General features: G+C 39.2%; 3 protein-coding genes and 1 long non-coding RNA gene across 4 annotated transcripts; all 4 read right to left on the bottom strand.

Moving 5' to 3' along the window:
* Positions 1 to 279: 279 nt before the first annotated feature.
* SCP2D1 (SCP2 sterol binding domain containing 1) lies at positions 280 to 3,718 on the bottom strand. The gene has a single exon (XM_058178340.1). The coding sequence runs from the start codon at positions 2,765 to 2,767 to the stop codon at positions 2,300 to 2,302; it is 468 nt and encodes a 155-aa protein (XP_058034323.1). The 5' UTR covers positions 2,768 to 3,718; the 3' UTR covers positions 280 to 2,299.
* A 259-nt stretch (positions 3,719 to 3,977) lies between these two features.
* Positions 3,978 to 31,593, bottom strand: DTD1 (D-aminoacyl-tRNA deacylase 1). The gene is made up of 6 exons (XM_058178339.1): positions 31,462 to 31,593; positions 26,861 to 26,951; positions 26,364 to 26,599; positions 24,603 to 24,700; positions 20,624 to 20,798; positions 3,978 to 5,429 (listed from the first exon to the last, which is right to left on the bottom strand). Exons 1-5 carry the CDS (start codon positions 31,502 to 31,504, stop codon positions 20,643 to 20,645), a joined length of 624 nt encoding a protein of 207 aa, XP_058034322.1. The 5' UTR covers positions 31,505 to 31,593; the 3' UTR covers positions 3,978 to 5,429; positions 20,624 to 20,642.
* Positions 31,594 to 39,421: 7,828 nt separating this feature from the next.
* Positions 39,422 to 41,685, bottom strand: LOC131194687 (uncharacterized). Its single transcript, XR_009154270.1, has 2 exons — positions 41,273 to 41,685; positions 39,422 to 40,650 (listed from the first exon to the last, which is right to left on the bottom strand). It is a non-coding gene; the product is annotated as an uncharacterized LOC131194687 (long non-coding RNA).
* A 7,135-nt stretch (positions 41,686 to 48,820) lies between these two features.
* Positions 48,821 to 64,137, bottom strand: SEC23B (SEC23 homolog B, COPII coat complex component). The gene is made up of 13 exons (XM_058176999.1): positions 63,858 to 64,137; positions 63,011 to 63,126; positions 60,410 to 60,533; positions 60,004 to 60,084; positions 56,185 to 56,274; positions 55,308 to 55,414; positions 54,481 to 54,634; positions 53,657 to 53,734; positions 53,256 to 53,417; positions 52,900 to 52,986; positions 51,110 to 51,265; positions 49,558 to 49,623; positions 48,821 to 49,148 (listed from the first exon to the last, which is right to left on the bottom strand). The coding sequence occupies exons 1-13, from the start codon at positions 64,053 to 64,055 to the stop codon at positions 49,059 to 49,061; spliced, it is 1,509 nt and encodes a 502-aa protein (XP_058032982.1). The 5' UTR covers positions 64,056 to 64,137; the 3' UTR covers positions 48,821 to 49,058.
* Positions 64,138 to 72,089: the final 7,952 nt, after the last annotated feature.

Consider the following 72,089-nt stretch of genomic DNA (forward strand, 5'->3'; position numbering starts at 1 on the left):
CTGGCCACTCGGGTCACGGGAAATTCCTGGGGGGCCGGAGCACGCAATCGCTCGTAAACAGCGAGAGCGAGCCCCCAAAACCTGATGTGCCCCCCCCCTTCCGTCATATCTGCCTCTCCCACTTACCGTAGTAATAGCTCGACCCTGACAAACTGGAACGACACCCCTCTCCACAACCCTAGGACCTATTAAGTTACCGCCGCGAACACATGGTGGACCTAGCCCCCTCCCTGATGGGTTTTCCCCCCCACCCATCCACCCCCCCCTTAAAATTCCCATTAAAACTCCCCTTAAAAGAACGGTTAAAACAGTTAATTAAAAATCCCCTAAGTCTCCTATTTTTGGCATGCCACCTCTCAGGGTTCCAAAACCCGTCCTCAAGATGGGCCCTTGATAGTGTAGGGGGCCAAACCCGCGAGAGAGGGGAATCTCGCAGGGCAAGAAGGTCAGCCGCTGTGAATGTCCGCATAATAAGAGTCCGGCAAACAAGCCCATCCTGGACCAATCAAGATGATAATTGATAGTTCCGGCAATTCCGGGTGAGCACAGTTGAGGAATAGTTCTTGGGCGTTAGATGGATAACACCACCATGATTCAGTCCGTTTCACCAACCCCTCATTATACCGTCCCGAGGGGTGGTTACAGGAGGAAGGGGGAAGCTGTTACACTGCTAGGCCAGGGGCATCCACTAGGCCAGGCCGCTCAGCCGCTAAGCCATCTCTCTCCCAAAGTCCGGGGGGGGGGGGAGCAGGATCTTAAAGGTCTTAAAAAGGTCCCCCCCCCACAGGCGGTCCATAGACGTCCTCTAGGTGGTAAAGATGATAAAGAGGGAGCGTCCACTAGGCCTGAGGACAGCCTCAAGATGACACCAGCAAGACGTCCATCGGGCCCACCTGCGATCTCCAAGCTAGGCCGCCCAGCTGGCCCAGCCGCCAGGCCACTGGAATAGGCCGCTGGGATAGGCCACTCACCTGCTGGGCCCGCTGGGCAGATAGAACAATATTTTAGTCAGGTTTCAATTTACTGCTGTAGTGAGTTTTAATCCATTGTATTGTTTTTGTTTATCCCGCCTTTATTATGTTTACAAATAAATCACAAGGTGGTGAACATATCCAAAATACCTTCCTCCTATTATCCCCACAACAACCCTGTGGGGTGAGATGCTTTTTTTCTTTTACACCACACAGTCATGCGGTTTGAACTGGACAGCCGTATAAATATTATAAATAATTTTTTTTTTTTTTTTGGTTTACATTTATACCCCGCCCTTCTCCGAAGACTCAGGGCGGCTTACAGTGTATAAGGCAATAGTCTCATTCTATTTGTATATTTTTACAAAGTCAACTTATTGCCCCCCCAACAATCTGGGTCCTCATTTTACCTACCTTATAAAGGATGGAAGGCTGAGTCAACCTTGGGCCGGGCTCGAACCTGCAGTAATTGCAGGCTACTGTGTTCTTAATAAGCCTTAATAACAGGCTTTACCAGCGTAAGATAAGTTGATTGATACATAGATAAAACCGTGAAATAATAATATATTAACCAGTCAGTCTGTTGATGTTTCAAGGCTCAACTTAACGCACAAATATTAGGTGCTACTAAAAATTGAAAAGCCTATTTTGTCTGATCTGCTCAGGATTTGTTTTGAATTAGTATTCAAGGACATCTTTAGATATATAAACGAACGATAGCCAAATTCCACGAAATGCTTATAAATCTGGGATGTCTTTTTGTAGTGTACTATCATTTCATATATACCCATTTGACGTGAACAAAAATGGCTTGACTACAGTCTTTTCTCCATTACAAGGCCAGAATTGTAACGCCAGTTTCTCATATACTCACAATGTCTTAATTTCCCACTAATGTTAATACTAAGATTACAAAGAAGAGAATTCACATTGAGGATTTCCTCATTATAATTTCTTCATAGTTTTTCTGTATGTTACAACAGGCATGAAACTGTACCCACTCTTTCTCTCTTGTGTATGAAAGACACACACATACATATGCACAGAAAGAGAGTAAATGATGGAGATGTTCTCCAGCATATCATGACTATTCATGACTCTGAGCTGCAGCTTCCCTGCTTCTGAAACAATAGCATTTGGAGAGAAAAAATTAGTATACTATTTATCAGTCTGATACACTAGAGCATTCAAATGACTTTAAAAGAAATGTAAACTTGAGCAGTTATGTTTTCCATTAAAATACTCCACATTTTAATCTCGTCCTCCTCTATAACCAACATCTTGACTAAAGAGAAAAAGAGAACTGTAATTGCCAGGAAGGAAGGAGTTCAGATCTTTGCATACTCTTTGAGAATCATCTCCAGTTTCTGACCGAGTAGAATATTGCCCTTCACTTTCACTTTCCCAATCAGAAAAGCCTTCTGGGGCTTTATCTTGCCCAAAGCAAGTTCCATGAAATCATGTTCAGAGAGAATAAAAACTGTGTTGGCAGGCTCGTGAGATGCTCCTTTATAGACCTGACCGGAACCAGACTTCAAATCCAGGGTCCACTGGGCCACAACCTTTCCTCCATTCATGATGTCCCACTGAAAGACAGCATTCACCTTTTTCACAAGTTGACTCCCAACACCTTTGATGCGATGCCCAATTTCCTCAAAAATAAGATCACTCTGAAGCCCAGGGCCTCTCACCGAAGCATTTCTAGATGTCATCAGAGGTTCATACAAATTTGAAACAGCAGTTTGTTCACCTGTGTTGATTTTCATTTGAAGACATTTCAGTCTTTCTCTCCACATCTTCTTTTATAAATGTTTGGAGAATGAGCAATTGTTATCTCACTTTGTATATAAGAGCTAGGGTGTTACCATACCTCTTTTCACAAACAGTATTTACATTTCAGTAATAAAATGAAGTAGAAATCATTGTTGGGTGGACACATTGTGTAATCAGATATGACAGCCAGTCAGCATTAAGTTTTAGTTGGTTTGTGTGCTGTAATCTCATTGGTGGATATACTTTATTGTGACAGGCAAGATTTCTTATAAAGGCTGTGGGTGTGTGCTGCTTGGGTGTAATGTAAGGTGTATATAGACAGTCCGCCTACAATTTTTGTCATGCATTTTGTCTACATCCTCAATAAAATTTGATTTTTCTTGAAGAATTTCAATTATATGAAGCCTGGGGTTTGGCAAAAATAGTATTTATGTCAATACAAAAAAAGGATAGTAAATGTAAAATGTAAATGTATTAATATTTCTTTTGTTGATTAGCTTTTGTTCTTCCCATTTTCATTTCTGTTTGCCTCCCAGAGTCATCTGGAGTTGGGTGGTCTTACAAATAAATTAAATCATATCAATATGAAATCAGTTGAAACCTTAATCTAAATGTCAAAAGATACACCATTTGGAATGATAGCAAATTCTGTATCTGACAAAGACTGTAGTAAGAAAATAAATTTGCTAGCCCTGATTTATAAAAGTATGGTATTTCCAACTTTTCAATATATCAGGGTAGTTGCTATAAGTGCTGTTGTCTCTACCCTTGCCCTTACCTTTGGGCAAGGGAAAAATCAGATTGCCTTTATTAACTTTATAAGAGGAGTATCACTGTTTCTCAAGGCCACAGTATTTCTATTGTAATTAAAAAAAAAAAAACTCTCCCAAGAGAAATAGCACCTTCCAGAAAAATGGCAATTGAAGCTCTCCTTTGCTCCAACTCTGCTCCTACTGGAGCTTTCTTTCCCATGACTGGGTAAAAAATGCAGGACAGGGAGGGCCTGGTGTTTGAATTGCATATTTCCCATACTGTGTGAATGCCACTCTGGTCATCAGCAGCCAGTGGACACAAGAGATGGAAAATTGACCTAAAGAAAGTAAGAACTACCTCAGAAATATTTAAAAGAAAAGAAGGATTTCATTAAAACTTTCCTAATGGATAATTTTGATATCTAACATTAAAACACATTGAGTGTCTTAAAAAAAACCCCAGGCTTAGCACATAGAAAAGTTGTTCAGATGCTGTACTTTATTAATAAAGTTCTTCCCTTTGAAAAAATTTAACCGACACATATAAACACACAAAGTTTACAGGTTAAATAATTAATCTAACTTGAATTCAGTTTTTTCCACAGATTGTACAGCCAGACACACTCAACACACAAACAATGCATTTTACACTTCGTTCTGAAAAGATACATTAGATCAGGAGTGTCAAACTGGTGGCCCGTAGGCCGGATGCCCAAGCCACCCCAGCTCCACGAAGGGGAAAAACATCACGTGACGGCAATGTGACGTGGCGAGTTTGACACCAGTCCATTAGATGGACCAAAAGTAAAAGCATGCTCTTACAAGGAACAAAAAGTAAGAGAAAATGTATTTTAATGAAATGGATCATAAGATTTCTTATATTTATGCTGCTACAACTTGCGTAACAAACTTTCATCATCAGTAATGGAAGCCTCCATGTTACCACTGATGAGATGAGAGCTAATGCAGCACAGCTCCTTCAGGTACAGCCAAGGAAAGCTAAACAGTGAAGGAGCTACTGCTGTGACTATCCCTCACTTCAAGGTCTGCAAGGTAGAAGATGCAGGAGACTCTCTCCCACACAGTATGGGCCTCCTCATATTGTCTGGCAGTATGGAAAGGAAACACAGAAAAATGTCAGAAAGAGCTCTGTAGATATCCACACACAGGACTGATTTCTAAAACAACAACTCTGATAGAGTTGTCCCACTACACTGGCAATGTTTACAGTATGAAAGACATCCACACATTTCAGCTGGAAAAGGATTCTATCAGGATTTAACCCATCCTTTACTGAGGGAGGGATGTTTAATTTCAAGTATTGAGTTGAACTTTAAGAGACATTCTAAGCATCACACAGCTCAAAATACAAATGATGGACTATCCTCTGTCTCTTCATCAGCTTGGAAAATACAAAACAGCCTGGGGATTCCTTTGAGGATTCAGGTTGTTGGGGGTGGGGGGAAGCATAGGAGATGGAGAACACCTGCAGTTGTACTGAGCTTCCAAAATGCAGGAGGCATTTCTATTCTGTTCCTCCAGCCGTTCTTTCTAGCTGTTGATAGATTGAAGATGCCCACTGGAAGAGCAGAGGGGGGAGGAACTGTTATCATGATGAGAGCATTTATGCCAAGAACCATATGCACTGTAAAATAATGTGGGCATTTCACAGTTATATAAAACCTAACTATATGGAAGGGTAGTTATATAATTTCTGCAATGAAAATACTGCAAATGACCCAAAAAGAAGCTGGCTTTAAAACCTATTAACGGTGGACATTGATAACATTCCTTTGGTTGTTTGTAATACAGCATGATGGAGATCCTTACTTCTGTCAAATTCTCCTCCTGCATCAAATAATTTTTCATCTGGAAATTTAGCATCCTCAGCTAATGAGCACAGAAGGTCACCAGTAGTGTTTTATGAGCTTTCCTGTTAAAAAGAAAGGGAAGAAAGAAAATAAATCATAATGTCATACAGGAAAAAAAAAACCTTTCCATTCTCCAGATACATGTTTAATTGCCACTGGCTTTAACTCTCAGTTTAATCATGAAAAAAGAAGACCAAATGATTTCAAGTAGCATTTTAAACATCTGTTCAAACTTTCAAAATAATTTCCCTATATGTTATTACAAGCAATTTGCCTGACATTTCTCAGTATAAATAGCTGAGGCAGTTTTTCTGGAAAATCCTTCCACTCAATAGCTACAAGTACATTTCTTAAATAGTGTCCTGAACAACATGCAAGTTAATCACTAGTTAATGCTGCCCAGGAAATCTCTGTGGCTACACTCCCATTTTTTTTAAATTTGAATTTATATCCCGCCCTTCTCCGAAGACTCAGGGCGGCTTACAATGTGTTAAGCAATAGTCTTCATCCATTTTTATATTATATACAAAGTCAACTAATTGCCCTCCAACAATCTGGGTCCTCATTTTACCTACCTTATAAAGGATGAAAGGCTGAGTCAACCTTGGGCCTGGTGGGACATGAACTTACAGTAATTGCAAGCAGCTGTGTTAATAACAGACAGACTTAGTCCGTTGAGCCACCAGAGGCCATTTACTCAGAGATGTAATTGCCAAATATGATGTTATAATATGGGTATACAGTATCTAAGTTAGATGGATGATGCTACTGCCAATTTTAGTGGTGAAAGAGATAAAGAAAAAATTGTATAGTTTTCTTATGCTTAATGGCATGAAATTGTGGATCCTTTCAACATGGAGACTTCATTTTTCAAAGTATATTCTAGCCCAACAACTCAACCTTAATGCCTGAGTCCTTCGGGAGATAGGGCGGTATACAAATACGAATAATAAATAAATAAATAAATAAATAAATAGCAGCCACTGAATTTTACAATCAGTAAATGATTTGAATTGTAAAAGTAATCCAGGGTATAGGAATAACGGCACTAAAAGAAAATCAAGAACATTCAGCATGGATTTGAAAGCAATAAGTTTGACAAAAATTAGCAGGAAGTCTAATCTTCCTAAAATTACATGTATTAATCTTCCTAAAATTCTAGTATTACTATTGTTAAGACTAATCTTCCTAAGATTCCTACACTAAGACTACCTTTCGAATCACGTGCCTTCTTGTCAGAGATCATAAAATTGTAGAGCTAGAATGCCCCATGAGGTTATTTACTCCAACCTGCAATGTGTGGAAAATCATTTTAACCCATCCATGAGGAAAAAAAAGCACTATATAAAATCTTTAGAATCTCCAGAGATGGAGCCTACACAATCTTTATAGACAGACTATTCCATTATTGTACAGATCTTACTCTCTTTTTTTCCCCTTATGTTGAAATGAAATCTAGGTAGTTGCAACTTATACTCATAATTTCTAGTCCTACTTTATTTGGCAATGGAAAAATAATTCATGCCCTCTTCCCTGTAGTTTCTACATGTACCTATATATGGCTTCCTGAATATCCCAAGTTATTTACTATTCTGAATAGGGCAAGTCCTCAGCTCCTTGTACCATTTTTGTTGCTATCTCTGAACCCTCTCAAGACTGTCATTATTCAACTGAAAATGAGGAGCTCTAAATCATACACAGTATCTCAGGTATGGTCTCCCTAATGCCAAGTAGAGAGGAATAGTGACTTTGTGTCTTCGATATGATGTTTCTTCAGTGCAGCCCAGAACTATATTAAACCTACTAGTAACTGTCTCAGTCTGCTAATTCCTATTCAATTTGTTGTCAATATAGCATTTTAAACTCCCCGAATACACAATCAGCAGAAAAGTATTACTAACTGAGAATTAAGGGACCCTAACTAGCTCATTTGGACAGCATATGGCTAGAAAATGCTGTGTTAAACAGTATTTTAACAGTTTATTGATACTGTAGATAAAATCTAAATTTAATAGAATTCTGTGAGTTGAATCCAGAAACGTTAGATTGAAAACAAGGTGATGAAAAGGAATTATAATAGGAAGACAGAAGTAAGAATCAAGAGGAAAGGAATTTGAAGCATTTTGACTGCTTATGGCCATGAGAGCAAATTACCTGGAGAAGAATAATGTTAGTTTGAGGTAGACAACTCCTGTGGCTGACAATTTCAATATTTGTTACTACCAAAACAAAAGTTTGTCCAATATGAAAAAACAAGGAGATGTCGAATCACTCTGTTTCCAAATGCCCCATTTGCAAGCAGACAAAAGCTTCCAGTCTCCATCAGTTCTCCCTCTGGGTGAAAAGTGTTCTAGTGGTGGCAGAAAGGAATTAGGGGAGGGGGGAGAGGGGAGAGGGGAGGAACAGGAGACAGGCACCGCAAACCCAGGAGCTTCCATTGACTCTCCTCTCCCTCAAAGGTGAAGAAACTGCAGCAGATGAAGTGTCAGCCTCCACTCCAATTTTCATATACTTTTGAATGACTATACCAGTAGATAGAATGTAAAATGTTTATTGTTTAAACTGTAAGGAAATGAGATGTGTCGTGCCTCCGTCCAGGGTGAGGGAGAGGAGCCTATTACTTATGTCGGCTGACATAACAGGTGGGAGGGATAATTAACTACTGAGTGTTATCAGCGCGCGCTGTTCTAACCGACACTGCATTCCTAAGTTGACTGACATCCAGAGACCTGTGGAAGAAGATTACCACGAGGGGCCGTGAAGGAGTTGGCATTGGACCAGACCACCCTGACCTCCTGGAGGAGGAGGGACAATTGGGGGGATATGATATGTTAGCCATATTTTGTCTCAGTTCCAGCTTTGCTTGGCTGCTAACCAGACTGTAAAAGTAAAAGTACTTGTTTTCATTCCAAATGAAGTCAAGGTGAATTCTTTCCTTTTATATTGTCGGAGGTAGCTTGACATGAAGTTTCTCCCTCAAGTCTCCGTGGCAGAGAGGAAACAGATCTTTGCAAGGTAAGTGAGTCCGGCACAGCAGGGAGAAGGAAGCATGAGGTATCTTAGTGGCTTGGGGAGACCTTGGGGCCTGTTCCATCACTAGGCCCCTCCATGGTCTTCCCCACCCTGAGATACCTCATGTGCACTTAATGAACCGCACACTGGCTTAGCGAATGCATGGGCAAAAGGAAGGAGTGATCTCGTTCAAGGTACAAGATTCACTCTTATGGATCCTTGAGTTACAAATGGAATGGGCAGGCTCCATTACATTTGTAACTCGAGGAGTACCTGTAGACTTTCATCTAAATCCTATAAAAATATAAGAGTTACTTGTTAAAAAGCAACACATGGAAACAGTGTACTGCATTACATCTATATTGAATGCAATCAACATTTACTGACTACCTTTGTTGGAAAAGTGTGCAAAGCCTTAGGAATAAATTAGCTTTCTTAAGGGAAAATTTGAGTTAGATATCCCAGTCAATAAGTTCTACTCTGAGTTTGAGAGACAGCCTTCCCCATTAAAACAAAAACACACATGCACAAGTTGTCCCCTGTTCTTCATAACACAGGTCAATGGAAGTGAATCAAAAGAACCCTCTTCAGATTTCAGAAAAATGGTTATTGATACTTAAAACGGACACAAAACCATTGCCAAAACCTTGGCTTCAGTCAACTCAGATAAACAGACAGTCTACAGATGGAGAAAATGCAACTTCATTCTTACTTTTGTAGAGTGGCTGTTCAACAAAAATCACTCCAGGAGAAAGGTATATAGTACTCCTCTGCAGGCTACTCTTGCATTCATCAATCTATTGTAAGAAAAACACTGAACAAGAGTAGTGTACATAGGAGGAAAACCACTGTTCCCCAAAAAGGATACTGCCCTTTCTCTCAGGCTTGCCAAGACTATCTGTCTGAGCCAGCAGATTACTGGAATTGTTTTGGCAAAAATTAAACTTTTACATTAATGTGGATTTTTAGAGTTTGCAGAATGAAAACATTGCACCCTCAGGACCTGGTTGAACAATTATTGAGGGAACAATGGTTTACAATAAAGGAGAATATTTGTATCTCAGGATGAAATTAATCCCTCACAATGGATTATGGATCATATCAGCAAATTCTAGAGCAGAACTTCAAGCCTTGAACTCAAGCTTAAATGAATGTGGGCCATGCAATACCTTTATGATCCTACTTAGCCGCGACTGGTGAAAGCTGGACCGCTCTAAACGGAATAGAGTCAGATCTGAGGGCGTCTACTCCTCAGCCTGCTTTATAGATTCCTTCCATCAGCATTCTTCCAATATGTTTCAGCTGTTGTTTGAATCTGCTGCCCGAATACAGCAGGAGTTGCGCCCTCATTACATCATCTGTCTGCGCTGCTCAGCTGGCCCGTTCCTGAAGCACGGGATTCACATCACTTGTCCACCTGTTTTCAGCCTCACTAAGCCCCACTATTCACCCATCACCGCCACCAGTGTGTCCTTATCGCATCTATCCCATCCGTGCCACCACTACCAGCCTGAGTCTTTTGTTATCCGCCTCAGTGTTGCCCGAAATATTATTCTGGCTTATATCACGCCTCCCCCCATCCTTCTGTGAGGTGTTGAGGGGACCTTTAATACTCACAGTAGCCTGCAGTACTTCACTCTAACCACTGAGCCACAGAAGCTTCTATATTATTGTCAAGAAAACTAACCCCCACCTTTATCTACATAATCAGTAGATAAACCCACTTGTATCAATCTTAAACTCTGGGTCAGATAATTCTGTTCAAGAATCGTTTCCAAGGATCATCACTCAATTTTCAGATCATTTTTCTGCCTAATTACATTTTTAGATCATAGAATGTTGGATGATGGAGCAAGCATATGTATCAATCATGTTTAAACTTCATATATGTGTATGTGCACATATGTTCGCACATACAAAAGTAAGTTTTCTCCATTATCATGTTATTAATTACTTAGGATAGAAAAGCCATATTCCCCATTTACCTGCCTGCTTTTGACATATCAATGTTCCTGCAACTGTTAATTTTGGAACGTCCAGATTTTATGAAGTTCATCTATTGTGTAGATTGCTCAGAATAGAAGCTAAACTATCAAATTTTTCCACTTCTGTCATGAGAGGGCACAACAATCACTGGACTTGCAGGAAGGGCTGATTTCCTGAAGGATGCTGCTTTTTGCAAGGCTCAACAACCAGATAACAGCTCTGACTTCTGTGGATTTCCAGGCACTGAAGAAGGCCTTTATTTTAAAAAGCTGTTTATTTAAGATTTATATGTCTGCCCATCTTAGGCTCACAACTATATAATCAATAATTATAAAACAATCATAAAACAGTAAACAAAATCTCTGTGCCTTAATTATTCCCTTGGAATGCCCCATAGCATACTCCACTCATTCCATATTTTCTATCTATTCAATCTTATTCTACTTCTACAATAAAAACCCAGGTCTTATTGGCCTTCTGAAAAGGGCTTAAAGGAGTTGGGGGCCTGCTGAATTGCTGGGGGGAGGGGAAGTGTTTCACTAAGTAGGAGCAGCCATAAAAAGGGCACACTTTCATGTCCCACTAGGTGGCAATATTTCACAGAAGGAATCTGAAGCATGCCTATCCTATGTGATCTAAAAAGAGGAGCAGATATTTTTATGGAAAGGCAGTCCTGTAAATATCCAGATCCTGTGCAATGTAAGGCTTTACAGGTGATAACTAGTACCTTGAATTGCATTTGGAAGGAAACTAGGAGCCAGTGCAGCTTGCGCAATAAAGGTATAAAATGGGTAAACCTTTGAGCATTGAATATAATGTGCAACGCTGTATTGTGGAACTAGTTGTAGCTTCCGAGTGTCTTCAAGGACAGTCTCCAAGGACAATGTCTTCAAGGACATTAGTGCATTGCAATAATCCGGGAAGGGACTAAGGCAAGAACGATGTCAGCAAGGCCTCCTAGTCCAGGAAAGGGTGCAACTGGTAACCAAGATGCATGTGTGCAAAGCCTCCCACACAATCCCATCCCATGAGCTATGGTTGCCACCTGCTCATCAAGCAGGAGCTCTGAGTCTAGGAGGACCAACTCAGTCTGGGGGAGTGCAACCTAGTGGTGAAATGTAAAATTTGTTACTACTGATTCTGTGGATGTGGCTTGGTGGTGGTGGGTAATCAGTGGTGGGATTCAACCAGTTCGCACCACTTCGGGAGAACCGGTTGTTAACTTTCTGAGCAGTTTGGCAAACTGGTTGTTGGAAGAAATCATTAGTGCAGAGAACCGGTTGTTAAATTACTTGAATCCCACCACTGGGATGGCCAACTTTTTTTTTTACTTTTAAAAGCATTTTTTCTACAACCTCTTCGGCCAAAGAGGTTGTAGAAAAAATGCTTTTAAAAGTCTCTGACAATCCTAGCTGAGCTGCGTGATCATCAGAGGCTTTTTTTTGTTACTTTTAAAAGCATTTTTCAGCCAAAGATGATCATGCAACTCAACTGGGCATGTGGGGGTGGTACGGATTTTTGCTACCGGTTCTCCGAACCACCTGCTGCCTTCACTACTGGATCGGGCGGTCCGGTCCGAACCGGGAGCATTTCACCCCCAGTGCAACCCCATCCAAAATCAAAGATTACAAGTCAGCAGACTATCATGATAAACTCAGATTCTGAGCTTAACTTTGGAGTTGGCTGCTCAAACTGACTGACAATGAACAGCCAACTCTCCAAAGTTATCAAACAGAGACAGATGAGGTAACCAGCAGGCACAGCTGCCACTGCTCTCCAAAGCTGAAGAAGCTGAGCTGCCACTCCCCCTGCCACACACACACAACTCAAGGACTCTTCATTCAAAGAAGTGTGGAGAGCAAAGGCCCTCTACAGAGCTGCTTGCAAGAAAGGAGCCGCCTCCTTCCAAATGAGCAACACCTGTCTGTTTCTAGAGATCAACCCTCTCTGTTGACAATGATCCACTCTTACTCCATGCTCCTTGACGCCTGATCTGTGAACCTCACAATCTTGATTCTGAACTGACAGCTGACAAATCTTTTGACTCTTGGGAATTTACCTAAGCATTTTTCAGCCTTCTGTTTTGAATTGGGAGCTTCCTAAGCTTCAGGGAATTTGTTACTCTACTACACTCATATTTTGTCTTGCCAAATGATTTAGCAAAGCTTGCAACTGAAGGGGCCTCTGGTGGCGCAACAGGCTAATGCAGCCTATTATTAACAGCAACTGCTTGCAATATTGCAGGTTCAAGTCCCACCAGGCCCAAGGTTGACTCAGCCTTCCATCCTTTATAAGGTAGGTAAAATGAGGACCCAGATTGTTGGGGGGCAATAAGTTGACTTTGTATATAGTATACAAATGGATGAAGACTATTGCTTAACACAATGTAAGCCGCCCTGAGTCTTCGGAGAAGGGCGGGATATAAATGCAAAAAAAAAAAAAAAAAAAAAAAACTACCTCCCCATGTGCTTGAGTGTGCTTAGCCTGGGACAGGACAAAATGTTGGGGAGTCAAAAACTCAAAGCCCCTCCATCTTACAAGGATTGAGCTGAAATTGCTTTATTCCCAAACTCTAAACAGTTGCACCTCCAGGCACTTGAATAACACCATATCAGGGGTGAAATCCTCCTGGTTCGGACCGGATCGCCCGATCCGGTAGCAATGGCGGCGGGTGGTTTGAGAACCGGTAGAAAAATCCCTGCCCACCCCGCTGAGCTGCGTGATCATCAGGTTTTTTTTTTCTTTTAAAAGCATTTTTTCTTCAGACAAAAAAAAGCTTTTAAAAGTTTAAAAAAAAAACCTCTGATGATCAGGCAGCTCAGCTGGGTGCTAACCAAAAAATGTGGGGGGGAGTCCATTTTCCCTCCCAGCAGGCTCCCTGAAGCCTGAAGCCTGCTGGGAGGAAAAACGGACTTCCCCCCCCTCCCCATTTTTTGGTGTGGCTAGCAGGCTTCAGGTAGGCCGGGAGGAAAAACGGTGTGTGTGGGGGGTCGTTTTTGAGAGAGAGAGAGAGAGACAGACAGACAGACAGAGAGAGAGAGAGAGAGAGAGAGAGAGAAAGGAGGGAGGGAGGGAGGCAGGGAAGGAAGGAGAAGAGGAAGGAAGGAATACAAACCTGGCACTAGACGCAGCTTCAGAGGATAATCCAGGGCTGGAAGGGACCTGAAGGTCATCTAGTCCAGGGGTCTCCAACCTTGATCACTTTAAGACTTGTGGACTTCAACTCCCAGAATTCTGGGAGTTGAAGTCCACAAGTCTTAAAGTGGCCAAGGCTGGACACCTCTGATCTAGTCCAACCCTGCTCCAGCAGGACAGTGAGTTTCTGTCTTTTGATCCCCCAGTCAAATAGTCACGCCCACCCAGTCACATGAACCCCCCCACCAAGCCACGTCCACAGAACCGGTAGCAAATTTTTTTAGATTTCACCCCTGCACCATAGCCAGACCTTTGCAAAGAAGACCCCAACTTTAGTCTCAACCAGGACTTAGTGATACAAGCTAGGTCAGCTCATTCATCCATAATCAGACCATGGATGATATGAACTGTATTGTAAGTCAAACAGGCATTAAAGCAGCAGCAACTGGAGACCAGAGCCTAGGTTCTGAAACCAAGTCTTGGGGCCACAGGGGCCAGAACATGATACTAGTATCATGGGCTGCCTTCCCCAAAATTGGCCTGCCCTGTACCTTCTCATGCTCATCATCTCTACAATGCCCTTCCTGCAATCTCTCCTCTCTAACCGATTCCCCTATCCCCTCAAATCCCCAAGAACTAGCCACATCCAATCTTTAACAATCTAGATAGACAGGCTCTGTGCATGTTCTGGCACTTCTGTACACACTCAGAGCCTCCACCTGAGCAGGGCCCCCATCCAAACCTTCCTTCCAAATTCTCGAGCTCTCTGAACCCAAAAGATTTTCTCTTACCCTCCCAGTCCAACCACCCCTCACCCAGGCAGTCGAGAAGTAACACCCCCCCCCAAAGGGACTAAGTGGCCGCACTCCCAGCCCACCCTTCTCTCTACGATGGGAACAAAAGAACCCAGATACACCTAGCCTGTGCATCAACTATCAAGCTATATAAAACTCCTGATCCATATAATGTCTTAAATCCAGGCACCAGCAACTTCAGTCCCAAATCTTCCCAGACAGCAAAATTGCTGCTTTATCATGTGGCCCTTTAAACAGTAATTGCAAAACACAAGAGAGCTTCCCCACAGGTTTGCACTCTTGTCCTATCTGCCACAAACCACCTGTACATCTGAGCCCTCCACTACACTGGAGACTCAAAAAATCAGGATCCTACAGCCACCGACACTTCTTCGACCTGTTTTATGGTCTCTATGGTGGCAGACCCAAGGAAGACAGCAGCTAAGTCCCCCAGAGTCCATTTCTCACTGCTTATCAACTAAAGCAAAGGCAGCTGATCCACGGCACCACTGAGCTTTGCTGCCTGGTACCTGCTTACTAGTCAGCCTCTGAAATATGAGAGCCCACTACCCACGTCACCCACTCAGCTACCTTTAGTTAGCTGGTTCCAACATTTCTGGCTGCTACCAAACCAGCCAGAATCACTGAATACCTCCACACACCATCCACAATATTCTCAAAGTTCTCAACAAACTGAGCCTACCAAATAGGCATCCATCTTGACTTCATGATGGGAAAAAAATGGTAGAGTTGCAATACTGGCAATTCCAGAAAGGATAAGCAATTGAGGAGGAACTAAGGAGACTGCAGTTACCTATGCTAATACCAAGAAGCTTTATACCTTCCATCAGTTTTATGATGTTATGCCTGGTAATGGCTACCATAACACCATATCGCAGAAACTCTCCACCAATTCTTGCTGCCCTTACAAAATGTCATTTGGACACTAATATTAATAAACAAATAATTTATTTTCAATCATATGATTTGTATACATTTTTCAGAGGAAAAAAGTGAAATGAGTTTGCAAAGGCTTACTAAAAATAAAAAACTCAAGTAGAAAAACAAACATTTATTTCTATCCTCTGTATCTTCAACCACACTCCCTCATATCTTGGGAGCAGAATAAAGTAAAATAGTGCAGTCTTTAGAAAAATAAAGTTCCCCATATCTGTCTTAAATATGACTGTAACAATAAATATAAAATTTATTTAAAGTGTTTTTATATTTATCAACAATTTAATTTTTGTTGTTACATAAATAAATTTTATTAACAAAGAGCCCTAAACAAAATTCAGTTGCTGCACTTTTCTACTGAAAGTCTGTGCATGTTAGGCTTTGATAATACTAGAACTGCCTATTTCAAATTTCAAATTTTGCAAGGCCTTCACTTTAGCTAGTTTGGATACTATGCCCTCAGCAGGTCTTTTTGGAAGTTTTATGAATCTTCAGTTATAGCCATGTGGTGATGGTTGAATACAAACTCTAGATAGGTAGCCAAGGAAACAAATTAGTCCAGAGTTCTTACTCAACATCCAAATGATGAGGCACAATTTTTTGTATTTTGGACAAATCATGTGAAGATATGTCCAAAATACTCTCTTGAATATCTTTCCAACTCTCTTGAGAAATTTATAATGCAGAAAGGTGGAAGGAAACAGAAGAAGAAAAAAATGATCAGCACCAAGCTTGATTACAGTGTCATGTGTACACTATTGAAAGATATGAAGACCAGATTGGGAACCAATCATTACAGAGGTCTATCTATGTAGTCATTAGAGGTGATACAGTTTTAATGATTCTTAGTCAATTCTCTGCTATCAGAGGAGTCTGTATTCTGATATTTGAATATTTTTCCTTCAACATATCCAGCATCCTTTTTGCTTTACTATGTCAATGAATTTGAACATTATTTTCCCTTTCCCCTCATTTGTTTCAAGCTTAGTCTCTTACTGAATGATTTAAAATGAAGAGACATCATGTTTTCACTGCCCAGGATGTTTGCTTTAAATGTCTTCATAATGGGAAGTGAGAGAGCACAATTTTCAAAATGAAAACATAGGAAGCTGTTTGATTGAATGACTTTCTTTCAGAATTTCATGAAAATGTCACTGAACTCAATGAAGAAAATTGAGCAAAATGTTCAGTGACTCATTTTGAGAAAGGAGACTTACCCTGGACACACCAAAAATAGTCTCAGGACTTACAGAAAATTCACCATGAAGTGGTTGTCAAATTGCTCCATCATGCGGACAAATAATTACTCAGCCCACAAATTTGTTAATTAATTCCTTCGCAAGGTTAAAATAAATTGTTCCAGCAATCCAGTGACACAATTAGATGACAACTTTGCCAGGCAAGCAGTGTCATCTGTATTGATCTGGTGATGCTAGACTTAAACACATCAATCAGCTTTTAAAGCACTGACTTGCTCTTCTTGGGAAATAAAAAGAGTAGATTAGCAGTTGTACAATATTTTGTGCGTTAAAAATATTTCAGATATGTTATAGCTATGGCAATTTTATACACCATGGTACCATAGGCACAATCCCTTCAATGTTATATCATAATGTGCTGTGAGGTCTAAATATGAAAATTGTGGGTGACACTTGCCTTTGAATCAGAAAGTTAATGCTGGTTTGAGGGCAGGTAATAATCACAACGTATCAAGTTGGACATCTTGGCAAACAATGGTTCTTGTTTAACTAAAAGCCAAAAGAGAAGCCATGCTCAAGGCAAGAATGCCCAGAATTGGTTGAGGTTCTATTTTGAATCACTGTATGAATGATATATCCCCAATAACTCTTTCACTCCTCTATAGTAAAACAGCATTACTGCTCTTCACATATTGCAAAGAGAGAGGTGGAAAAATCTAGTGATTTCATCGCATACTGAGAGCTGAGACAACACTCTTTCCAAATTATAGCCTGTCTCTTTTAATCACTGCCTTGGGCTATGTGCCATGTTTTATGCAAACATCAGCATTCATCTAAATCAAGTTGCTATTTGTCTCAGCACACAAGGAAATATAAAGGACCTACAGGAAAACAATTGCTTAATATGACAAAGTAATAAAAATGACCACCTACAGTAATGTTATCAATTGTCATTCACAAACATTTATTCTTATTTATTTATTTATTTATTTATTATTTACATTTGTATACCGCCCTTCTCCCGAAGGACTCAGGGCGGTTCACAGCCAAATAAAAATACAATACAAAATACAATACTATAAATACAGATTAAAAATACAATTAAAAAACTTATTAAAATTGGCCAGAATTAAAATTTGGAACTAAAAACCCCTTAAAACACATTAAAACACATTAAAACACTACCCCAGTCCAGCGCAGATAAATAAGTAGGTTTTAAGCTCGCGGCGAAAGGTTCGGAGGTCCGGAAGTTGACGAAGTCCTGGGGGGAGTTCGTTCCAGAGGGCGGGAGCCCCCACGGAGAAGGCCCTTCCCCTGGGTGTCGCCAGACGACACTGTCGCGCCGATGGCACCCTGAGGAGCCCCTCTCTGTGAGAGCGCACGGGTCGGTGAGAGGTATTCGGTAGCAGCAGGCGGTCCCGTAAGTATCCCGGCCCTATGCCATGGAGCGCTTTAAAGACATTCACCAACACCTTGAAGCGCACCCGGAAGGCCACAGGTAGCCAGTGCAGCCGGCGCAGGATAGGTGTCACTCGGGAGCCACGAGGGGCTCCCTCAATCACCCGCGCCGCTGCATTCTGGACTAACTGCAGCCTCCGGATGCCCCTCAAGGGGAGCCCCATGTAGAGAGCATTGCAGTAGTCCAGACTTGTCCCTTTTATAAGATCCAGCACACTTTCAATCATCCAACCCTTTTAAGACTAAGGATTTAAAAGCAATCTGATAAACGCAAGTTTTGGACTTTTGCTGCAACAGCATAGCATGGATACTAGTCACAACTAAGTTCAAATTGTGGTAGCAAATGGGAACTTCACCCAATTTTGAGTTCTCTCTATCTCTCTGTCCCTCTCTGTCTCTTTCTCTCTATCTCCCTCAAAAAGCTCATTCTGAACTTTTTGAAGAGGAAAGGATTTTCCCCAGTATCTGAAGAATTTGCATATAATAGCAAAAGCACTTAGACTTACCGGTATATACCACTTCACAATGCTTTACAGCCCTCTCTAAGCGGTTTAAAGAGTCAGCATATTGCCCCCAACAATCAGTCCTCATTTTACTGACCTCGGAAAGATGGAAGGCTCAGTCTGAGCTGGTCAGAATCGAATTCCTGGGGTGAGCAGTGAGTTAGCCTGCAGTACTACATTCTAACCACTAAAACATGATGGTGGAGAGAAATGAAGATTTTTCAGGACATCATGTGTGCTTTTTTCTTTTTTCTTATCTGTCAATGAACGGAAGAAGCAGTCTCTTTAAAGTATTAATGTCCTAAACCAATTATTTTTACTGGGAGTAAGTACTCTCCATTGTAATCTCTTAATTAATACTTGTCCAGATCTTCTAGTTTTAAGAACAAAAAAGCAGAAAACAAAATGCTCAAACTGCAAGGTATTTTTAACCTTCCTGTGAAACAAATCTATTCTGAATGAAGTTATTCTCCAGGAACAATATATAGCTTCAGGGTGCTTCTGAACTGAAATCTTTTTTCTGGTTTTCCAGATTGGACCAACAGCCACAAGCATCTTTTTATCAGCTTTAGCTGATGCTTATTGTTGCTTTCTGGAAAAAAATAACTGTAAACTATTATTTCATGTACTGATAAACTCCAAGCTATAATGTCTTAAGAGTGTTTTATGTTTTAAGAGTTTTTTAATCATAACACTTTGCATCAAGGCTGGAAATTTCAGCTGGCACAAAATTTGGCAAACACATTGGGCTCAAGAAGAAAGCAAAGAGAAAATCCCACACCTATACTTAAACCACTGCACTGGCTGCTACTTCACTTCTGGGCAAAATACAAATCACTAAGAGAAAGCATCTTCTGCTTATTGATATCATCCAAAGAGGTTCCCCTAGTTACAATGAACCCATCTAAGGGCAACCCAGGATCAAGTCTTCTGTATTGTGGCCCAAACTCTGAAAGGAGTTCCCAGCAGAAGTTAACATTTTTATCACACACAAAAAAATTTTAAACGGATATACAGGCTTCTAGCTACTTATTTTAATCATTTTACTTGCTTTCATTGCTTTTAATCCTTTTGAACTGTTTTTTATTCAAAGCTGCCTTGAAGTTTTACCTTAATGTCTGCAGTATGCTAAGTATGCTAATATAAATAAATAAATATTCCACAATTGATAAAGAAATGTTTTAATTATAGCAAATTTTACTTATTTGTTTACTTGTTTGTTTTACTTATTTTTATTTTGTTTCCAGGATTTATAAATTGCTCTAATCAACTAAGCAGTACATAGCAGTTATTAAAGAAGGAATATTATTTCAAGATAGAAAATTTCTACTTCATAATTGTGATTTCTATTATTTTTTTTCTCAAGTTGAGCCATGTACAAATTCAAGAGAGAAGGGGAGAAACTAATGACCACTTTTTCCAGTGTTAAGTGTAATCTCGTTTTATAAGACTCTTCCTCAACTGACTACTCAACTTTGACTGGTCCTACTTCCTTCCTCATTTTTATGATACACTACATTTGATCCCATCCTAGAACATGCAATTGCTCTTCAGATTACAATAAGGTACATGGCTTCACTAATTATGCATACATTCAATTAAAAGTAACATATTTTTTCTCCCCTCCTCCCTTTCCAGGTAAATTACATTCTATTATGCATTCCATTATTATTTTTCCCTATGCTAACTTATAGGAGAAATAAAGCTCATTTGATCTTTTAGATCTGGACCTAGGCCCTATTTGGCAGATTTTAATTAATATATCACATGAAAAATTGGTGTATGTTAAATCACAAAAAAAGTCATTAAAAGTTTACAATCAAGTGGAGAAACATACCCTGAATATATAAGATATTTTAAAACATTTTGTTCCTTAAATGTCTCTCAGTGATTAAGAAGTTGGAATATATAAATAGCTATGGCCATAGTCCAGAATGTTCTGGGAATAAAGGAAATTTCTAATTATTTATCAGAGAAGGTATAACTGCCCCAGGCAGAGGTGGGGGAAGTGAAAAAATCACTAAAAATGGAAAGGGAGAGAGGAAACGACACAAAGAAAATAAAATTGGGCTATATGAAATGAAGCGGAAGCAGCTTTAAATATTGAAAAAGGACTTATTTATAGGATTGAAAAGAAAATAATAATTTATACAAGACTTAAAATGGCAGGAAATGGATCTTTTCAACAAGAGCAGAGGCAGAAAGTTCATACCTGAAGATGCTTTGAGAAGTTAGGGTTCTCTTTCAGAAGAAACATCTCCTTCAGCCCCACTGCTTGCACTTGGATCATTTTTACTTTTAGGAAGATTTCGTTCTCTGCTTGATTCAGAAGGGACCTTCATTCTGGTTTTCTCTTTCCTCTGTTGTTGTTTCTCAAGTTTTGCTAACTGTTGCAAAGAAAAGAGGGAAAAGCACATTTGTGAATGAATGTAAATTGAAGTAATGCAACAGCACAGACAAAATCTTAGTTTTCAAAAAACTGTTAACCTTTTGCAACAAAACAAGACAAATAGGAAAGAACAGGAAGTTTTTGAAGATTACTTCAATCCTCTTCATCAGATATACGGCAATATAGACCTCAGAAAAGAACATTTTACATGCACAAACTTATGGGAGTGGGGGGAATATGGAAGAATGTCTATGAAAAAGGCCAAAGGCAGAGAACTATAAATATTTTGGAGGCTGGAGATAATATCCATAAATATTATCCATAAAAAAACTTCCTTACTTCTAAGAGAGTAGCTATGTCAGTCTATTGCAATAAATGCACCAATAAATGAGTTTATTGTCTTGAGAAAAATGCAATTTGATGGGAGAAAGTGAGGGAGGAGGAAACCATAAAGAAAAAGTGCAGGGTAGAACTGCATAAAACAGCAGTTAGACATGATGCAGACATTCTTGCAGTGAATAGTTAACATACCTTGTTTGATAAGAAGTCATGCTGTGAGAAAGGCTATTGAAATTCTTCTAACAAATTTCATCTTTGTTGTTTCAGGGACTTTTCTCATATATCGCCACTTTGTGGTCAAAGAAAGAATGCCCCATGAAATAAGTATGTTTTCAAGAATGTTTAGGAATTGCCATTTTTATGACAATTGAGACCACTGATCCTGTTGCACAAAGATTGACTATTTTGTATAGCATAGACTATTGTGGGGAATTGAAACAGATCTCATATGCCATTGATAGTAAGCAAATATATGTACCTTGATTTGGTGGGTAATGTTTATTAGACCTGGAAATGGTGTGAGCAGAAAAAATATATAGAAGAATTGGCATATAAGCCTGCCACACATTAATCTATCTGTCTCACTGTTTTATAGTGTAGTAACAGTTTACAATAGGAAGTTATCTCTAAATACCGTAAGTAGAGATTTGCCACCAAAATTTTTAAAAAGGATTGTCCAAGATGATATGTAAATCACCAAAGATATGTTTGATAGCAGCAACAGTAACAATATGGAAAAAAGAAATCAGAGTTGACCAGATTAGCTAAACTTTAAATTAAATCAATTTAAGTTCCACATATTTAAAAACACTCCAGGAAAAAGTTCAAATAAACTGACAGGAAGCTAATATTACTCAGAACTCCTACCATGTCAAAAAATATGCAAGTGACAGATCCTCACTATAATTAAGATCATTCTGTAATCAGTAATGAAAATCTTTAAATAGAATGCTGGCAATGTATACTCATCATTACAAGACTGTTATTAGAACTTATTTACATATACATCAACAACATTTCCAGAACAGACTCCTTGGTAATTCTACTTTGTCACAGCATATCTCAAAATGTCAATCTAATAGCACAGCCTGGTTTCCAACAGGCAATACAAACATATGGGATTTGCACAATAGTTACATTGCAAAATAGGCATTAAATATTAAAATTATTTTCCTCTTTTCTAGTAATAGCATTAAAAGAGAATCTTTCTAGTAAGTGTAGTAATTTTCTTGAAGTGTTACAGCTCCTCACATATCACTGATGTTATTTCTCCAACTCTTTAAAGATCCTAGCCAAAAGACTAGAGAATGATTTATTATTACCGTATTTTTTGGAGTATGAAAGTAAAGCAGGCATTTCTTTTTGTTTTCTTTTTCTTTTTTTTCAAGAAAAAGAAAAAACAAGAAGAAATGTGCCTATGCCTCTCAGCAATTTTGCCTCCTTGCAGCAAACAGCAGCCTGCTTTACTTTCATTTTTGTTTTCAGCAGAGCTTGATTAGCACAAGAAAAAAAAATCTACTCCCAGCAATTTACCTGCTTGCAGCAATTAACAGAAGCCCGCGCAGCAATAGGCAATGGCAATCCCTGCAGCCTGAAACAACTGCGAGTCGGGAGGCCGATCCAACCAGCAATTAACCTGTGCTAATTAGGCTGGGCTGAAGCTGAAATTGGTTGTTTCTTCTTGCTGCTTGCTGCAAGGAGGTAAATTGCTGGGAGTCAGAGGCCAAAGGGTGGGGGCCAGTGGGTGGGCAGGGCTACATTTGGTGTAGAAGATGCACCCAAATTTTCACCCCCTTTTAGGTGGGAAAAAGGTGCGTCTTATACTCCAAAAAAGAAGGTATTTTCTTTGAAGGCTTCTATTTATCAAAGAAGCTTGAGAAGCAAACAATTGGAGGCTATTATTTTCTTTCAATGTTTTTATTTAGAAAAAAATTGATTAAGTAACAATAGAAGCATTTTGGAAGGTTTCTTCATGGGAATAAACTGCTAGAAAGTGTAGATTAGGGACATGTAACAGGGTAAATATAAATTGCCAATGTTTGTTTATTTATAATTCAACTATATCAAATACGGGTTTCAATGGATTCAAGAGACTACAGCAGTTTGAAATCCAACCCAAGCTGAAAATATTGTACAGATTATATGGTTAGAACTTCAGATATACAAGTGCTGACACCACTTCATATTAGGGGAAAGAATAGCAATCAGGGCCAATGTATTCATTTGGGTTGTGTGATTACATGTCCTTTTTTAAAATTCAAAACACAACAGACTAGAATGTAAGCATCACATCAAATTACTATGTTTCCCCGAAAATAAGACAGGGTCTTATTTTCTTTTGACCCCCAAAATATGGACTTGGGCTGATTATCGGGGTGTGTCCTGCAGAGAGAGGCTCCTTCCGGGTGCCATCAAGTCCCGCCCCTCCTGGGGAGGGGAGAACGCAAGCAGCCTGAAGGCATCAAGCTGTGTGAGTGCCTGTTCCCTCCCCCGCTTGTGCACCTCCCAGGCCTTACCACGTCAATGTGGGTGAAGCTGGTGAGGACCTGGCTGGAAGCTGCTGGAAATGGAGAAGATACCGGTCAGGCCAGCCGCTTGCTGCCAAGTCTTCCAGGAGCCTGGGCAGAGAGGCAGCGAAGGGAGCCGCAGCCCCACATGGGGAGACCGTGCCACTGCCATCTGAGCAGTGAGGATGGCTCCCTCTGTGGCTTCCAAAACCTGGCTGGAAGCCGAAAAGAGGCCGGTTGGGCCAGCCGCCTGCTGTTGAGACTTCCGGGAGCCAGGGCAGCCACATGAAGTTGGAACCAGAGCGGGAAGCACACTCCCAGAGAGGCTGCAGCCAATGCAGAGTCTTTCAGCAGCGGCTGCTCTGGGAGTGCACCTCCCACTCTATGGTTCCAACTCCAGGCACACATACCACAAGCTAATGGATCTATTACATATCAGATCTAACATTTCTCATTAGCTTAAATTAAACAAGAATGACTTCCTCTTTTCCATTCAAACAGACTTTTGTCAGCATCCATTTTTCTAATTATCCTCTCTTACAATCCAGTGTCAATAAAATACATCAAGATTATTGACCAATATATAAAACTGTCAAACCCTCTAAGTAAATTAAGTCATAAACTTAACAATAAAATAAACTCAAGATTTTGTAACAATGCTTTGGCAACATATAAAACCTCAGCTGAAAAAGAGGCAACAGCAACAATGATCCAAAAGTATCACAGCCCTAGTTTATCATTCTTCCATGGTTGTTGCAGTGATATTTTCATAACACGTTTTTAATACTCTCAAAGAGAAACCTCACTTCTTTTTAAAATAATTATTGTCCAGAAGATTAGCTGTTTTCAGGTCAGAATATAAAACTGAGGCCCACAGAACATAGCTAAGGCTTTTAATATCAACATATGGACTATCTCAAAATAGGTAGGTAAAGAAAAGCACTACTATAACATACTTGTTTAGAGTCAACAGGGGCTGTAGGAGACTCCAGTTCAATGGTCACAGGTCCATCGTTCTGAATATGTACCTGCATGTATTCGCCAAATTTGCCATCTGAAAAATTAAAGTTGGATGGCAAAAAGAGAAAGGGTACTTGTCCATAAACAATATTTAATTCTCCTGTTGTTAAAATCACCATACTCTCCCATTAATTCAAACCAAAACATAATGAACAGCATTCAATCTTGACTTTTTAATACTTTCTTTTGAAATCTATAACTTCTTGAATCTATGCGATTCAAACTTTAAAAAAAATTCAAAATGATAACTTTGTATATATCTCTCCTACTACCACATCAATCTAGATCAGCGGTTCTCAACCTGTGGGTCGCGACCCCGTTGGGGGTCGAATGACAATTTGCCAAGGGTCGCCTAAGACCATCGGAAATATGGGAAGTATACTTGCGAGTCAAAGAATCGCGCTCCAATGGTTGACTCCACAAGCCAGCTGCAGGCTCTTCAAATCGCTAGCCGAATTCGGCTTCAGGCGCGATAAACAAGCCAGCTGCAATCACTCCCAATCGCTAGCCTAATCTGACTTCAGGCGCAATAAATTTAATAGGGGAGGAGTCTCCGCTTTAATGCCTCCGTCCTCAAGGCAATCGCAAGCAGTTCAGATCGCTAGCCAATACGGCTTCAGGTGCGATAAATTCAAAAAAACAGTTTGCCGCTTTTTTCCTCCTGCGGCTGCTGAGGCGCGTTGAGATCCTCAGGGGTTGAGATCCTCAGGGGTCGCCACATCGTGGGGAATTGTATTAAAGGGGTCGCAGCACTATAAAGGTTGAGAACCACTGATCTAGATCTTACCTTTTTTTTTTTTTACCGGGGACTAAGTACTTTAGCCCAGAAAATCATTTTTTAAAAGATATAATTATATCAAACCAAATGTAAAATGATCCGAACTACTGCATGGTTCTGTCTGGCCCTAAAGCAGGTACTAGGAAATTGCAGGGCATATTCCTGCCACTCAGTAACATCACTGAGTGGCAGGAATAAAAACATTCCTCTCTTTTTTATGGATTTTGAGAAGTAGGGAGCTAAATGTAGAAATGGATGCACTGCAGCATCCATTCCATCCTCTTTTGCCTACAGATAGAAAAAAGGCACCAATGAAAATTCCACCAGTGGTGTTCTAGTGGCCATGGAATACCTTTGGACTCAGGTTACTTACTCCTGATTTAAAACAAACTCATGGAAACAGGGGAGGGAGAATTTGAAAATAAATGATGAAAAGAAGAAATGCCTCAAAGAAATATATACCTAGAGGCAAGGAGTTTTCTCTCACACCCTTTTTAAATAAAGGAATTGATTCACTCTTGAATAAAAGCAGAAAGAGAGAGAAATTAGGTTTAAAAAACATATAAACACAACTGAAAGAAATCAAGAATGGTCTTTTTGTGAGACCTTAGATCAGAAGTCTCCCAGGCACCAAGGGAGGCAAATATACTCTTCACCCTAGTTTTTAAATGGGGGAATATGCCATTTCAGAAATCCATGTATTTCTTCATATGTTTATGATTTCTCTCTTTCTCTCTTGTGATTCACATAGACTTTTTCTTATATCTGCACTCATTTTCATTCCCATATACCAAACATATTAGTTTATTAAAATAAGAATTATAATGTAGTGTAATAAATTACAAAGTATAGCAATTTCTGTAGGAGCCTAGCTTATTGCCTGAGAAATATTTCAATTCATCAGTAAATTTTGCCTTACCTTTAATTAATTCTGGCTTGTATGCTTTGCGAAGGTGCTCTAAGAAACTGTTGTAGAAAGATTCTGCTTGGTCAGAAGGCATTGCCATATGATAATCTGGTTTATTTCCTTTCAGGATACATTGAAGGGTAAACTGGCTAACACATAGCACTTCATACTGCTTATCCATTACACTTTTAGACCAGTGTTTTCCACTTTCATCTTCAAACACACGAAGATTTAATATCTTTCGAACCCTGTGTGAAAAGTCAGAGGTCTTTATGGAATTTTTCTGAAATTAAGCTATTCAATATTCTACATATACTATATATTCTACATTATATTCTACAAATATAAAGACCAGAAAATGGGGAGAAAAGATAATATAAAGAGATTTACAGTAGATATAGATTCTATACATAACAACTGATGCAAAAATTTAGGAAACATCATTTGTTTAAGTAAAACTTATGCAAATTGCAAAGTGGAAGAAAAGTTAAATCCTTATTATTACTTACATGTGCTCAAGCTCTTTCTGCGTGTCTTCCACAGAGATACCAAGCAGCACACAAATGCCATGTCCAATGGAACTTATTTGTTCCCCACCAACTATAAGGGATATTTTTAAGAAGTTAAATGTATAGAATTTATTTTATGTCATATCCCTATAAATACAAACACACACACATACACGTAAAAGTTTCTTATTCCTAAATTCGGAAAGCAACTTATTCTATAGAGTTGTATTCTTATTAAGTGTCAATTCTATTCCCAGTAGAGATAGATTTTTTAAAAAACATATGCATAAATCCACTTTCAAAGAAAAACAAGAAACATAAGCATGTCTTTGGGATGTAAAATATATGACTTCTTTAGCCAAAGGTTAATATGTAGTGGGTTTGTTTCTTTTATAATCCTTCAATCAGTAACTACAACATAGTTATTATATTATAAAATATAACATAGTAACACAATTGGAAATAGAAGGCAAAAACAGAATATATCTCTGAATACAAAATATTTAATAAATGCTCATACAACCAGTTTACACATCATAGGACGAAATCAATATTTTAATAACTAAATACCTAAATATTTTAATACCTAAAAGGAATCTTCTTTCAGACAAAATTCTATCTTACCAGTAAACCTCTTCAATAGGAATTTTACACGTATATACTTCTAAACCTGACCACACAAACTAAATTATTTCATAGGCTTAGGAAATACAGCCAATTTAAATAAATCCAGATGTTTTGTTACAGAATTGTAAACCATGCAAAATTTAACCAGTCTTGATGTAAGAACTGAAACTAGTTTATTAAAAGATTTAAAAAAAAGAATTATCTCCTGTCCCCTGCCTTTTGATAGGCATAATGGAAGCAGGATAAAATTGTTTATACAATTTATAGAGTTCATACAGAAAAAGTGTTCTACTGTCTCAGCTCTATTACTGTTGCAGTGGCAGAGTTGTTGTTAATAAGGAATTTTCAAATACCCATCCTTTAACACTACAGCACCAAGCTTATGGAGTATGAGAAACCTACACCTTTTTGATAACATTCAATATAGCCAGATTTTAACCAATCTTCGCCTCTATTAGCAGGGAATAATGGTGGAAGCCGGGCGGGGGCAGGCGACTTCTGCAAAATGGAACCTTGCATTTGATATTTAGCAACTTTTTATTAATTTTTTCCCCAGTTATTTTATTTGCTCCCTTTGAACCAAAAGAGGTCAACAAATTCCAAAGAAAATATCAAACTTTTCCATAAGTTTATTTAGGAAAGTTTCCTTCTTCTGGTTTTGAAATTATCAGCCAAAATTAATGGGAGTTAAGCTGGAAAAGGCTCTTTTTGGCTTGTTGATTTTCTCTTTCGAATGCTATATAGCTTGCCCCACTAACCCTTATGCAAGGAGGCCGACTGCAGACTGCAGTTTTATATATAGCACTTCAAATTTTGTTTGTATATTTTTCTTTTTACTGCAAGCTGCCCAGGGCAGTGGTGGAATTCAAAATTTTTTACTACCGGTTCTATGGACGTGGCTCGGTGGACATGATGTGGCTTGGTGGGAGTGGCAGGGGAAAGATACTGCAAAATTTCCATTCCCACCCCATTCTGGGGCCAGCCAGAGGTGGTATTTGCCGGTTCTCTGAACTACTCAAAATTTCCGCTACCGGTTCTCCAGAACCTGTCAGAACATGCTGAATAGCACCCCTGGCCCAGGGTAACCTTATGGGATGGATGGACAGCACATAATTCTACTTATTTAACTTATTATTAAATTTATATGTTGTCACTCTCACCGATAAGGCTATTCTTTATATTTATTAAACATAAATTCAATAAATTATAAAAAATAAAAAAACATTTAAAACTTTGCTGATATAACCAGTCTATTCAAAGGAGGCTTGATAAGTAGTCCTTGACTTATGACTACAAATCTTGTCTGCTGAGCAAAGCAGTTGAGACATCACGTGACTGCTTCACTCAAATGACCACAATCCTGGCACTCCCAACTACAGTTGTTAAACTTGACTTTCCAGGTGATTAAACAATCAGAGTCTCAGGTAAAAAGTATGGGATGCTGGAGTGGGGAGGAGAGATCTTGGGAGGTTCCACTCTGGAGCTAAAAACCCTCCCTGCTGAAATCCAAGCAGGATTTTAAGCCCGAGCAAAGAGACACTTGCATACAGCCTATGCCAGACTTCCTGGGACTTCCCAATCTGCCTGAGGAGCCCTAAGCTCCTTATAGAATAGAATAGAATAGAATTTTTATTGGCCAAGTGTGATTGGACACACAAGGAATTTGTACTGCTTCTCTGCTATCTGCTTGGATTTCAGCTCTTGGGTACAGAGGCTGAAAGAGCTGCTTGCTGAAGTAATTTAGCTCCCCTGGAAAGGAACCCCTCTGGCAAGGTGCAGGAAGGGAGCTCAAATCCTGAAGATCTGAGCTGTTTTTGCAACCTGCCGAAGGTACTTCAGTTTCTCTCCACGTGCAGGAGAGACACCCTCTAGTGGATTGCAGAACAGGAGCTTAAATCTTCAAGATTTGAGCTCCATTTCTGCACCCCATTGAAGGACTAGATTCCCTAGGCAAGCAGCTCTTTCAACCAATCCCCAAAGATGAGAGGGGTCCCCTCAGAAGGTAGCAGCAACTTACAACCTTACTTCTGGCTTCCCCATTCATTTTCTGGGGAAGTTGGCAGAGATTACAGATAGTGATCACATGATTGCAGGGTACTTGAAAACCAGTTATAAGTGCAGACAGGCTGCCAAGCACCTAAATCACAATCAGGGGACTGCGGGAATGGTGAGCAACATTTTGCGAAGTGTTTTACAGGCCTTGTATTTGTAATTCATTTTACACTATTTTCAGGCAGTTGTAATTCTGGATGACCATTAAACAATTTTAAGTCAAGGACTACCTGTATTTACAAACCTTCCCGAACCTTTTGGATTGATGGGTGCACACAGAAATTTGAACTGATATTGTGGACACTGTAGCAAAATCACTGTCATGGCGGGGTGCCCATTCATGAAAATTTACCATAGTGAATATAACCAATCATAAAAATAAGGATCTAGTAAAATTACACAGACAAATATAAGCCAGTCTGCAGGACATTTAATGCTACTACTATCCTTATCCTTTCCTCTGGACAGCTAGACAGACTTCTTAACAAAGTGCTGTGGTGATCTGACCTTCCAATGTTTGTCTCTAAGAATGCTTACAGATGGGAACCACAATGGATATGTCATGGGATATTTGTGGAAATAATACATGTTTATAAAAATTATCTTCAAAATGACGGTGAGAAATGTGTATTTTGGGGAGGCAACTAACAACGCAGACATAACTCTTAAAAGTACAGTGAACAGAAAAAGCCTGAACCTATTCATCTGAAACTTAACATTAATCTCCCCAATGTTTCAATTTTGCCTGCAAATGTCACTTCTGCATTTCAATTCCGGATAGTCACCGGCAACTAATATTTTTAAAAGAAAAATAAATCTTCTCTAACAATCTACTCCAGAATCAATATTTGTTTAAAATTTTGCTGTTACTGAATCAAATTCCACCTAATTATGACAAAGGATGCCAAAGCATATGGTTAATTTCCTATTTTAATCAATAGGATATTTCCACAAATTAAAGGGGATAGGTGAATTCTAAACTAGTCTCTGTTCAAGTGGTTTCCAAATCTGGACTCGTATTAAATCTAATTCTTATGGCCATAATTCTTATGGCATTTAAGTAGTTCCTATTTTCTGTTTTTATTCTACCAAACATTTCACTCTTTCATTATTAGAGTCCGGAGTGGACTTTCTCTGTTTGTTATGTTCCCATAATTATTTTGATTGATATATTTTTATCTTATGTTAATTTGTGAGGATTTACTTTACAATGATAAAATGTTATCATTATAAATAATAAACATAAAAGTTATAGTCATTATTCTTTTAAAACTCTCATATTACAATAAAATGATGAAATAAGGTAGAATACTTCGGACATTCTACACAATCAAACCAGGATACTACTTCAGCCTAAATAAAAATATGAATGTTGTCAAATATGTTGTTCTGAAGCCTGTGTGTGTGTGTAAGTTTTGCACATGCTGTATAAAACACCTAAGTGACACTGCCGATCCTCACAAATTACCATTCTCTATAGAGCACCTTGCGTATTGTGGTAACAGGATAACGAATCAACAATTTAGGGCTTCTATTCACTCTTCCTTTTTTTGTTTCACGCTTAAAAGTTGCTTCAAAGATAAAGGAAGGGTGTGGACAAATACATGATCCCTACGGACAGGCCACGAAGAACTGGGATTCGTTGCAATGTCCAACGTGAGGATACATTTCAAGGCAAATCAGGGCTCAAAGGAACATAAGACCCTTTAATAGCAACCAGGCGGTGGGTGGGTTTTGAAGGAGCCCGCGGCGGGAAGCGGTCAAGATGGTCGGGGGAAGATGCTCGGCCACGAGAAGCCCCGCCGGCATGCCAGAGCTGAAGACACGGCCTCTAAACCACCGCCTCGAGGGGCAAACGCGACCACGCTGGCGCTGGGCAGCTGACAGAAAACGGAATCAGAACATAAACGGCCCCCGCGCACCTGACACCCTGGCTCGAGTGACACGTTGGATGATGGCCTTCATCACGCCGGGCTCAGAGGGATCCGGAGCGGCCTAGCACAACTTCCGGCCTCGACCCGGAAGCAAAGCAACCCCGCTTCCTGCCCTTCCCACGCTGAGCTATGGATATATAATTTCTAGAAGTGGGTTTACTTCCCGGTTCTGAGTTCCCTGAAAACTCACCGCGTCCCCCATTATGTCCCCTGAATGTAATAAAAGCTTCTCATAAAAAGTAATATTTCCCGAATCAAGTTTTCCCCGCAGCCGAAGGGAAATGCTGAAGGCCGAGGTGCCTTTTCGACTTCGTAATACATTCAGCACCCGGCGGTCTCTTTTCTATAGAACTATTCCGATTCAACCTTGTATACGATTTGAGAACCTGCCAAGGTTAAGTAGTAGTTGCGATGGAGAGCCGCGATGTTTAACGTAACCTGCTTTCCACGAAGCTGAACACGTAGCAATACAAATCTGAGCTTCGGGTTTTTTTAAATCCCGTCTTTCTTCAGCATCAATACTAGAAATGGCAGGATTTTTTTTCAATGGTTGCACCAGTCAAACAAATTGCAATTTCTCTTCCAGGTACTTTTCGAGTTGAAGAAAAATCCCTCTTCTTTCTTTACATTTATTTAGTTAGTTAGTTTGTCAAACATGTATAAGATAACAGATATACGTATAAACATGATTATGAATACAGGAAATGGATACGAATAAATGGGGACAGTAGAACAGGAATGGTAGGCGCGTTGGTATGCTTATGCACGCCCCTTACAGACCTCTTAAGAATGGAGCGAGATCCACAGCAAACAGTTTAAGGTTAAAGTTTTGGAGGTTTGAGGATGTAACAGCAGACAATGCTAGTTTCATCCCTATCGAAATGCCTGTGGTCTATGTAACAGTGTGAATTCTTCTGGTTTTTCTAATCTTCCCAAAAATTATTCTAAACTAGGCCAGAATCAGGAGAATATTAGCAAACTCCTCAGAATGTGAAAAATAGCACAGATGGCTCTGCCGAAACTAACCTACAACTAAGAATAATAGAAGAGACCTTGGAGGTCTTCTAATCCAACCCCCTGCTCAAGCAGGAAACTATACCATTTCAGACAAATGGTTGTCCAATCTCTTCTTATAAACTTCCAATGTTGGAGCACCCACAACATTTGGAGGCAACCAGGTCGGCTGATTAATTGTTCTGTTGAAAATTTCTCTTTGGTTTGCTCCTTGATTCATTTCCATCCATTGCTTCTTGTCCTGCTTTCAGATGCTTTGGAGAAGTTGACTCCCTCTTCTTCGTAACAGCCGCTTAGATATTAGAACACTATCATGTCACCTCTAGTTCTTTTTATTAAACTAGACATACCTAATTCCTGTAATCATTATTTGTATGCTTTAGCCTCCAAGCCCATAATCATCTTTGTTTATTTCTCTGCACTCTTTCTAGAGTCACATCTTTTTTCTATCATGGATGCATTATTAATTGGTATTAATACTTCATGTGATTTTGATTCTATCTATCAATGCAGCCTAGAACTGTATTAGCTTTTTTTTTTTGGTGGCAGCTGCAGCACATTGTTGGCTCATATTTAAGTGACTAGAATTCCAAAATTGTTGTCGCAGTTACTACTTTTGAGCCAGGTACCACTTATTCTACACCTATGCATTTGGGTTTTCTTGCCCAAATGTAGAACCTTGCTTTTCTCACCACTGAATTTCACTTTGTTAGATAGCGCCCAGTGTTCAAGTCTGTCAAGATCCTTCTGGATCTTGAGCTAGGATCTTGGAATCTCTGAAGACCAAAGGGATAGATATATTTTTCTCATCTTGTGCAGTGGCCCTTTTTAAGAGCCCATGGCTACAGAAAATAATGTCCAACAATCATATCCATAATCATCCCCCACCCTTTCACTGCAAGAGTAGTGATAAATAGAAAAACATATTATTTTTTGCCCTTATGGATATGCAACTCCCGCTTTTGGAGTATCAGAATCGAAGGGCCTTCTGAAATTCTTCATTAGAGTGCCATAAAATAGGGTGTTGCGGAGCTCCTATTCCCAGTGAGAGTGCAAAATTTCAGGGTTCGGTTGCCTTTGGGCAGAGTATGAAATTAATTCCACGAAAACCTGACACATATTAATCCTTATTCATTTGGAGATCCATTTCAATATAGTACTTGCCCACAATGCAGCAAAATATACATGGGAAATATTGAATCACAGAGTTTACAAATGAAGGCAAATATACATGTCCCAGGATAATGTTGCAGGATCCAATCTTAGTCAATCACCGGGATTAGAGGTTTACTCTTCCAAGTACGGAATAGATAGTTTCAATACTCTCACCTATGTTAAAGTTATGACCATAGCTTAAGAATCTCTAGTAAAACTAGGAAATAAATGAAACCCATTATAATTTGCTAACTATTCCTCCTTTCTGTCCATGCATATTCAAGACATCTTATAGTTCAAAATAAACTTTTAAAACTTTAAAATAATGCTCTTAAAAGCAGAGGTGTAATTAAAATAAATATCCTTAAAATCAATTTTGTGGCCAATCAAGTGGAGGAGATGGGAGTTTTGCCATTACAAACAAAAGGTGAATAGGGACCCCAAATGTTTCTTTAACTAACTTTCTTTAGGGAAGGCCTTCCATATCCTGGAAGCCAGATGGGTGAAAATAGAATAGAATAGAATAGAATAGAATTTTATTGGCCAAGTGTGATTGGACACACAAGGAATTTGTCTTGGTGCATATGCTCTCAGTGTACATATAAGAAATGTTCATCATCATTTACAACACAATTGATGGTCAGTATCATGGTACAATGCGATTATTGTGGATTACAATGGAATACGATTCATGGGTGGCACAATGCACGTCCTCAAAATGCTAATCTATATATCCAGGCAGGAAATGGAAATCCCTCAGACTGTAAGTTGTTTTATTACTTTCAAGGTCAACATCTTGTTAAAGGATGCTCACAATCAATGTGAGGATGCTGGCAATACGAACTTTTTATTGCAGGCCCTCTGTGATCCCTCTATCTTGCATTGGTTAAAAGGGTAGCTACCACATTTTGTAAGATTGCAATTTTAAGTACCTTTTTAACAGCAATGCCATATTAAGTAGGTTCTATTAGTGAAGTTACAATATAACCAAGGTGCATAGGTAACTGTCATTAAGGCCAATCAGCTCAGGAAGGGTTGCTGGATGCCATATTTATCAGTTTAGTGATACCGGGGGTTTAAGGAACATTCCCAAACTGTGGAGCTGCTTCTTTCTAGGATAGTTAGTCCCATTCATTTTTTTACCTGAGCTTCTTCCTTACCAGCACGTTAGGCTTATCTTTAGTTTGTTTGCTGTTTAGCCCAGTGGTCCCCAACCCCCGAGTCATGGCCCACTACTGGGCCTTGACCCTTTTGGAACCAAACCATGGAAGTGGCGGGCGAATGCATGCATGCATCCCCACTTGTACAAATGGAGCTGCGCATGCGTGCTTGCACACTGCACTATCCCCTCGTCCCCTCTGGTCTGCAAAGCCAAAAAGGTTGGGGAACTTTAGCCCATGAATGACCTTAATCTTCCAAAATACCAATAATCTCCTCAGATTTACCAAGTAGAGCTGTTTCTCCAGCATACTGATGGCAATCTATTCCAATGCTCCAAATGATTTCATCTAATAGTTTCCCTTAACAAAGGGGTGAAGATAAAAACCCATGTGACACTATTGTTAAATGACCTGGATGCAGGAGTGAAATTTGACTTGCCTTCCTTACCGGCTCGGAAGTCCACACATGCGTGCAGACCTTAATTTTTGCATAGGTCATTCACCAAGGTAATCAAGGTGGACTCAGCATTATATCCTGGGCAAAACCTTAATTGAAATTGATCCATACTGGAATGACCGAGGCTTCTGGTGGCTCCGCTCTCTCCGAAGGACGCCCTAAGGGCGCCCGCGCTGGGATTTTGTAAAAGCCGGCGAAATCAACGGCTGAAAGTACCTTCCCCGGTAAGGAGAAGGGAAAGAGCAGAAGAGGGAAGGGTAGAGCTCTCTCTAGAGGCCCCGTTTGGGGAACTCGAAAGGGAAAGTTCCCTGAATTCCTTCTGCAAAGCTCCAGCCCCAGTGTGTTTCTGCTTTAAGCAGACAGAGAAGAGAGCGACCACTTCTGCTTCAATTGATTGTTATGGATATTTATAAGCAGACGGAATAAAACACAGGAGATCAGTCATTTAAATTGCAAGTATTAAATCTGACTTCTATTTTTTCTTTTAAAAAAAATATTTTTTTTCTCTCATCTACAATCAACACAATGAAATAAAATGGCGTTTACTTGTTGAGAAAGTGAAACTGAATGGAGATTTTATCTTATTGTACTGGACTGTGGATTGTTGGATTATTTTAGTTTGTTTAAGTATTTCATAAGGGGATTTTCAGCAAGAACTTTGCCATGAAGGTTTTTCAGAAGAATGGATTCGTGACTTTATACAGGATTATACAGAAAGAATGTATTTAATTACTCAACAATACGAATTGGGAAAAAATGGAGGCGTTTTGGATGAGAGTTTGGAGGAAATTAACCAAAGTAATCAGGACTTGGAATATGGAATGGATGTAAAGAAGCCTTTTTTAAAAAGTTTGGATGAAAAGCCTGAAGTTGTGCTACAGGAGGCTGTCTCCGAAATGGAAAAATTCACAGGGTTAATGCTTTCCAAGAGTTCTCTTTTCGGATTGAGGAATATCGGCAGTAACTCGTGGATTCTTGGACATAAGGAACTATTAGGAAATATTGTGACTGACTTTTCGAAAGGAGTAATGAAGGAAAAACAGAGACTAATGCATCAAAAATGGCAAGAGACAAAAGTATCATTTTTGAAAGAATTTTTTTTTTGGAAATATTAACAGAAAAAGATTTTAGCCTTTCTGAAAGACAATACGTAAGGAAGATTTGGAAGAAATGGGTTGATTATATGTTTTATAACCATCATAAAAGACTAGATATTTGGATTTATACTGGATTTTGACGAGGAAGGACTAAAGTTGAACAGATATTGTAATTTCCCTGTATTGAAATTCTATAATCTGTTGTATTGAATTTTAAATAGAATATTCTCGAAAGATCTTATGTAAGAAAGACTTGGGGGGAAAATTATATGGTTATAGAAGTTATAAGGGAGATATTCTCTGAATTGGATTGGATTTTTATGCTTTAGCTGGTTTTAAATATTTTAGGATTAATTTGTTCTACTGATCTATATATTTTATTACTGTTTATTGTTAATTTTTTGAAGGATTTTGGTTATGTAAGGAGGAAGTCAGAGCTAGAGAGGGAGAATTGGTATAATAGTTTTGGGGAAAAAAATTTTTTTAGCATATGGTTGTTTTATTTTTAACTATACCTTGTGTTTGTTCCGGGAAGCCAGGGGGGGAGGGGGGAGGGGGTTTGTGAAGGGAGAGGGGTTGGGGGGAAAGGGGGAAAAAATTTTTTTGTAAAACTTTTTGAATAAAAAAAAAAAAAGAAATTGATCCATACTTTCAGTTTCATTCAGAGCAATGGTGGGTTGCTACCAGTTCACCCCGGATTGGGTGAACTGATAGCAGCAGTGGTGGTGGGAGGACATCTCTGTGCATGTGCAGAAGTGCTATGCACATGCACAAGCACGCAGGTGCCCACGAGCGAACCGGTAGCGGCCAAAATTGAAATCCACTATTGATCCAGATATACAGTAGTCCTCAACTTACATCAGTTTGTTTAATGACTTTCGAAGGTAACAACTGCACTGAAAAAAATTAGTTTTTCATTTGACTGTTGCAGCATCCATGTGGTCATGTGATCAAAATTCAGACACTTGGCAACTGATCCATATTTATGATAGTTGCAGGGTCTTGGGGTTACTTGATTACCTTTTGCAACCTTCTGACAAGCAAAACAATGGGGAAATCAGAGTCACTTAACAACTGTGTTACTAACTTAACCACTGCAATGATTCACTTAGCAACTACCCATATGGAAAGGTTATAAAATGGGGCAAAGCTAATTTAACAAATGTCTTACTTAGCAATAGAAATTTTGGGCTCAATTATAATCATAAGTTGAAAACTACCTGTATACAAAAAGATGTTAAGACTGTAGAAAGTGTGCAGAGAAGAGCAATAAAGATGCTTTAGCTAGAGGCTAAAATATATGGATTGCAGGAACTGGGTATGTCTGGTCCTTACCAGCAAACTTATTCTTGATTTAGTTTGTTTAGTTTTTTTGCTATTTAGCCCAGGGGTCCCCAACCCATGGGCCACGACCCACTATTAGGCCTTGATCCTTTTGGAACCAGGCTATGGAAGTGATGGGCGAGTGTGTGCCTCCCCACCTGCACAATTGGAGTGGAGAAGGACTATCTATCTTCTAATATTTGAATTGCTATCACAGAGAAGAGGGGTCAACCTATTCTCCAAAGCATATGAGGGCAGGATAAAAAATGACAGATGGAAATCTATCAAAGAGAACTAAGAAGAAAATTCCTGACAGAACAATTAAGCAGTGGAACAGCTTGCCTGCAGAAGTTGTGGATGCTCCATCACTGGAGTTTTAAAGAGATTGGAAAACTATTTGTCCAGAATGGTATAGCGTCTCCTGCTTGACCAGGGGATTGGACTAGAAGACCTCCAAGGTTCCTTCCAACTTTGTTGTATCTGGAGTCACAAGCTCATCATTTCTCATATCTCGTTATTCAAGAATGGAAGATTTGAGACAACTTTATGAGTTCTTTTGTATCCAAGAAAGGCGTTTTCAATAAAGGTTAAAAAGCTATCTTTCTTAATTAAGAATATAAAACATTCTTAATATATAAACAACTACAAAGATATCTACTAAAATATAAAATATTCAAGGAAACATTAATCATTGTAAGAAATGTTGGGCTACTACCAGCCTTGCAGTTGTTATTTATCAAATTTGTAAAACTCTTGTGATCTTATGAAAAACAAGATTCAATCTCTGGTTTTCCTTCCCCCCCCCCAACTGGTAATTTTAAAAACTGTAAACTGTAGTTAATGCAATATAAAAAACTGCTTCGAAGTCACTAGACTCCACAGAGAAAGTTCAGTAAAGATAGCTTATAAGCAATTGGATATTGGAGATGCAGTTCAGGGGAGCACATATGATTTAGGCTTGCATTATAATGCTATACTTTGTACCATCTGTCTGCCATTGAATTAGTATTTTTTTCACAGAGCTTTTGATGAAGAGTTACAAGTAATATATATCATCTACAGCAGTGGTAGTCAACCTGGTCCCTATCACCCACTAGTGGGCGTTCCAGCTTTCATGGTGGGTGGTAGGGGTTTTGTCTGATACTGAAGTACTTTCCTTTTTTTTTTATTTAATTGACTTTTTTAAAAAAATTCATAGCATTATTTAGAAACATTTTCATTAGGTTTCTTAAAATTCCCCATGACAATTTAAATTTCTGAAAATATACTATTTGTATCGCCTGCGCATAAGTTTAGTTCATGTTACGTAAGTGAAACTAAATGGCGCTATAGTGCGACTGCAAACAAAAGCCTCGTCCCAGAATAGCTCGCGCATTTCCCCCCACACCACTCAGCTGTAACAGACAAGCAGAGCTGGTAGCTGGCGCCCCCCCACCCAAACCCAATGCAAGAGGCATGCGCAGACGACAGTACACTTTATAAATCACCATTACTGTGGAACCAGTGGGTGGTTAGAAAATTTTACTACTAACAGAGATACAAAAGTGGGTGGTATGTATAAAAAGGTTGACTACCCCTGATCTACAGGTTCCCAAAATTTTCGTCCTTTTTAAATGTTGTAATACATAGTTTTATGTATCATATCATGTTTGTTAATAATTATATAACACTGAAAAATCAGTTTCACATTTCCATTTTGCTTGTATCATTGTTTAAAACAAAACGTTGTTTGAAGTCCAAAATACATTGAATACCTTTATTTTGAGGTTGATATAAATTCTAAAAATGCCAGCTTCCATCAAATAATCAAGCAAATGCTCAAAGGCACAAAGGAGCAATACAGCTCATAAATCTATCATGATTAGGCAAACTTCAGAGTTTTTTCAGATACATTTGCTTCAGCTTTTTCTTATGCTTAATCCTTTTACATATTAATCCTCACATCAGAGGATTAATAACTCTGTTATTAACTCTTCTGTTAATAACAAGCAAAATACCATGTACGTATACAGCCTACTAAACCAGTTAATGAGACTTTGGGCAAAATATTAAAGAGAAGTATCTTATTTTCACTTCATACATAACATTGTTGAACTATACCTTGTCTTATTCAGACACAGAGAAAAACCATTTATAAACTGTTCCATTTCAAGTATGTTGAAAAATGATATAGGTAGGGTTGAAGAGAACAAGCCTTCTTGAAACTCATTGTATGGTAAGGAATATGGCATTTTAGTTTTTTTAAAGTCCAAAATACCGCATATGCCTTTATAAACTTTGTTCAAAAAAGTTGATGTATTCCTTGTCATGAAACCAGCAAGTGTAGTATAGCTGGCCTGAACTGTATCTGGCAACCGGGAGGATCTGAAACCTGCAAGGTCAAAAGTTACTTCCACCCTATTCAGAAACTATCTAATAACTTTTCCCAACTTCAACATCAAGGTAAGTGCTACAGAAATTCTTTATCCTTGAAAACAAAGATAGCTATCATAAGCACCAAGCTCTATGGGAAAAATATTTATGGTTTCTGTAAGAGGAAATAAGGAATCAATCACATTTACTCTTCTTTAGGATTTCAAACACACGCTAGTAGAATTTCAGGAAAAGGTATTAAAATAAATTATAAACAAAAATATATATATATATTCCATATATTCAAATGCACGAAGATGAAACAGGTTACAGTTTCATAAGCTGACAGAACACAGTATTTTCCAATTACTGTTGTTTCAAAATCAGATCTCATGCAACTTTTTAATAAAAGTTAGACACTGACACTTCACTTCTTCTTTTTTTCCAATATTTTAATTTTCTTTCCCAGGATTATAATAAAAAAGTGTCAGCATTCTATTATGGAAATGAGAAGAATATGGCACAAAATCAGATGTAGTAGTTTTTTGCTCTTAATTTGAATCCAGTTGAGTCTTGATTTTCTGCTCCTGTCAAACACTTCTGGAATATTCGTTGTGATCTAAATGGATAAAGATAAGAATTCTAGGAGATCAGACTATACCACTGAGTTCTATTTTTATAAAACAAATGAAGTTTCAAAGTCTTATTAAGTTCATCTGCACTGTTTTAATACAAAAGTTACACATTAAAATGTACAGAAAACAATTATTCAATATATGGTATTTTTTGAATATGCTTAACCTAAAATTACAGTGTGCAAGTTTGCATATTAGCATATTTTGAGCCAATAAGATATAAACTATAATTCAAAATTATATTTTATTTATTAAACATTTTTTTCCAGGAAAAAATAAGAGTTTCTGGAGAAATTTCAAAAATAAAAATATATTAATTCCCTTACCACCCTTTACTCAAGTTCGCTTTGGTACTTACAACATAAAAACTGCCTTATGTATATTTGGGGTTACTTACACTTATTGTGCTTAGCACGTTAAATGTAAACATATGATTCATTGAGACACTCGGGCTTACTAATTTACCCTAGTAGCCCATTTTAAATCTGTCAACACCAAAATTAAACTGCAACTGCAAACTTAAGATCCCTTAACCCTAGAAAACACTCAGAGGCGAAATACTGCCTCCCCAGGGCCAAAGATCTATAAACGGCGCTCGGGATATACCGAGAGGCGGCGGTGGTGGCGGCGATGACTGCTCGCCTTCCTCCTTCTTTTGCTCCAGTGGTATCTCCCTGAAACGAACTGACCGGGACACGAAATACCCAATAAACGTCCACACTCCCATCGCGTACAGCAGAGAAAACCGACGGGACCACAGGACGGCCCGCTGCGCCTTGAGGTCGTCACTCGTCATCTCTGCGTGCAACGGCCCTTTTAGCGGCCGCAGGAAAGACGCCCCAAGGCGACACTGAGCCAGGCAGAGAATTTGCTCCCCGCTTCCGCTTCTTCCTAACCTCGTGATTTGCTTTCTCCGCCTCCTCTGATGTCATATCCTGTCTTGAAGTTTTCGGTAGCCTTCTCTTTCCCCCCTCGCTGCATTTAAGAAACGCGACTCAATTTCCCAGGTGGGACTGAGCTTTCTGAAGGCGTTTCGGTAAACCAGAGGTTCTCAATCTTGGCACCTTTAAGATGTCTGGATTTCAACTCCCCAAATTCCCAGCCAGCACGGCTGCCAACCAAAATTGCGTAGCTTGAATGTCAGTGTTTTAACTGTTTCTCAAGATCGCAATAATACAATAATACAATAATCGTAATAATACAAGACCAATACAATAATAATACAATAATACAAGAGCAAACAATAGATTCAAACTTAATGTAAACCGCTTCAAACTTGATTGCAGAAAATATGACTTCTGTAACAGAGTTGTTAACGCTTGGAACTCATTACCTGACTCCATAGTCTCTACTCAAAATCCCAAAATCTTCAACCAAAAACTGTCTACTATTGACCTCACCCCATTCCTAAGAGGACTATAAAGGGCGTGCATAAGAGCACAAATGTGCCTACCGTTCCTGTCCTATTGTTCCCTTTCATTATATCAAATTAACATAGTTATTGCATACTTTTGCTTATATATATATTTTTTTTTCTTTATGATGTGTTGTTGTTTTATGTCGATGTTTGTGTATACTGTTTTGACAAAATGAAATTTAAAAAAAAAAAGATTGGCAAATTTAAAAACGTGTGGACTTCAACTCCCAGTATTCCCTGGCCAACTGTTGGGGAGGAGAATTCTGAGAGTTGAAGTCCACACAATCTCAACGTTACCACGATTGAGAAACTGGTATAAACAATGGCTAAAAAATGCCCTTAGTTTCTGGCCATAATTGATTTCCATCTCAAATGAAAATCTTCAAATCTCTTTTGTGTTCACCAGTATCAGTATTCTCATTTTGTTAACCTTTTTGCAGAGAATCCCTTTGTGCTTTTCATACAACCTGCTGGAGAAGTTTGCAGAAGTTTCCATTCATCAACAAGACCATATTCCAACGCACTCAACAGCACACAATAAAAATACAAGTTTTAAGTTTACAAGCACAAAGTTTTTGAACCTTTTGTTGTTAGTTGTGGTTGTATCTGACCCATCGTGACCCCATGGACAACATTCCTCCAGGCCTTCCTGTCTTCTACCATCCTCTGGAGTCCATTTAAGCTCACACCGACTGCTTCAGTGACTCTATCCAGCTACCTCATTCTCTGTCATCCTCTTCTTCTTTTGCCCTCAATTGTTCCCAGCATTATGCTCTTCTCCAGTGAGTCTTCCTTCTCATTAGGTGGCCAAAATATTTGAGTTTCATCTTCAGGATCTGGCCTTCTAAAGAGTAGTCAGGGCTGATCTCCTCTAGGACTGACTGGTTTGATCACCTTGCAGTCCAAGCGACTCACAGGAGTCTTCTCCAGCACCATAATTCAAAGACCTCAATTCTTTTTTGAACCTTTAATTAATCTAAATAACTGTGCTTAGGACAGCTAGTTCTGGAACCAACCTATATTGTTCTTAACTATTGATAGTTGATTGTAAAAGGCAGAAGCTATCCACCAATCTGATATCTTTGATAGTCAGTTCTAAGTGTTGTGGTCCACCAGCAGCCTGCGGAGCTGGCAGTGGAGTCAGACAGTGAGGAGGCTGGGGAGGAACATGGGCCAGTCCTGGAGTCTGGGGAAGGCCCGGATGAGGGCTCTGTGTTGGGAGACAGAGATGGGGCCAGGGCCATCTGGGAGTGATGCGTGGACTCCGTAGCCTCAGTCAGACAGCAGCGAGGCAAAGGAACAGGAGGAGCCTGTTCCTAGTGCATGCATGCACAGAGCTGCCAGAAGACAAGAGCAACTAAAGCAAAAGGGACGACTCGGGAGTAAGGCTAGGAGATGATTGGCTCCTCCCATAAGACTTAAAAGAGAAACAAAGGCACTTGGGGCCTTTTGCAGGAAAGCAATGTTGCCAACTCTGTTTCCAGTTGGCATCTCTTGTTGTTTCTGAACTTCGTGGGGCTTTGCCAAGTAAGGCCTTTGGCAAGGTGTCAAAGAAGATAAAGCTTGGTGATTATCCCAAAGGACTTCTTCCGAAGGAATTGTTTTGCAAGTAATTGGGACTCAGCTGGGAATGAACGTAATTCTCAGCTGTTACAATAAAATAGGTTTGTTTGGGACTAATTGTCTCTTGTAATGACTCAGTAAGCCTAGGGCACAACACTAAGGCTGGCTATCAATCCAGACCTATATTTGATTAGCAGTACCTTGAATTGCATCCAGGTCATTGCCAACCAATACAACTTGTGGAGCAGTGTTGTCACATGGGCATGCCACACCATGCTTTTTTTTTTTATTACTTTTTTTGCAACAAACAAACAAAAAGAAAATACATTATTACACCCTTGTGCTATACATAAAAGGAAGATTTGGGTCTTCGGATATATCCTCATGATTGCCAAAATCCACGTTCTCGAGGTACAGGTACTGAAGCGTCCAATGTTCCAAGCGCAAAGTCCACAAATGGTTTCCAAGTCTTCCAGAAAATATCTTCTTTATACACACCACTTCTAATTTTAATATCACATGTCATTTTATCATTTAAAGCTAATTTCCACATTTCAGAATTCCACTCTTCTATTCTAAAAATCACATCTAGTTTCCAATATCTAGCTATTATAATTCTACCTATTATAATCATATTTCTAATCAATTCTTTTTCATATTTTGTTAATTCTATTTCCTTAATTACCAACAATAATATAGTTTCCACTCTCAATGTTATTACTTTCCCCATCATTTCAAATATCATTTTCTCCAATTGTTGCCAAAACTTTTTAACCTTATCACAATTATACCACATATGTTCATAAGTCCCCAATTCCATCTCACATCTCCAACATTTTTTACTAATTTTTTTATCCATTTGTGACAATCTTACTGGAGTCAAATACCATTTCCAAACAACTTTATAATTGTGCTCTTTAATCCTTATAGATAAAGTTCTCATAATTCTACTCTTCCAATTCACATTCCAATCTGACTCTGGTATTTCAATATTAAGATCTTTTTCCCAATTTGTCCTCATCACTCTTTGTAATTTTTCATCAGAATTTATAATCTTATAAACCCTACTAACGAGTCCCTTTAGCCCAATTTCATCTTTCATAATCCGAGATACTAAATATTCAAATTCAGTTTCACATCTATTTATCGAATAATTTTCCTTTAGTTTTTTTGTCCATTTTTTTTTCAATTATTAAATCTATATGCTATCTATTTTGCTATCCAAAGTGACTCTGAGAAGCTTAGAATGCATAGCAATAGCACTTAGACCACTGTTGGCAAACCTTTTTGGCAACGAATGCCAAAACAGGAGTACGCACGTGCGAGCAGGAGGAGTGCAGGAAACCGGAAGAGCAGTTCCCCTGGTGCACATGTGCACACCGGGAAGCTGAGCTTCTGGTTTCCAGCATGCACATGTGCACCAGTTACCTGGTCTTCTGGTTTCTGGTGCACATGTGCACCAGTTACCTGGTCTTCTGGTTTCTGGTGTACATGTGCACACCGGAAGCTGAGCTTCTGGTTTCCAGCATGCACATGTGCACCAGGGAGCTGCTATTCCAGTTTCCGGTGCTCCCGCACGCGTGAAGACCAGCTGGTCTTCACGTGCGCATGCGCCAGAAACCAGAAGAGCAACGGGCGATGGCTGACTTTCCTAGAGAGATGGCTGTGTGTGCCAGTTCTGGCACACGTGCCATAGGTTTGCCATCACGGACTTTGACGTATATACCACCCCACACTGCTTTACAGCAGTCTCCAGGTGATTTACAATGAAAGCATATTGCCCTGAACAATCTGGGTCCTCATTTTACTGACCTCGTAAGAATGGGAGACTGAGTCAACCCTGAGTCAGTCAGGATCAAACTCCTGGCTGTGGGCAGAGTTTGCATGAACTACTTCACTCTAACCACTGTGCCACCAGAGCTCAATTCATTTCTTGCTCAATTTATTCCTACTGGATTCTTGACCAACTATACCTTCCAAAATCATCTTTAAGGGCAGTCTGTTTAAAGCACATTGCAATGTTCCAGGTATTGGATGATATAATGAGCCATGAAAAAATATTTGGAAACCATTACAAGGCCAAAAACTGATATTGATTAAAAAACAAATGTTCTTGCTCTTTGCCAGGTAACAGTTGAACTAAATAAATCTGCTCTGAAAAAATGCTTCTCTATCTAGTATAGACCCACTCCTTTGTTATATAAAGAAACGTTCCAGATATCTTCATCTCCTTAGAATTTTCTTTTGTCCATGCTTTGTTTAGCCATTGCCACTGAAGCTAAGAGACATTAGCTGCTATGAAGATATATCACACTATGCTATATTTGTTGGAAAATATACTTTAGGAGAAACCCTTCCATACTTCCACCTCTCACAATACTAGACAACACAGTATCAACAGTAGAAACCTTCAAATTTCTGGGTTCTTTCATATCACAAGATCTCAAATGGACAGCTAACATCAAAAACATCATTAAAAAAGGACAACAAAGAATGTTCTTTCTGCACCAACTCAGTAAGCTCAAACTGCCCAAGGAGCTGCTGATCCAATTCTACAGAGGAATTATTGAGTCTGTCATTTGCACCTCTATAACTGTCTGGTTCGGTTCTGCAACCCAACAAGAAAAACACAGACTTCAGAGGATAATTAGAACTGCAGAAAAAATAATTGCTACCAACCTGCCTTCCATTGAGGACCTGTATACTGCACGAATCAAGAAGAGGGCCATGAAAATATTTGCAGATCCCTCGCATCCTGGACATAAACTGTTTCAACTCCTACCCTCAAAACAACGTTATAGAGCACTGCACACCAGAACAACTAGACACAAGAACAGTTTTTTCCCGAAAGCCATCACTCTGCTAAACAAATATTTCCCTCAACACTGTCAGACTATTTACTGAATCTGCACTACTATTAATCGTTTCATAGTTCCCATCACCAATCTCTTTCCACTTATGACTGTATGACTATAACTTGTTGCTGGCAATCCTTATGATTTATATTGATATATTGATCATCAATTGTGTTGTAAATGTTGTACCTTGATGAACGTATCTTTTCTTTTATGTACACAGAGAGCATATGCACCAAGACAAATTCCTTGTGTGTCCAATCACACTTGGCCAATTAAAAAAAAATTAAGCTTAATAGCACGTTCAAAGAAAATATTAAATTGTAACAGCCAGGATCACACATCAAGATGAAAAGAAGCAACTCTCATTACTGCTTACCATAATAAATGGTAATAATAATAAATGTATCCAACTATTTTTAAAGTGATTGCTTACTGTTAAACAGACAAAATATATACACTAGTTTAAAGTTTATGTAAATATAAAAAAGCTAAAATTAATATTTGATTAAGATCATTCAGCCATTCAGTTGTGTCTGATTCTTGGTCACTCAATGGATCAACACTTTCCATGCCCCCGTCTCTTAACTGCCTCCTTCAGATCCGCCATAGTCATCCCGGTATCATCTTTTAGTATCCAGCCAGTGGGTACTAGGATGGCCTTCTCATTTTTCCACCGATCACTCCTAGTATGATTGACTTTTCAAGTCAGCTCTCATGACATAATCAAAGTATGACATCCTCTGTTTGGCAATTTTGGCTTCAAGCGATATTTTTGGTGAAGTTCAGTCTAGGACTTTGTTATTTTTGCAGTTGGGATACACAATAGTTGCCTCCATCACCACAGTTCAGAGACATCCACCCTTCTTCTATCTGCCCCTTTTCAGAGTCCAAGTTTCACAGCCAGAAGTAACAATTGGAAAAATGATTGCATTAACTAAGCTGTATTTGTTGTGAGGCTGATATCTTTATTTGTTCAGATGTTATTCATACCAGACCTTGCAGTTCTTCCAAGTGCTATACACCTTTTTACAGTGGCTGCCTAATCAGAGTACAATGAGTGAATGAGCTGGATTGGTATGGTGGTATTCCCAGTTAACACAGTCAAAAAATTTTATGTAGTCAATGAAGCACATGTAGAGGTCTTTTTGGTATTCCTTTGCTTTTTCCATCATCCAGCATAGACTGGCAATATGATCCACGTTCCTCTTTCTTTCTGAAATCCTTATACATCAGGCAGTTCTCTGTTAGCAGTTGGATTCAAACATTGCTGGATTATCTTCAAGAGAATTTTACTCACTGTGGTATCAAGTGACTGCTTCAGTGGTTGGAGCAGTCTTTCATATCACTTTTCTTTAGTATTGGGATATTGACCTTTTCCATTTTTTTGGCCACCAATAATTCTAAACTAACTCAATCAAAATGGGATAATTGGAAAAAGATTGAACAATCTAACAGAAGTTAGGGAGATGTTATAATCAATCAGCACCCAATACAGATAGTCCTTTACGACCACAATTGAGCCCAAAATGTATGTATTTAATAAGTGAGTATTTAATAAGTGAGTTTTGCAACTTTTCTTAAGTAAATCATTGCAGTTGTTAAGTAACCATGTTACTAACTTAAGTTGTTAAGTTAGTAACATGGTTGTTAAGTGAATTTGGCTTCTCTATTGACTTTGCTTGTCAGAAGGTTGCAAAAGCTGATCACATGACCCCAGGACACTGCAACTGTTATAAATCTGAGCCAGTTGTCAAACTTCCAAATATAAATAACGTGACCAACATGGAGATGCTGCAACGGTCATAAATGTGAAAAATGGTCATAAGTCACTTTTTTCAGTGCTGTTCTAATTTCAAACAATCAACTAAATGAACTGTTGTAAATTGAGGACTATTTATATATAGAATGATTGTATTCACTAACTAAATCTTGTCAGTTGTGTAACTTTTTTGCATTTTTCTCTTTTTCTCATAGTTGAAGAACATAGTATATCTACTAAGGATATTTAGTACAAAACAGAATCTTGTGCGACTGCTGTTAGATTATTTTGCATCTTATACTACTTTAATATTCAGATAATTCCTCAATTTATTATAATTTAACTATTTTTATCAACCTGTACAAAGTACATATATAAAGAACTGTTCATAGTCTGGCAATGCTAATTCATTGCATCTATCCAAGCCAGAAAATTAGGAATGGTAAACCTTCCACCCTGCCCCCAATAAGTGGTAAAGAACATAATACAATAAGGAGTAACACTATTCTCAAATTTTATTTTGCTTAGCTGTAAGAGCAGAAAAATGAACTGTGCAGGACAGTATAAATGTAGATTTTAATCTTGGTAAAAGAACATAAAAATGAAAAATTTGTAGAATAAAGAAAAGTATATCAATAAGTTAAATCTAAAATGTAAATTTCCTCTTTTTATATGGGTTAATTAAAACTTTGATTTAAAAAAAGGAAAGGAATGTTATTAGTTTCTTGGTAGACTGTAATCTATCAGCAGCATGATTCAACAGGATTATTGATTTTTGAGACTTTAGTATAAAAATTAAGATGCGCTTGATACAGCCAGCTTTTTTAGATGATCCATGAATACTTGTAGACTAACATCATCTGTTAGTATTGGAGCGCCAGATTCCTGAAACAAGAAATTATAATTTAGAAACAAAATCTGAGCCAACATAAAATGTGGGAACATTGGAAAAGTACAACATAATTTACATGATGTATAATCATGCCGATTCCTATTGTACTTTTTTTATTTCCAAGTTTTAAAATTGACTTGAATGAATGAGTGAGTGAGTGATGAATGAATGAATGAATGAATGAATGTTCCAAGTCTAGTTTATGCAGTTTTGACCCATAAACCATGTAATTTATTGTCTATCTTTCAAACACTGGCGGCTCAAAGGAATTTTTCAGTTAATAAAGCCCAACCCCCGTAAATGGTCAAAATCAACTGACAAATTCCTGCTCCTTATGTAATGCATATCATAAATTGTGAGTGCATGCACAATAGACACAGAACCAAACACGTCATTACTTACTTGTCCCCATGTGTACAGATTATTATGCGTCTGAGAAGGATTCACTTTAGATAGGAGAAACCGTGCCTGTCAAAGCCAAAATAAGCAGTGTAGGTGCAATATAATTAAGATAGTTTGTCACATAAATTTGCCATTACTTGCATGTTTTCTTTTAATACAGCTCAGAATAAATTAAGTAGGATTATTTGGAAAAGAAAGAAAGTAGAAGAAAGAAAACAGGAAGCGAATTCATATTTTGAAATAATGAGTGCTTAAAGAACAGTTTCTGTTATAATCAGACAAAAGCCATTATCATTAGCTTCCAGGTTAGATAACACTCCAAGTAGTCCTGAGGTTGTGACCATTCATTCAGCAAACCCACAAAGTTATAATAGCTCCTGCTGCTTTTTTACCCACCTATTCACCCCTAAGGCATTCCTGCACTCTGTAGTGCCTGTTCATGGCACTCCCTAATGGCACTTGCCCACATAGCTCTCATCCGCAGATCTACTTGCATGAAATTCCCACTTTTTCCTACTTCTTAGTCACAAGACGCTCACTTAATGACCTACAGTCTTGGGGTTATGAAAGCAATTAAGACTGCTATGACTAAGCACTGAAATCATGTGAAACATGATTTACAATTGCAATGGTTAACAATGGAATTTCCAGTCACAATTGCGATCATAACCTGAGGACTATCTGAATTCTGCCAGCAAACAGTTGCCCTCAGGACCAAAAAAGTGGCCAAGTTTTGATTTATTCAGAAAAGTGGTAGGAAAAAGCCTAGGATTTAAACTCTGGAGACCAATATATTCACTTGACCACTATGTGCTACAGTAGACAGGTACGCTGTGTATTTAACTTCAGTGCTTTTGATTGTTACGTTATTTTTTGAGCCTTCTGCCCAGTAGGCCAGTTCCTGAATAATGCATTAGTTTCTGGAGAACTAGGTTTTCAGCTAAGCCAGTATAAGGCCTAATATTAACAGATATTGCAAAAATATGGATTTTTCAATATGAACAAATGTTTAACCAAGGCTGAGAGACTGCTAGGACAGTGGGCATGCATTTCTAGGCTTGTAACTGTAGCCCAAGAACATTTTAATTCCTCCTGGTCTTGTCAGGTAGGACATTGCCAAGGACAAGACACGCCAAAGTCCTGAAGCAGCTCAATAATACTAGGAGGAAAAAATCCCTCTTCTCTCAGGGAAAGATTGATGAAGCATTAGCAGTGGTTATGCTTTCTTAATGATCTTGCAAAATAAATTGGGCTGAGATAATGACTGGGCCAAAATTATCCTATAAGTTTCTGTAGCTGAGGATAGTTTAGAATCTAGCTGTCCCTGGTGCCAGTCCATCACCTTAACCACTAAGCCATCCTGATTCTCACCTGACATTATCTTCAGAGTCAACTTGTGCTGGATGAAGTGAAATCTTTCCAAAAGTTCAAGACTGATAGTGTGAAAACATTGGTACGATATATTACAAATATATTAAAACCAACATTAACTATAAATATAGCTATGGCACACGTTTTTTAATGCACCTAGAATTGTTTAAGTTTTCCTTACCTGGCTGCTTCCATGTTCTGTGTTAACATAGCGTGGCATTGGGAACCTTGTTTGTAAAATTTCTTCAGCATCATCCAGTGGAGCCTGCAGTAAATGCTTGAAGTTTTCATATTCTGGAATATCTTGATAACCAGCCTTACGCCACTGGGCAATAGTCTTGTGGAAAACAATGTGGGAGGGATTAATTAAGGAACTTCCAAAAATATTTGTCTTTTTACTGCCTAATTCACATCATGTGCAAAATCCTTATATGATTCATTTCACATTTTAGAAAAAAAATCAATGAAACCAAACAAATAATGCCGAGCAATTGTTTGGTGAAAATATCTTGCCTGAGAATATTAAAAAAAAACAATTCAGTATGTCATTCTGAACAAAATAAACCTGTTTGGGGGCCAGAACTCTCACATAATATCACATCAGATCACTTCTGATTCAGAATATTTATTTTCAGAGAGTACTAAAGTGTCCTAGGAAATACTTGGTTCCGACAGAAAAAGGAACTTCTAGAAACTCCTTGGAATTAATTAAATTTGCACAGCTCTAGTGAGAGATGAGATCACAGGATCTCACACCATATGAAGCCATAATAGTTGAATTAGCATGATATGGTAATACAACTACTGTTAATAAATAATGTAACTTAGTCTCATTATGAACCATTTCACTATTACATATTTTTGCCAAATCATGGTAAAAATGATGGTTTAATCACAGTAAAAAAAAGTTATTAGATAGGGATATGCAAATCATTCCATATATGAATCTTGGTGCTTCAGATCTATGTGGACACCCATAATGTACCTGTTACGAGCTTTTTAATGAATATTAAATTAATATCCATTAAAATGCTACAAATATTCAATTAATATTTGTTTGAGTACAAAAGGAAACAGGATATAACACATTTCTGCTCTCTGGTGGTTTCCAGATTTTTTGCAGCCCAGACCAGGCATCCTTCTCTTTCTAAAATGCACACTCATGACTGACTGAGGCTTGATATTTACTGCACTAGTTTTTTCTTTAGATGCCATAAGGACAATGTAAATGGAATCATTAATTTAGATCAAGGGATAAATTGCTGATTAGTGATTTAAACATACATAAAAAGCCATAAGACTTTGTGATTATGACAGCAGATTTTTTTCAGATTATAGTTTGTGTTGTTCTTTTAGTAAGCATATGGCTTGTATACTCTCAGTTCAGAAGAGAGGTTTAAAAAAAACGCAATGGACCTGAGATATCTGAGAGACTGCCTTACTCTGCAAGACTCTTCTCCCTGATTATGGACACCTGGAAAGGCTCATTTCTAATGGTAGTCAGAGGCTGGCTGACACTTGGGAATGAGTTTTTGCCATAATTGCAAAGCTTCTATGGAAGAAACTCATTAGTGTGCTGACTTTTAAGGAGGCTTTAGAACAGGGGTCTCCAACCTTGGCAACTTTAAGACTTGTGGACTTCAACTCCCAGAATTCCCCAGCCAGCTTTGCTGGTTGAGGAACTCTGGCAGTTGAAGTCCACAAGTCTTAAAGTTGTCAAGGTTGGAGACCCCTTCTTTAGAAACTCTGACAATTAATCTACAATACTTAATTGTTTATTTTACAAATTTTAATTTTGCCAATAAAATTATTTAATTCTATTTTAGCACAAGATTTTATAATTTTATATACAGTAGTTTAGTTTCTCATATATTTTGTTTTGTGCATCACCTAGGGACTTTAGCAATAGCTGGTCTAAAAACCAAACCAAAGAACCAGAAATTCTAACCAAAGAATTAATTCTTTATTTACCTCACCAAGATAGATAACAATCTGGAAAAAAGTATCCATCAGCAGAATCCTATCAGCAAGAATGCTGCTGCTATCCAATAGTACAGGCTACAAGACACAAAAAGGGAAAGCGTAATTTTACAAATAAGAAAGTAAATATAACACAATTTTAACCAAACTTCATTTTTTATTGCAGAATTTGAAAAGATGCGTTCCTAATATTTATATTTTTTCTTCCTTTGAAAACTATAAATTTGAAAGATTTGTTCATTTATTTGTTCATATTTAAAAATGCATTTTGAATGTACATCAATTTTATTAAGTTTTTTTAATTACTATTTTCAATCAACTTTCATCAAACATAGAAGGAGAATCACCTCAGGTGGTCCATAGAATGAATAAGAATAAAGTATAGGCTGAATCATAATAAGAGACTGGGTCAAATCCTGCCTGGCAAAGTGATGACGGTAATAGGAAGATTCATCTGGACTGTTATTGAATACTTGAAGGAATGGAGATCGTCGCAAATGGAACATGAACTAAATGGAACAGAAAAAAAACCAGAAGTCATATTGAGTATAATATCTTCTCTAATCATTTCCTGTCTCTTTGCCTGTCTGAATTATTTTGATACAAATACAAAAAAGACATGTACCAAACATAAAACATTTACTATTTAATACAGTCTTCTATAACCATAGAAATGACTTGGAGGCAAACTGCTACTTCTTTTATTAAATTGTTTTATTTCTTTTAACATTTTTGAGATAGATCTTACCTGGGGGTACAAGGAGAATGAATCAGACAGCCTAAATGAATTTGGATCATCTTTGCTATATTGTCCAAACTTCTGACACTGTTGGAGAAATATGCAGAACTTAATAATCCTTTGAAGACAATATAGATCTTACAAAGGAACAAGGAAGGAAAATAAAGACATCACCCGCAATTTTTTTTTCAAAAATATTGTTCATAATATCAAAGAAATATTATTTGTCACTTTATGTCCTTTGTTTCTAATATGTCTAATAATCAAAATTACATTTTACAAAAGGATGTTGTTTCAAAATTATTAGGAGAAAATTGTTTTTAAGGACACCAAGTGCACAATATCATAAACAACATGATAGACTGCAAAAGCCTAATGTAGACTTTGTCAAGCATTTGATGATATCTGGTAAATTTATATATAATTAATTGGGATTAAATTTAGTGGCTAGCTTTGAACAATCATATTTTGGCTTAAAAAAACCTTTGGCCATTCTGTTTTCCTGTTTAGATAAGAAAATATATCAGAAAAATAACCTAATGGGGCATGAGTTGTTTAGTCCATCTCCGTAGTACAATGTGGCCATATAAAATAAATAGTGTCCAAGCTTAATCCTTTCTGAACTAGCTAAATATCACAAAACGAACGTATATGTATTGAACCAATTATGTTCTGAAAAGCAAATTGAAAAAATACTAATCAACATTTACACTTGGAATTTTCAAGACAAGGATCAAAGCTTTTGGAATGTAGGGTGGTGAAGAGAGTATGTCTGATCAAGCAATCATCTTTTTGATTCTAAAATTCATAAGCTTACAATTGATCATACTCACAAGTCTAATTAGTTGCCTATCCAGCCATCGCAACACATCAGGCCCTTCCTCTGATTCAGCTCTGTAGACACCCAATCGAGCCATCAGGACAGCAGCTGCTTCTTGGTCAAATGCAGCTTCAATATGCTGCAACTGACTCTGTGCATCTGCCCAACTAATTTATGGCAAGAATTAGTAAAATTTAGATTATTAAATGCCGTAAAGAACATTCTACCAATAATTTACAGAAGCTTATGTTTGTTCTAAAATATTTTTATATCAGCTACAAAAATGAACTGATGGTCCATCTCAGTTTCATAAGCTATTTTATTTCAAGTTTATACAATAGACCACGGCAGTGTCCCTTAATTACAATTTCTAATCACAGATTGGTTTTGATTAGTTTATCTTAAACCATGGCTGAGCATATCATCCAAATCCAAATCTCTGTTTAGCTGACTATCAGCAACCATCACTTGATAGGCATATTTCTTTTATCTTCCATAAAGGGCAGATTAGTCAAGATCATGAAAGGGGGGGAAGAAACACGGCTGACCTTCACCTCAATTGTAAGGGTTCTGATTCCCCATAGGATTGCTGTATTTTTCTTCCTTCATTTTTTAAATATTTACAAGGAAGACTATAGAAGGCTACCACAAAGGTGGCTGGAAAAGTCAGTTTGATAATAGAGAAACCAGGTGAGATCTATTCATCTGTGGGATAATCAGCAGCTCATCCCCCCAGTCACAATGCTGAGTATACTATTAATGTGGCTCAAGCAATACAATTTACACAACAAAGAAATACAGCCAACAGAACCAAACCTAATTATCACAAATTATTCTCACTTTCTAGCAACAGTAGTCACACGAATGCGCCTCTGTGTACTGGAATGCTGATAATGCGTAACAAACTGGATAGCTCCTCTTCCACCCTGAGGTATTGGAGTGCTGTGCTGAAAGTTAATGAGATAAAAGTTGTCTAAGATACACCTTACATTTTGACATCATCATATAGGAGAAAAATGAAGTACAAGTAATATACTCATTTACAACTAACACACTGGCTTCTTGGAGAATACGAATACTAAGATACAGTTCCAAGAGTAATTAGAACTAGACTGGAAGTGCAATAAACAATTTCTGCCTTCAAATAAGGTTCAAATAACATAAAGCAGTTTTCTTTTTACTCTTAGTAAATGGGCCTAGAGCTGTCATTGAATAAGGTCTGAGTTCCTGAAAAGGCCACCCAGAATTTTAAATGAGTCTATCTTAGAGTGGGGGCGGGGAGGAGAACAAGAATGTGAGCATGCCTTTTTAGATAGGCTTGAGTCTTCTTTAAGATGATAAATTGATCTTACTGCAGCTTTTTCTTCCCAGCATTAGCTGCTCTTAATTCTAACAAAATCTTCATTAATCTCAAGTAGAGGACTTAGAACCTAGTTCTTCAAACAGATAATGCTAGTGTTTCCTACTTGCATTTTAGCTCAGTAATACTTCTTCTTGGTCCATAACCAGATTCTTTTAAAAATATTTCACATTTCACACAAAAGACTTCTCTGACTTATCTAAACATCTACCGATTCTTAATGGCATCAAAATTTCAGCAATAAGGCTGAGGGAATAACTGCATTTTTCTGCACATGCTGTCTCCTTGGCCTCCTCATCAATGGAGTCTGCACTATATACAACATTACAAAGATTTTTTTAAAAAATCTAGGCTCACCTGATTTACTACTTCAAAATAAATGGCAAGAGTCATGGTGGGGTCAAGTCCACAAATTTTCCATTGGTATGTGCCACCTATTCCAAGCTCCTGTGAGACAATTCAAAATTCAAATTTTATTCTAAAATCTTAAGTTTTATGTCATATCATGTCATGTCATAGGTAGGTAGGTAGATAGATATAGACAGGCAGACAAAGATACACATACACACATACACACTATAGCTTCTACATATTTTATTTAGACTTTACAGCACAAAATTACCAATTTATATCCTTGATAAAAAAACTTGTGTATGCATTGAAAGATACAGTGAGATTTATAATTACTATCTGGCAGCTACAGAGGGAATAGTCTGTTCTCCTCTTCCAGTTCATTGATGCTAATACATATTTATTTGTGTTCCAACAAAAAAACCTCCATAATTCCCATATATAAACTGCCTATTCAGAGGTACAATTCTCTAAACATCTTAAAGTATCAGTTAGAAATATGTAATGTGAGTCAATCACCAATCCCCATAGAAGGAATCTGGAGTTGAAAACTGCACTATTTTGTAATATATTAAAATTCACATTTAAAATGGACAAGGGCAATGGAAATAAAAACCACAAGATAGAAGTGTTTAATAAATGTAAACCTATAAAAAGAAAATTAACTACAGATAGTTCTCAACTTACAACAGTTGAGGCACCATTCCAAGTTATCAGCAGCATTGAAAAAAAGCGATTTACGACCATTTTTCATACATATGACTATTGCAGCATCTCCATGGTCACATGCTGAAAATTTAGACACTTGGCAACTGATGGTTGCAGTGTCCCAGGGTCATGTGATCATATTTTGTGACCTTCTGACCAGCAAAGTCAATGGGGAAGCCAGATTCACTTAACAACCGTGTTTCTAACTTAACAACTGCAATGATTCATTTAACTGTGGGAAGAAAGATTGTAAAATGGAGCAAAACTCAGTAACTGTCTTCCTTACCGATGGAAATTTTGGGCTCAACTGTAGTCATAAGTCGAGAACTACCTGTACATTAAACTACAAATAAGAAAGACCTGTTTATGCTAATTGGTAAATGTGAAAAAACTAAAATAATGGCCTCTTTTGTATGTGTTTGTTTATTCTTAAGAGAGCTTATTCCTAAACAAGATTTCTCCCAAGGGTAAAGAATTTGCTACAAATTAATTATTCTTTGTCACAAAAAATAACATTTCTAGCATGTTCTCTCACTATAATCCAAATCAATCTATTTTCCAGAAAATATTTTTCCACTACTTTTTTTCTGCACTGCTATTTTTCTTCATTTCTTCTCCTCTTCAGTCTGCCCTACACACACAAATTTCATATTTCTGCAACCCCCATAAATGCATCACAAGAACCAAAAATTACCTTATTTTTCTCACTATAAGACACGCTTTCTTCCCCCCAAAAGTGGGTGGAAATGTCTGTGCGTCTTATAGAGCGAATATTGCAGTGGTGGAGAGGGGCCCTGATCCAACTGCCAATTAGCTGCTCGGCAACAAAGGCTCCAGAATTCCCTGCTAGTAGCAGCAGCTCAGCTCAGTTGATCATTGGACACAATGGAGCAGAGCCCTGACAAGCCACATGTTGGGGCTGCGATAACATGCTGACCAAGCTGTAAACTGTTTGCTGCAAGGATGCTAGCCAGATGAATACCGGATGGATGCTGGGAGGCAGAGGCAGATTTTTTTTTCTTGTTTTCCTCCTCTAAAGCTAATGTGCGTCTTATGGTCTTTTAGTGCGAAAAATACAGTATTCCTTCTAACCATGATTTCTTTTGTTCTTTGCATACTCTCATCTTAGTCTTTTTCCAAAAATCAGTCATTTATCAGCAGCATAACTACTTGTCATGTATTCTAAATCAATAGTAAGAAATAGTTTTTGCTATTCAGGGATTCAGTGTTTAAAGAATGTTCAAATCCAAGGAAAATTGGGGTGAATCTTTTTTTAGTCTTTTAGTTGTTTTGTTCTCTTTTAATAAAATAGCACTAAATTTCAATTCAATAATTATGAATGCATCTGCTGTTAATTAGCCATTGTTAATTATTCACCTCTGTTTTGGTAACCATATCAAATTTGTATACAGATAGTCCTCAAGATATCACTGTCATGGAGCTGGCCCATTATGGTCGCTTGTCCCAACGTGCCTCACTTAATGATCTTCCTATCCCTGATCTCCCAAGTGCAATAGTTAAATGAACATTAAGGTTGTTAAGTGAAGCACAAGGTGATTCAGGGGTGTGGGGAGGCCTTTGGAAACTTAGTGCAGGCCTGCTACAGCCCTCTCAAGGCCTCCCTATTCCTTGAGATACTCCTCACTCCATTTCTGCCCCTTGGATCCCCATAGGCCTTTTCCCACTTCCACCGTTCCACCATGCCTTTAAGCCTCATTCCCACCCCAACAAACAAAATATTCTCCTCCTCACTTACCTTTTGAAGAGTGGGAGTGATATTTACAATTACCAGAATGCAATTTGGCAGCTAGAAATATGGCAGCCAGTTTTTGGAATTGTACCATGTGGCCAAGGGACAAAATGACCTATTCTGCTTCATTAACAAGGTCTGCATAGCCTTTCCGAAACAGCCTTTCAGGGCCTAGAGATTTCTGAAAGGCTGTGCTGACCATGTTAGTGAAGCAGAACTAGACTCCCTATACACCATGTTTCCCGCTATCAGACTGCAATCTGGTATTGCCACTGTTTCTGGAATCATGGAACAAACCACTCTGTTTTACTACCTTAATGCAGTTTGCACAGAGTGGTTTTCTGCAGTGCTGTGCAGCCTCATTAAGACAGCAAAATGGAGTGGTTTGGCTTGTGGCCACCATTTTATCTCACCCACAAACCATATGAAAGCAGCAAAATGGAGTTGTTTGTCCCTTGCCCATGATGGGTGATTGCAGAATTGCACCATGTAGCTGAGCAACCCATTCCAGCACTATGGAAAGCATTGGAGCCAGTGATGGGATTCTGCCGGTTCTGGATCGGGCAAAATGGTAGCAGCGACTGTGGGATGCTCTGCCCACCCAGACGTAATGTGTGAGCATTGCGCATGCGCAGAAGGCCATGTGCATGTGCAGAGTAGGCACGTGCACTCACATTTGTGAACCGGTAGGGAAAGTAAGTGAATCCCACCTCTGATTGGAGCTCACATCTAAGTGAGGAGGAGTGTGTGAGATTTGATGGGATGGGAATCAGCCTTAAGGCCAGAAGGGAGCCACTGGTGGAGGAAAATGCTTAGGCACGAGGGGGAGGAGAGGAGCTGCAACATCCCTGCTAATGATTGTAAGGGTGAATGAATGTGAGGGCACTGCAATGGCCATAACGTCACAACCAGGTTATAAGTATCTTCTGGGGAGGTCCACCATAACTTCAAATGACCATTAAGCATCTATTACGAGGTGTCAAAGTCAAGGCCTGCAGGCTGAATCTGGCCCGCCAGGTGCTTAGATCTGGCCTGCTGGGCTGCCCTGGGAACAGCGAAGGCCTGGCCTGCAGTGCCTTGGCCAGTCAAAATGAGCTCCATTTTTCCTGGAAGAGGGTTGCAGGAGGCCATTGCAGTTGAAAATGGAGCTCAGGAGCCCATTTTCGCTGGCAGAGCCCTGGGGCTACCAAAGGCACCCCCAACATGAATGACATCAAGCTGGCCATGCCATCCCTACCAACGCCCCCTGGCCCCTGAAGTCAAACACAACCCTTATGCAACCCTCAATGAAATCGAGTTTGACATCGCTGACTTATTATAATTCGAGAACTGCCTGTGCTTCTTTCCCATCACCAAAGAAAACTTACATTTTCAGAAACACTTGGCCCTTTGGCATTTAAGGATACACATGGTCCAATAGCTCCAGCTATCTTCAGTTCTCTACAAGTCTATAATAAAAAAAAGTTCCAAATTAAACTCCAAGCAATAACAACTGCCTAACTGATCTCTTGATGATACATCAGCATGACAAACCTTTCCTTCCTTCATGTAGAACTGTGCGTTTGAAATAATGTAGAGATTATAAAATATTGAGATAATTCAACAATGTTGTTAGCTTCCTATTGCTGCACAGAAACTATCCTTTTCCATCATGAGAGAGTAAGCAAAGGATGGAAAATCTCTCTGAAATCAAAAGCTACAGTAAGCAATGTAAATTACCAATTCTTTTGGTTAGGAAAATATTCAATTATAGGCAGCACCTGTGATACTTACTTTCACTTCTAGAGTTGCTCCAAAAGCCATTCGGAATTCTCCACTAAGATTTTTGCTAAACAATCTCTGGAAAGTTTGCTTGAAGAGAGAAGTATTAAAAGAATCTCCCATCACCATATAACCCCTGAGGAAAAAAAGTCAGTGAAATATTGCGAATAATTGGGTTTATGAAGTGACATAGACCATAACACTGTTTCCTTGTTTTTTCTTACTGCATTAGGTGAATCTAGCCATCAGTTTGTAAAGCACTGTTTATGTCTAGAATTTTGTGGGAACCAAACCAATTATAGCTTGTTAAACAAACAATAACTCAGCAGGGAAATGTAATAGTATATGAACATGACCTTGGGAGACCAGGTGAAGAAATGCTGCCTAGGAACCATAGCCCACAGCTCCACAGTAGTGGAGGAAAACACTTTTGCAAGATTCTGTTAATGTAGCTTTACAATAAACTAGAATCAGCTTATCTGGCATTGATTCCTGTCTGGTCTACATGGTAACACTCACAGGAAGGTTGCAAATTGCAATCATGGTAAACTCAAGCAGATTGTTGAGGACTCGGATTGTAATTGTGTGACTGCAGGGACATTGCAGCAACCATAACTTTGAGGACTGATTATAACTTTCACCCATTTAGTGTTATCCCAAGTTTCAACAGTTGCTGAAAGAGTAGTCATTAGATGATCTATAATGCAGCACTGTTAACTGAAATACAGTATGTCTATCTTGATGACTTAAATAGAGCAGGAGAGAAAGACCATGTGTTGCAATGATTCTAGAACAGTTTCATCTTCTCTCCTATTAATTAAGGACAGACAAACCAATGTCAAGAATGAAGAACATTTTTACTTTTTTATAACCATTTCCTCCCATCCTTCATTTTCCTAGAAACATTAAAGAAAATAAGAGAAAACCATGAATAATGCATTGTAATGGGAGTTTAAATCTAATATAAAAGTTTCTCAGAAAGTAAGTCTTTAGTTCTATTTTCAGTTCCAGTGAAACTCAAGTCTGTCCACATAGACTTTTTAAAAATCAATTTCTAATAGACACATTTCGTGCAATTCATATTGAATTGAATAAGATCTATTCACAAGTAAACACTAATGGATTTTTTGTTTGTTTGTTTGTTTACATTTATACCCCGCCCTTCTCCGAAGACTCAGGGCGGCTTACAGTGTATAAGGCAATAGTCTCATTCTATTTGTATTTTTTTTTTTTACAAAGTCAACTTATTGCCCCCCCAACAATCTGGGTCCTCATTTTACCTACCTTGCATCAGTTATCTTACAATACGATGCTCTTGCATGATAAACTGAAACTGATATTGCAGATACTTGACTTATGACCATTTGTTCAGCAACTGTTGGAAGTTACAGTGACACTGAACAAAGTGACTTGTGACTGGTCCCTGAATTTATGGCTGTTGCAGTGTCCTCCCAGTCACGTAATCAAAATTCAGTCACTTGGCAGCCACCTACACTTATGACCACAGGGGCACTTCAACTCCCTCCACCTGCCTATCTCCCTCCATATTTATGTCCTTTGGCCCCCTGCACTCTGTGGCCGCTGCTGCCTTAAGCCATCTTGCTCCCTCTGCTGACCGAGCATGCCTGGCCCAGTTCTTAGCACTGAGAGCAAGTGGATGGTCATATAAATCATCTAAATAAATAAATAAATGCAGCTGCATAACACTTCCTGAAGTCGCACGTGGCAATTTCCTTGCAAGGCTTCGAGAAGATGCCTTACATGACCAGCAGCTGCCTTGCAGACATGACATGTCAGCAGCAGGAGCAAGTAGATAGTGAAGGTCAGCTGGGGTGGCAGAATTCAGGCTGTCAGAGGCCTCAGAATGCAGGGAGGCTGGACAGGGCTGGGGCAACTGGAGTACTGCACTGTACTGCTGGGCTGGGCTGGGCTGGGCCTGCTGAAGCTTCAAGGGATGGCTGCAGCTTCGTGCTGCGCTGTGCCTCAGGGGCTTTTTGCAGCCCCAGAGCTGCAGTGCGCCAAGAAGCCCTGAGCCACAACATGGTAAGTAACTGCAGAGTCACACTAAGGCGGCATTCTACTCCACAAGGCACATTGCAGGATGGCCAAAAGGGCAGGTGTGGAAGGGGAATAGGTAATTGTGAGAAGTTGAAGGGGAGGCAGTCCCTTACTGGGGAAGAACTGAGGCTTGGGGCCAGGAGGGACCAAGCCCAGGATGGTTTTGATTGGGGTGCATCATTGATTAATGATCAGTGGAATTTAGTTTTTAATAATGGCAATGAGGAATGCCAGGATTACTGTTGCTAAGCAATGTAGTCATGAGACATTGTACTTTATGATCACATCATATAGTGACAGAAATTCAAGGCCCAATTGCCATTATAACATGACTATCCATATATGCATATGGCTTCTAAATTACCTAAAAGATAAATGCAGTGATTTCAAATCACCACTTCTTCTAAATGTACACATACATGAACACACACACATGACTTTTACTAAACATTTTCTCCTCAGGGTGATAGAAACAATTTAGAAGATCTGTGCTAATCAAGAAATGTATCTCTTCTTTGTAACAAATAACATTTTTACTCAGGATTAAGAACATACCCAGTTATATTTGTACAACACTTTATCTCCAGAAGACCAGTCTGATCAAGAGCACATGCATAAATATCAATGCAATGCCCATTAGCAGCAGCACGATTAGACAATCCCTCATAATGCTGTGGAAATATAACAATGTTAAGTTATTTTAAATGACAGTTACGAGAAAAGATTATTCACAGTTGTTTAGTATGATCTAAAGGCACATAAGACAATAATGTTGCTAACTTTAGATCTAAACTGGTAAGGGTCTACATGTTCTATATACAAAGCTATGCACTCTGTGGAAGGGAGGTACAATTATTCAATAAACATTAACAATAATTGGCTACTGAGAACTTTCCAAACCATTTTTCCTATAACAAAAATGTCTTGAAGAGAGCTGATACAACTGAGAAACCATGAAGACTAATTTAAATGCAAGAAATGCAGTGTTACTTAAGATGTCTAAACAGAGGTTTTATTTTAAAATACATTGTTCTCACTTTGAATTTTAATGTCCAAAAAATTTAAATCAGGAAATAGTAGCATGAAAGGGGTTCAAGAGATCAAGGAAATAAAGGAACGGGTTCTTAATAAACAAGGTTGGACAGATGTAGGCAAAGATCCAAAAGAAAGTAAGTCAACTAGAAATTAATATGAAAGATAAACTGGATTAAATAATGGCACACAGAATATAAAAATTTGTAATTGTAGAAATATTGAACAAACAAGGCAACTAAAGACAAAGTGAAAAAGGAATCAAGAATGCAAAGTTTCTGAAATTATTTGGCAATGAAAGGTAAGTTCAGCAGAAAATATGAAAGATGATGTTTATCTGGTAGAATTCAAACTAGACACTAATTCTTACTTTCATGGCTTTCTTCATGAATCGTGCATTGTCTTTCTCTATATCATGCCACGAACGAATCGGAGTTTTCAGCTCATCTCCTACCACCATGCCTGGCCCTTGAGTTGGTGGCCCTCCAGTAAACAACATTATTCTAGCCCCAGTATTTGGAAATGATCCCTTAGAAGTGGAGAAAAAAACAGAATAAAAAACATACATAAATTACTAAATTAGTTATCTCATTTGCGAATTAGATCAATCATAGGTTGCATTCTTTTAAAGACTGATTTCCCACAGTATCTGTCTGGCCAATCATCTATCAGGACCCCAGAAGTGCACCCGCATCTGTTGCAGTGGCTGGAATGTTCCTGTCAGGCTACCTCCGACGGTAAATAGGAAAGAAATCACCTTGACTCCATTTGGAATGAAAACAAGTACTTTTACTTTTACAGTCTTGGTGGCAGCCAAGCAAAGCTGGAACTGAGACAAAATATGGCAAACATATCATATCCCCCCAATTGTCCCTCCTCCTTCAGGAGGTCAGGCTGGTCTGGTCCAATGCCAACTCCTTCACGGCCCCTCGTGGTAATCTTCTTCCACAGTTCTCTGAATGTCAGTCAACTCAGGAATGCAGTGTCGGTTAGAAAAGCGCGCGCTGATAACACTCAATCATTAATCATCCCTCCTCCCTGTTATGTCAGCCGACACACTTAATAAACTCCTTTCCCTTACCCCGGACGGTGGTATGATACATCTCATGATCTTAAGAGTTTATAATACAGAAATAAACATTTTACATTCTATCTACTGATATAATCATTTAAAAGTAAATGAAGAGTGGAGTGGAGGCTGACATTCGGCCCTCCTGCAACAAGGACGTCAGTCCTAGAAAGGAAAAAGAGAAGTTAGGGTTTGTCAGGATATTTTTTATAGAATTGTGCTATTTTTTCCGATGCATGAACATCTACTTTGTTCACCCATTCAGCTTGGGATAACGGAAGTGTTTCAAGGAATTAAGATTTTGAATTTTATTTCTATGTTTTCTTGAATCTAAAATTTTTTTTATTTCAAAGTGTTGTTCTCCCTCTATGAGAATTGGTATAGGAAGGGGTGTATGGTTAGGACGGAAAGTAGACGTGTGTTCAGGTTTAAGCAACTGACATGGAAAACGGGTGGATTCTTCTAAGTGTTTTTGGTAAATCTAGTTGTACCGTCACGGGTTGATGATTTTACTATGGGAAAGGTCCCACATATTTGGGTCCAAGTTTCTTAGATTTCTGAGTGGTTTGAAGATATTTGGTGGAAAGATAAACCTTATCGCCCACTTGATATTTGTTTTCAGGGGACCTTTTTTTATCCGCTTGTTTTTTATGCGCACGGTGAGCGTCGTCGATCGCTTTCCGAGTCATTTTCCATGTGCTTTGTATTTGATCTATCCATTCTGACAAAGAGGAAACAGTAGTTTCTTCCTTTGTGAGTTCCGAGATAGGAACAAAATCTTGACCTGAAGCTATTTTAAAGGGAGTAAATCCCGTGCTACTATGAATTGAGTTGTTGTAGGCAACTTCAGCAAAAGGCAAGAGATCTGCCCAATTGTCTTGCTGGTAGTTAACATAACATCGCAGATATTGTTCTAGTACAGAGTTCTAACGTTCACAGCTTCCATTAGTTTGAGGATGATGGGAGGAGCTTAATCCTTGAGCGGAACCAATGAGTCGTAAAATTCTTTCCAAAATTGAGAAGTGAATTGAACTCCTCGATCTGAAATGATGCGATCAGGAACTCCGTGAAGTCTATAAATGTGTTGTACAAACAACTTTGCTAGAGTCTTTGAGGAGGGTATTTTTGAACATGGAATAAAATGGACTTGTTTGGAGAAAAGGTCAGTCACAACCCATATAACAGTATTGCCTGAACTTTCAGGTAATTCCACTATGAAATCCATGGATATTTCTTTCCATGGGGTTCCTGGTCTGGCTACCGTTTGTAGTAGTCCAGGAGGTTTTCCTGGAGGCCTCTTGGATGATGCACAAATAGGGCAACTTGCTACATATGCTTGAATGTCTTTTTTAAGACTTGGCCACCAAAATTGTCTTTTAAGAAGATGCAAAGTTTTCACAAATCCAAAATGCCCTGCCATTTTGGCATCATGGCATCGTTGTAGGATGGTTTCTCTGAGTGATAGAGGAACATATAGTTTTGTTCCAATCCAAGCTAGTCCATCACGGAGTGTGCATTCATGGGAATGGGTTAAGTACCAGTCATCGGTGTTTAAAGCTTCTTTAAACGACTTGGTTAGTTCATCTGGGAGTGAGGGGTCAGCTTTGGAGTGGCTGCTAGTTATTGCTGGGGCCGCCAACTGTTGCACGGAAGTATTGGTTGAACCACCTCGGAGCGAGTGCAATTGTATTGGGGTAAACGTGAGAGAGCATCTGCTAAGAAGTTTTCCCCAGGAATATAATGTAAAGTAAAATTAAAGCGGTTAAAATATTGAGTCCAGCGGGCTTGTTTAGGCGAAAGTTTTCTAGGAGTCTTTAGAGCTTCTAGATTTTTGTGATCAGTCCAAACTTCAAAAGGATGATTTGAACCTTCTAAGAATTGTCTCCATGTCCGTAGAGCCCAATGAACTGCAAACGCTTCTTTTTCCCAAATAGCCCATCGCCTTTCAGTTTCAGTCAATTTTCGAAGTGAAAGCACAGGGTTGTAAATTACCATCAGCATTGTTTTGGAGCAAGACGGCTCCGACTGCTACATCACTTGCATCAGCTTGTATTACAAAGGAACATCCATGTCAGGGTGCTTTAAAATAGGTTCAGCGGCAAAGAGTCGTTTCAATTTTTCAAATGCTGCCTGACATTCCATTGTCCATTCGAGGGTAATGATGGTTTGGGTTTCGTGTCTCCTTTAGTTTTAAGAGGTTAGTGATTGGTAAAGCAATTTGAGCAAAGGAGGGGATGAATTGACGATAGAAATTTGCGAATCCAAAAAACTTTGGAGTTGTTTGCGTGTGCGTGGGGGGGCCCATTCCAAAACAGCTTTCACTTTTCCTGGATCTATTTCTAACCCATCAGCCGAGATGCGATATCCTAGGTAGTCTATTTTGGTTTGATGGAAATCACATTTGGATAGCTTGCAATATAGTTCTGCAGATAATAACTTTTTGAGTACAGCTCTTACTAGTTTAATATGTTCTTCCATTGTTTCTGTATAGATAAGTATGTCGTCAAGGTAGACAAGAACTCCTTTGAACAAATGCTGATGGAGTATTTCATTTATTAGTTGCATAAAAACTGCAGGCGCCTTGCAGACCAAAAGGCAGTACTGAAACTGGAAACATCCTAGTGGACAGTTGAAAGCGGTTTTCCATTCATCCCCCTCCTTTATACGGACTCTGTAATAAGCTTCTCGCAGGTCCAATTTGGTGAAGAACTTCCCTTCGCTAAGTGTGCTAACATATCTTTCATGAGTGGCATGGGGTATATGTTTTCGGCGCACAGCGTTCAAATTTCTATAGTCAACTATAAGACGAAATGAGCCATCTTTCTTTTCCCGGAACATCACAGGTGCGCCACGAGGCCTAGCTGGTTGGATAAAGCCCGCTCTAGGTTTTTGTCTATGAATTTACGTAGCTCTCCCAATTCCTTTTGGGTCATGGGGTAAGCTTTTGGTTTTGGAAGTTTTACCCCGGAAGGATGTCTATGGCACAGTCAATAGGCCTATGGGGAGGTAGAACGTCTGATGCTTTCTCACTAAAGACTTCTCGCAAGTCCCAGTATTCCTTAGGTATCCTTTCCTCCCCATCTATCCGTTCAACCATTGCCCCTAACTTATCCTGGTGCAAGGCCACGGTAGGTCCCTTCTTGGGTTCCTTTTTCCCCTTTTAAGGTTTTGAACGGAAACGTAGACTCCCGTTCTCCAGTTAATATGGGGTTCCATTTCCGCAGCCATGACAAGCCTAACAACAGGGGTTGGTCCATTCCTGGGGCTACTATGAAGTTCAGATTTGGGTGGTCTCCTATTATCATTTCTATGGGCTCTGTTACGAAATGGGCGGTCCTCCCCTGCCACAGAGCCATCTAACTGGGCAAATGCTATGGGCCTGCTTAGGGTTCTCAACCTTAGTTCCATTTTTCTACTAGTTCGGGACTGATCATGCACCTAGTACATCCCGAATCTAATAATGCTAACATTTCCCCTTGTTGCCCGAGGAGGAACATGCAGGTTGACTGGAATGTCCAAGGGCCCCGTGCCCAACTCACCAGAAAGTCTTCATCGGACTCTGATGAGGTTTTGCTGTCATCAGTGTCGGCCGACGCTCGCCATCCTCTTGATGGGCGTGCCCTTCTTGGCAATGCCGTCCTCCACTTTTGCCGGTTTTCGCGCCTTAGCAGTTGGTTTCACTGCTTCCTTCCCACCACCAGGGGTCGTGCTTGGAACCAACTTCACTCGACAGTCGGCTGCCCGATGGCCCTCCTTTCCGCATCTGTAGCACGCAGTCGATCGTTGTCTCCCTCCCTCTGGTCTAGGCGTGTCCCTTGAGGGCCACCCAGGAGAATGGGCCGGGTAAGGTCTTCCAGTGCGCTGCCTTCTGCTACGGTCCTTCGCTAGTTCAATTTCCATCTCTGCTGCCAGGGTATACCAGCCATACAATGTGGTTGGAGACGCTGTGCCGCACAGTTCATAGAGATCTCCATTCAGGCCCTCTTTGTAAAGTCGACCAGGATCACCTCCGACCACCCTCTCATCAAGGGACTAGATCACTGAATTCCTGGGTATAATCAGCCACCGTCTCCTCCCTTGCCTGATGGTTTCATTCGACCTTTGGCTTTCTGCTCCGCCAGGGGGTCCTCAAACCTCCTCCTTAGTGCCGTAATAAAATGCTCGTAATTTTGCAGTAGGGGGGAGTGGTTTTTATACAGCGACACAAACCATGCAGCTGCTCTTCCGGTCAAATTGTGGGTCACAGCTCTAACTTGTGCTGCCTGTGACCAATAATCTCCCCCCCAGTCTAACATGTGGTCATTCACTATCGCCAGGAACAATTCCAGCTCCTTCGCATCTCCATCAAATTTTTCTAATATGGGGGGAATTTTTGGCTTTTTCCTTCCCCTGCGCGGCCTTGCTTGGTCAGCAGGTGGCGCCCGGCCCCCATCCAATTCAGCTTCCTCTGGGGAGAGAGTTTCCGTCTCTTCAGGAATCTCACCACCCTGGAAATCACCTCTAACGGGCCTCTTTGTAAATTCTTCTTCCTCTTCCCCTCCCCCCTTGGAGGACTGAACAGGGGATTCATACCTTTGGCGAGCAGCTTGCCTTACTTTCACTTCACGAAATAGGCGCAGTGCTTCGTCCAATTGGAGGCTGTCTCTGACTTTTTGCTCCTCAGCCCACTCGGAAAAAGTGCGCAGTTTCTCCTTTCTCCTTGTAGTTACTCCAGAGGGAGGTTCCTTGAAATCGGGTTGCCTCCTCTCTTCTTCCAACTGCATTATCTCCAGCTCAGGGTCAAAACTGACAGAAGAAATACCTCCGGACGCCTCCCCCAGTTCAGCCGGCAGCAGGCCTTCTATCTCCTTTGGGTTTTCTTCCCCCCCGGTATTGCGATTGCAATCCTGGTTGGTAGACATGATGGGAGTTCCAGCTTAATGTCAGGCTACCCCCGACGGCAAATAGGAAAGAATTCACCTTGACTCCATTTGGTATGGAAACAAGTACTTTTACTTTTACAGTCTGGTTAGCAGCCAAGCAAAGCTGGAACTGAGACAAAATATGGCAAACATATCATATCCCCCCAATTGTCCCTCCTCCTCCAGGGGGTCAGGCTGGTCTGGTCCAATGCCAACTCCTTCACGGCCCCTCGTGGTAATCTTCTTCCACAGGTCTCGGGATGTCAGTCAACTCAGGAATGCAGTGTCCGTTAGGAAAGCGCGCGCTGATAACATTCAATCATTAATCACCCCTCCTCCCAATTATGTCAGCCGACACTACTAATAAGCTCTTTTCCCTTACCCCGGACGGTGGTATGATTCACCTCCTGATCCTAAAAGTTTATAATACAGAAATAAACATTTTACATTCTATCTACTGATATAATAATTTAAAAGTAAATGAAGAGTGGAGTGGAGGCTGACAGTTCCCCCACGATTTGAATAGCTCTACCCCTACTAGTGTTTAAAGGACTCTGAAGACCTTGCTCTTCATCCAGGCTTTTGGGCAAGGGTGACAGTAGTCCCCATTAGATTATGTGGGATTTTGATCTCACTTTTTCATTCTTGCCATCTTTATTCTTCATTTTTGTTGCTTTTCTTGTCTTTAATGTTTTATGCAATTGAGAGCAGCGTGGTGGCCTAGTGATGAAGATGTTTGCCTCCCACTCAGAAATTTAAGAGTTCAATTCTAGGTAGTGGCAAATGCTTCTCTCCCAGGGCATAAATAAAAAAAATATCTGCTGCGAATTTTGCATGGTGTCAGCAAGGGCATCCGGCCACTAATTACTCAGCTCTGTCCAGTCACCCTGACTCTACTCTGAATTAAGGGATTACAGGGTTGTAAAGTGACATTTTTAAAACTATTTTAAGCAATTTGTAAGCAATTTGAGATTTGCTGCAGTCAGGTGGTATATACATTTAGTATTACAATTATTATACTATACAGAAAGATAGACAGAAGTTATGCAAAAAAGAAAATATACATAAATCATTTTCTTTTTTAAAATAAAATGTACTTTTAAAAAAGATCAGTAAATTTGAGCCATCTTCTTTCAGTATTTCAAATGATTTAAAAAACTGATTTGTAACAAGCTGGTCTAAAGTATTAATACCCCTATTAGCCCATAAATTCCCTATATAAAGTATATCTGTTATTTTCAAAATATCCTTTTTATAGAGATCTCCATTCAGGCCCTCTTTGTAAAGTCGACCAGGATCACCTCCGACCACCCCTCATCAAGGGACTAGATCACTGAATTCCTGGTATAATCAGCCACGGTCTCCTCCCTTGCCTGATGGTTTCATTCGACCTTTGGCTTTCTGCTCCGCCAGGGGTCCTCAAACCTCCTCCTTAGTGCCGTAATAAAATGCTCGTAATTTTGCAGTAGGGGAGTGGTTTTATACAGCGACACAAACCATGCAGCTGCTCTTCCGGTCAAATTGTGGGTCACAGCTCTAACTTGTGCTGCCTGTGACCAATAATCTCCCAGTCTAACATGTGGTCATTCACTATCGCCAGGAACAATTCCAGCTCCTTCATCTCCATCAAATTTTTCTAATATGGGGAATTTTGGCTTTTTCCTTCCCCTCGGCCTTGCTTGGTCAGCAGGTGGCGCCCGCCCCATCCAATTCAGCTTCCTCTGGGAGAGAGTTTCCGTCTCTTCAGAATCTCACCACCCTGAAATCACCTCTAACGGGCCTCTTTGTAAATTCTTCTTCCTCTTCCTCCCCTTGGAGGACTGAACAGGATTCATACCTTTGGCGAGCAGCTTGCCTTACTTTCACTTCACGAAATAGGCGCAGTGCTTCAATTGGAGGCTGTCTCTGACTTTTGCTCCTCAGCCCACTCGGAAAAAGTGCGTTTCTCCTTTCTCCTTGTAGTTACTCCAGAGGGAGGTTCCTTGAAATCGGGTTGCCTCCTCTCTTCTTCCAACTGCATTATCTCCAGCTCAGGGTCAAAACTGACAGAAGAAATACCTCCGGACGCCTCCCCCAGTTCAGCCGGCAGCAGGCCTTCTATCTCCTTTGGGTTTCTTCTGTATTGCATTGCAATCCTGGTTGGTAGACATGATGAGAGTTCCAGCTTAATGTCAGGCTACCCCCGACGGCAAATAGGAAAGAATTCACCTTGACTCCATTTGGTATGGAAACAAGTACTTTTACTTTTACAGTCTGGTTAGCAGCCAAGCAAAGCTGGAACTGAGACAAAATATGGCAAACATATCATATCCCCCCAATTGTCCCTCCTCCTCCAGGGGGTCAGGCTGGTCTGGTCCAATGCCAACTCCTTCACGGCCCCTCGTGGTAATCTTCTTCCACAGGTCTCGGGATGTCAGTCAACTCAGGAATGCAGTGTCCGTTAGGAAAGCGCGCGCTGATAACATTCAATCATTAATCACCCCTCCTCCCAATTATGTCAGCCGACACTACTAATAAGCTCTTTTCCCTTACCCCGGACGGTGGTATGATTCACCTCCTGATCCTAAAAGTTTATAATACAGAAATAAACATTTTACATTCTATCTACTGATATAATCATTTAAAAGTAAAT

This window comes from Ahaetulla prasina, chromosome 3 (genome assembly GCF_028640845.1).
Source record: "Ahaetulla prasina isolate Xishuangbanna chromosome 3, ASM2864084v1, whole genome shotgun sequence".
NCBI classification, from domain to species: domain Eukaryota; kingdom Metazoa; phylum Chordata; class Lepidosauria; order Squamata; family Colubridae; genus Ahaetulla; species Ahaetulla prasina.

Coding starts and splice junctions, on each gene's coding strand:
- DTD1 (XM_058178339.1), bottom strand. CDS start 31,504: ATGAAGGCCATCATCCAACGTGTCACTCGAGCCAGGGTGTCAG. Junction 26,600..26,860: donor CAGAAAGAGCTTGAGCACAT/GTAAGTAATAAT, acceptor CTTTTCACACAG/GGTTCGAAAGATATTAAATC. Junction 20,799..24,602: donor CCCCTGTTGACTCTAAACAA/GTATGTTATAGT, acceptor TCTTTGCAACAG/TTAGCAAAACTTGAGAAACA.
- SEC23B (XM_058176999.1), bottom strand. CDS start 64,055: ATGTATGTTTTTTATTCTGTTTTTTTCTCCACTTCTAAGGGATCATTT. Junction 49,624..51,109: donor CAGAACATGGAAGCAGCCAG/GTAAGGAAAACT, acceptor TGGCTTTGACAG/GCACGGTTTCTCCTATCTAA. Junction 49,149..49,557: donor ATCTGTACACATGGGGACAA/GTAAGTAATGAC, acceptor TTCTTGTTTCAG/GAATCTGGCGCTCCAATACT.
- SCP2D1 (XM_058178340.1), bottom strand. CDS start 2,767: ATGTGGAGAGAAAGACTGAAATGTCTTCAAATGAAAATCAACACAGGT.